Here is a 63,116-nt window from a genome sequence, read left to right on the forward strand (position 1 = left end):
CATCATTCTTAAAGTACATAGTTCAATCAATTATTTCGAACTAAGTTCAATAAAGGTGTTTTTTTCTTCTACCTATTATTTTTATTCTCCAAAATAACATTGTAATACAATATCTTCGACATTTTCCACTTGTTTATCCTTAACTCAATATTAATATACACAATATGTGTTATTATTTAGTCAGGTACTGGACTTCCAGTCGGTTCACCACTTTCTCGTTCATTTCAAAGTCATATTGCTTCTCATCGTTTACACAGTGCAGATTTTAATCCTAATGATACAATTTCAGCAAATACTGATACAATAAAATTAAAGCCAGTTATGGGGTTAGCTGATCGTTTACTTCATGATCGTGTTCATGCTACATTTTGGCAAAGTTATTCAAAACGTATTAAGTAATTTTATACTTAGTTTTTTAATTACAAACTTAATACTTTAAATGATATTAAAGTAAAATGCTAATCTGATTAGTAATTAATTTTGCACGATTTTAGACTAATCTACATTTTATTTCATTAGTTTTCATTGGGTTTTTTCCAGTAACATTTTGTACTTATTTATTGTTTTTCTGGCAAGTACATTTCCCAACATCATTAGTTTCATATTACTCCACTAATTAAATAAGGATTTTTAGTCAAATACACCTATTTGCATTCCACAGACGCAAGTGATGTTGCATTTTTTTTATTTTAACGAAACAAGAACAAAGACAATGTTTGCAGATTTTTGTCAGGATTTACCTCAAGTTATCTAGTTTTTGTTAGTAAATGCAATTTTATTTCTTACAACAATAATCACTTTTTTATCAGTTGGATTTGCGTGTCAATGCAAGCTAGACCACCATTGAAAACCTGGAAACATTGGACAGCCGTTTCGTCCTAGTATGGTACTCCTCAGCAACGTGCACCCACGACACTGCACGCGGTACTCGAATCTAGGACCTTCGGTCTCGCACACAAACACTAAACCTGTAGACCATTTAGCCGGCATCCAACGACGCTAATGTCTGACTTTAATATATTCATAACCACTTCAACAATTTTTGTTAATTCATACTTTCCTGCGATTTTTACTGTCTTCTAATTGGTTGTTATCATTTTTAGTCTGCTAATTTGCTTTATGCCCCAAGTTTATGTTCTCCTACTGCCGTTATATCATGTGTTTTTTGTTTGATTCAATCCACGGTAATTGTTAATTACAAACGATCCATATTATTTTAATATGAATGGAATCTGTTGCAAATCCGATAACATAGCGAAGAACTTCAACAATTATCTCTAATGATGGTATCCAGAAAGAAGGCATTAACGCAGAAGAAAACTTAGCATTAACGAAAATAAATTGAAATGAAACAGCCCTGTGTATGTGTGATGATAAAGACACGACCTCGGTACACGGAAATTAAGTAAACTAAGAGTGGTAAAAACTAATCACAAAAGAGCAAGACATGGGAAAATACAAATTAGAAATAGTGTACTCGGGGTTATGATTGCAAAAAATAACCTAACATTCATTCGGAAAAACTAGATAACCTATCATTTTCTGTAGGAGATAAATATATAGAGAATTATTCTACTTCAATTTTATCTTAGTGGAATTTTAAGCTTTTTCTACTCTCATATCTTCCCCCTAAATTCTCTCATATAGTGATAACTATTGAAGCGTTATGTCAGTGGCCGTGCTATTGAATTCGCATTAATATTCGTTCATATTAAAAGAATCTCAGTCGTTCTTAACTAGAGGACTACCTTAAACTAACTGAATTGTTTATCAAGTTTTAACAATTATACAGTGCATTCACTGTGTTATGTAGTCTTCTTCTAAACACAATCATAGGGAAATATGTTTGGTTGATTCAAAATCCTATCATAGTGATATACACTGGTAAGTAAATTACTCATGAGATGATATTGGACTCATAAAAAACCAACAACTTCATACATTTTACGTAACATAGTTACCGTTAAACACTTGCAATAGATATTGGATTCTTAATTTCATGTATTTTGGGATCATCAGTCTATGTCAGATTTGATCTGAAGCACTTAGATAGCTTCACGCTCTTTGTTTGGAATCCGCGCAATCATCGTAACCAGTAAGGGAAATGTCTCAGTTGGATACACCTTGTCATCTCTTGAATCTTGAGTCCCGAAATACTTTGCTTTTTTCCTCTTTATTTACTTAATTTTTTCTACTACTGGTTATATCTTGATAATGTTTTCTCGCTGTGCTAATGAAGTGTGGAAATTTAAGCGGTGGACATATGTGCCAGATTCTATGATTCATATAACCGACTGGCTGCGAACTGTTAACTATTAATCAGTATTATAAACATGAAGTTCAGCGAAGGAATTTCTTTTCAACGAATTTATCATCATACTGTACAATCATTTATTTATATGAAAATTTTTCAAAGTATTAGTTCCGTCAAGACATATGAACAAAGAGCGAACATGATGTAATAATAAAGTTATAATGCAAGACTACATAGTGTAAATAGTAACAAAAATACATTGTATGTACAAGTAAAATCCTTGTAAAATTAATAAGTTAGCAACAAATTATAATGTGAATGTAGGAAAACAATTAAAACAGTTTTGTTACCATAATTCAAGATAATAGAGGGGTTAAATTAAATGAAGGGATGTCAGAAACATTTACGAATAAAATCATGGGGATACGAAAAATAATTACGGAGAGAGGGGATATTTTCAAATATGAAATACAATAATCATAGTTTAAGACCTTGGTTAGGATAAGACATACTTTTTTTGTACGCATACTTCTGGCTTCGTCTCATGGAGAGCAAGAGCTTTTGCTATTGTGGTATGGGTTACTTATATCCACATAAATAGTATGTCACGATGGTCGGGCATTAAATGTACTTCAGTAGAAGTTCGATAACGGATGAACGGGAACAAAACACAATTGGTATGAAAATGCATGAACAATAATTATTGGAGACGATAGACTGATATTTGCAGAAGGAACGTTCAAGATTGAAACAATTGATTGATAGTTTGCAAATTAACTGTTTACTGTATGGTTGTCAGATTTTAGTGAGATAGTCTGTAGTTTTCGTGTCAAACACATTCGGTTGTCCCCACTCGCTTCTTGTTCACCACGCTATGTTAACGAGCTAGATACGAATAAATCTAGGTAGATTTAGCCGAATTGTATAAATAATCTCAAGATCAATCAGTGGAGTGGCTATAGTCAATTAGATGTTGAAGAATGGAACTTCTAACTGCTTCCATTTCAACCTTGTTGAATCACACTGGGTCAAGTTACCATATACAAGTTAGAAACAAGTACTGACGTATGTACCTTGCTCCACAAGAACTTGTGAATTAGTAGACACAAAGTCCTGTAAGATCGAAAGACTTAACAAAATAAAAACATTTATTAGTTAAGTACATGTTCAATACAACCAACATTGAGTCGTACAATTTTTTTGCGAATGTTTGTCCTAACCCAAAGTATGTGTTATAAGATTCTAACAGGTAGTCTATAAGTTGATAGGTGTATTTTCGAACCACTAAGTCACTGACTCGTCTTAATATTCTCGAACGTGAGCCAATAATAATTATGGATATTCTCACCCTTGAAATTATTCACATTTTATCGCCAAAGAAATTATGATTTTTCTACATTATTAACAATGATGTAACAAATCATTTTACAGATCTCAAATGGCTATTTGGTTACCACATGATCAACTACCAAAAAATGTTTTAAAGTAAGCGTTTTTACACTTAATATCTTTTTTATTTCTTTTGTTCTAACTTATTTGATTCGTGTATACTACTTATGTACGAATAGAATTGTCACTGTTGTCTCCAATCGGTTATTTCATTATATGAATGATTTATTATAATACATATACATTTATCCTGTATTGAGACAAAACAGTTGTCCAATGCTTGTTGATTTTCAATGGTCATCTATCTAAGATCATTTCATGATGTAAACTATGAAGATGTTTCGTTATGAAATATGTTTAAACTATCAATTGTTCTTTAATTCTCTTATGTATCTGTCTAATCATAGTGATCAATCGTATAATTGTAAAGCGAACTACGGAGCTATTCTACCTCAAGTTATAACTTGTGGTACAGTGTCTAGAAGAGCTGTTGAACCATTATGGTTAACTGCTAGTAATGCTGATGAAAATCGATTAGGAAGTGAAATCAAAGCTATGGTTCAATCACCTCCTGGTTATGTTTTTGTTGGGGCTGATGTTGATTCACAAGAAATGTGGATTGCTGCTTTAATTGGTGATGCAGGTGTTGGTTTTCAAGGTAATTATTATCCTTATTTATTCTGCTTTTATGCTTCATCAGTATGGCAATGCTTTTAAAATTATTTTTCTATTCAGTATAATAATTCTTTACTAATATAATAGTTATCGATGACAATGTACTATAAATAATCATTTGAACACTCGTTTACCGTTTACTTATATTGATAATGGCTTACTCTCTGTATTGGATTATTGATTCTGGATGATAGATTCCAGTGCAATGGTGGTGAATAAGGTCGTCTACAATGATAACTAATTCGGCTAATATTAGCTAGGATAACTGATTCTTATAGTTTCTTTGGTAGTAATACAGAAAAATTGATTGAAAATTATAAGAAAACAGCAATTAATGCTTCTATCACATTGTAACAATATTCTCTATCATTAGTTGAATGAATCGAACTAATGCGAGATATTTTCCTCAATGATTGTCATTTGTAACAAATAAATAATAAATTTTCTGAAAAAAATCTTATATTACTAGTGTTTTTCTGTATATATTAATCTATTGAATTTGAAGCACTTCAAAGCTAAATAATGATCATTGTTTTGATAAGTTGTGTTTTAATGGAAAAATATTGCAGATCAGCTAACTGTCTTTTGTTTAAGAGCATATTTTTGACGTGGTGAATATAATTGATTTATTATTATCTTGAAAGCGTTAGTCAATTGAAGGTAGACCACCAGGAAAAACCTGGAAGCACTGGACGGTCGTTTCGTCCTATTTTGGGACTCCTCAGCAGTGCGCATCCACGACCTCGCCTCGCGAGATTCGAACCCAGAACCTACCACTCTCGCGCCAGAACACGTAACCGATAGACCACTGAGTCGGCATCCGGAGGTGTTTATGTCTAACTCCAACCAATCCACGAATTTTGAGCAAGCGTTCACCAATTGTCTTCAGTGAGTTGTTATCTCACAACAGACGTGGTTTGAACTCCACTGGTCACTGAGGCGAGGTCGTGGATGCGCACTGCTGAGGAGTCCCACAATAGGACGAAACGGCCGTCCAGTGCTTCCAGGTTTTTCCTGGTAGTCTACCTTCAATTGACTAACGCTTTCAACTATGGAAATATTAAATCTCCACAAAACCCCTTCTGACTATTGTTATCTGTTTACTACTGGCCTTCATTTTCATACTTTTTTTTGTTTTGTATACTGTGATAAATGTTTTAATTATTGAATTACAGTCAAGCGATTGGCTAATGTTTCTGTTTTTTATTCAGTTGAGATTTTAAATCTGATTGTTGCTTGTTTAAACTGTTTGTGTTTAACCTCTTCTGTTATTCAAGTAATTATATCAAGTCAATGTTTACTGTCATAACAGTTTCTGTCAATAGTACAATACAGTATACAGCGTATTAATTTAGTGTTTATGGAATTTTTAATGAATGAAAAACCCCTACTTTATAAATTATCAGTGAAAGGATTTCTAGAAATTGTCTATTAGAAACCTGTAGTTAACGAGGTGAACGATTAGCGAAGCACGGCACTACAAACCAACCCAAGTTTTTTTTTTAAATCACTGAAAAGCAAGGAATATTGGGCAACGTTTTCATCCTATCGTGGGATTTCTCATCAGAACTCATTCGCAACCCTAAAACAGATCAAACCGGGGACCTTCAGATCTCGCAGCGAACGGTTAGTGTTTAGCCGCTGAGCCAGTATTCAGTTGGTTAGATTTCCAATTTCAACCAGTTGACGATAATACGTGATCATCTTCCATTACCTGCTGGGGATAACTTTTCTCATACTCGACGTTGTTGAATTCCACTAGCCTAGTGCTTCCTGGTTTTCAATGGTGGTCTAACTAAAATTCATCAGCGATGTGTTTGTTTGGAAATGTTTTGTGAAATAAAGCAATCAAGATTCACCGGTCAGGGGAATGTTTTAAATAATTTGAAGAATACATCTAAAGATCAATTGTTCAACTATTTTCTTTCGTATTATACTTACGTCAAGACAAATCAATGGATTTTTTTATATGAAAATAAAATAAGAAGCCATAGCCCCATGGAAAGTCAACCAAAACAGAAGCGATCCATTAATCTATCAATAACACTATGATTATTATTGGAGAATGTGGTATAATGGATACACCTGCCTTGCTAAACTCTGTTTCAGCTTGTATGTGTTGAGTTCATTTCATTCATGTTTAAGTTAATTGTGATGAACTCTTAGTAAATAATAATTTCAGGATATTATTCATGTACTGCTTATCTATTTTTTAGTCCTTATTATTTTTAACATGAATAAAATAGATCGTTGTTATAACGTATCAATTTGCCCTCTTAATATATATATATATATGTCCAATGATACAGGAAATACGTACGAGCAGTCTTGGGTGCTATTCGGTCCTTCCTATCTGCCTAGCCCAGCCGTTAAGTCCAGAACACAAATAACAGCCTCAGCAATATGAATCATTATTTACAAGCATACTGGGTTATATATATTAACCAAACAGACCACATATATCAAAAATAGAAAAATAACATTTGTACAGTAATTGGCCAATGTGGCTGTAGCTAGGGGGAAAGTAATCAATAATAATAGTTCCAAGGTCAAAATAAAGGTTATGATAAGAGGAACACGGAAACGACTAGGTCACTTATTTAACAACTATCCAATAGGAATAGGCGTATTACATTTGTCCATAAATAGACCTCAGATTTATGATTCATAATTCGCCAGGGGATATAACAATCGTGGAAACAATTTTATAACCAAACATTTTAATAAATATATCTTCTCTACATTCCAATTTTCGAAATATGATTCCGTCAAACTTTTTTTCACCTCATTGTTTATGATCTTGTATGTGTGTGTATATGTTTGTTAATGTTCTTATCAGGTTCAACCCCATATGGTTGGATGACACTACAAGGCAACAAACTTGATGGAACTGATTTACATACAAAAATAGCTAAAGAAATGGGTATTAAACGAAGTGAATCGAAGGTGTTGAATTATTCTAGACTATATGGTTCAGGCATTGAATTTGCATCGCATTTATTAGCAAAATTTTGTAATATTACTGTGAGTTGCTTTGATCCTTACCCTTTATACAGTGTTCTTTTCTTTGAACGATAGTTTACATTTGACGGTGATGTCTTGGAGATGTTTTATGGTTGCCATCCCAATAGCATCTTTGTGGTGGATTGTTTGCGGATTTTAGGAGTAAGTAAGAAAAACAAAGAGGTGGTCAACTTTCGAAATCGCGCCGTGATGTAGAGAATAGATGTATAGGGTTGTTATATGTTTATATGTCACAACTCTCTGCATAGTGTTTTGAAGATTTTGGAACTCAGTGTGACTCGATATGTTATTAGACATTGCTAAAAAAAGGCAAGTGACAGGGATATATTACATATTCCATAAAGCAAAGTGAACCGTCTTGACTAACACAAATTTATCCTGGTTGTATTTTTGATTAAAATGTGTCTTTTGTAAGACACTGATTTTGTCTATTTATTTATTGATCATATGGATGTTTCCTTTTGTTATTATTTCACAATATTATCGTTTCGTTTGTGTGAGGAATTCCTTTGGTGCTCAACTGCATAAGCACTTCAAATGTTATCCGTGAATAAATTGTATTTCAAGTTGACTAGAGCTGTTATATTACTCCTCTCTTTTTTTTTTAACTTTCCAACCATTTTAGCCAGAACAAGCTAGTTTAAAAGCAAAACAACTTTTTCAAATTACTAAAGGACGCCGAACTATTGTGGACTCTTTTCCTTCCGACGATGGTACTTCAATATCAACGTCTAAATGGCAGGGTGGAAGTGAGTCAGCTGTATTCAATCAGTTGGAATCAATTGCTCGTAGTCCAGAGCCTCGTACACCATTTTTAAATGCACAACTAACTCGTGCATTGAATCCGAAACTTGTTAAAGATGATGTAAGTATTCAGGAATTTTTTTTAGTTTTCTTTAAATATCTTGTTTATCATATATTTTATCATGAAATATTCTTATAATGATAATAATATAGAACTTTCTGTCTATTGTTGATGATGAACTTCTCTTCTCATACTTCAGTGTTCCATAAGCTACGTAATAATGACAAATTTGACTTTTAGAAACATGATCTTTATCCTTCTTGTTAAATCAATAAAAAGTTGTTGCCGCTCAGACTTAGCTAATATTTCGTTACAATAAGTAATGTATATGTGTGTATCATAATCTTACTGCACAGTAATAGTCTAATTTCAGTCAGGCAGTCAGTCGCAACGTAGAACTTCGTACGTACGTACATCGGACCAAGTTGCCATACCTCGTTAGCACAACAAAATGAACACCGAATTCTTAGAAGTAGTTAATTTAGTGATGGGAATATATAAAAGAAAGGTTGTATATAAGGATATAGTACAGGAAGGCAGATATGAATCAATTTTAATCTCACGGTTTAAGGGAAGATAAAGAGTATATACACCTACGCCATTGGGATCGATTCTGAGCAATGTCACACAGAGTCTCCAACCATTGGTTACGATAGTCACGTGGACCCCGACCAAGTAGTCTGCATCTACCAACATGACTCAGACTAGAAGTTATTGACCTCAAGAACTGATGCCACGTTTTGGTTTGGCCTCCCCTAACTCTCTTCCAACCATTGTCAATACTAGTCAGCATAGCGCGTGATAGAAGTAGTAAGAGTATAAACAGTAATCCGAAAGATTAGGGTTTGAAGATGTTATTGAAGGAGTATAATCCAGTGAAATAAATTTGGAAAGAGAAAAAGATAGAGACATGAAGAGTTCAGAAGATTAGAGTTTGAGAGAACACAAAGAGTGGATGCACCTCCAATTTAGTTAGAAAAAGACACAGTAAAAAAAAGGATTATGATTATTCTACTTGAGTTGTAAAGGTTAACTTGCATGATAAATAACATTAAACAATCAGCAGTTAAAATTAGCGCTGATTTAAATCAGTTACCAAGTTCAGGTTTATGTGAGTCGAACTTCTATATGGAAACCTTATCATACTATCTGACTACTCAATCTGAAATAGTAGACAGTAGATGTGTTGTTTGAATTTTCCATTTCTAAGTAGAAAACTGAATGATCTGATCACCATAAACCCTTTTTTCTCTTCAGAAATTACTACTTACCATATTCATATCATTGTTTAATACGAATTATCTTTTCGAATTTTAATTGTATACTTCTTTTTGTTCATGTTTTAGTTTTTACCAAGTCGTGTAAATTGGGTTGTACAAAGTTCCGCTGTTGATTATTTACATTGTATGCTTGTTTTAATGCGTTGGCTTATAAATAAATTTAAAATTCCTGCACGTTTATGTATTAGTATTCATGATGAATTGCGATATATTTGTCCGAAATCACATATGTATCAAGTTGCATTAGCTTTGCAAGTCAGTTTAGCTATTATTATTATTATTATTATTATTATTATTATTATGATTATTATCGTTGTTTAATTTATTTAATTCAATGAATTATATTATGTAAATAATCGCAAAACGCTTAGCAATTTTCAGGTATAATCAAATTGATATAGATAGCCATGTTATATGTATAAAACAGATGTATGATTCTAAATGTTTTTGAAGTGTGATATAGTTTTAAAATTATTTTTTGAGAGTACATTCGTCACATGGATTAGAGCAATGTAACGCATCAGTTGGAAACTATTGATTCTTTGTTGGTGGACTAGGACGTCCTGTCGATCTAGGAATAATGTATCCAAGGTCATTTTCAGTCACAATACAGATTAATAATAGGTTTTTCTTGGTTCTCATTTTTCTTTTGTCTTAATTATCTTTGGTGACTGGATTTCCATATATGTTGTTTCGAAGTGGCATACTTACTGTACCGGGACAAATGGTTGTCCTGTACCATAATAAACAATTAAAAGTCTGATATCAAGTAATTGTCATTGTCAACCAAATTATATTTTATTCCAGTAGTTAATGTACTATTGGTTAACAAAAATAACATGACTGAATTAGTTCACATCATGATAGGAACAGATTACTCTTGAAACATACAAATCAATAAAAATGTGGTATTGCTTGCAACCCCCGATCCTAGCACTTTATGGCTTATTGAGTCGTAAGTCTATCAGGGGACAATAATTGATTGTATGAACTCCAAGAATTACTAATTAGCTACAAATGTGCTACTCATTATGCCTATTTCTCAAATAACCTCGAAATTTTATTCGTACTACTGATAATATTAAAATAAATTTCTGGAAACGATGGAAATAACATGTTTAATTAGGTTTTGTTCGGAGAAGTTATGACGACGTTTGTTCGATGAATGTTCTTTAATTTCCACCTCTTCTTAATTTGTTTGCTCATGATACAAACTACTTTTTGTTCATAGCAATCTCACCATAAAATTGTGTAACACTCTTAGTTTCCAACACGTTCGTCATCTTTATTTATCTTTCTATTTTTTTACGGAAAACATAATTTCAACAGATTAGCAATCTACTGACAAGGACATTCTTCGTCTATCAATTAGGCATGCGCGATCTACCAGAAGTAAGTCTTTTTATTGATACTGGCTTTTTGTTGAAATATCTTCCTTTTCACTAATTGTTCAACCTTAAAATAATATTATGCTATTATTCAATAAATGATAATAGCTATGAGCACGAGCTTAATATGTATTTGTGCAAATCACAGATTTTTTGAATAAGTCGAAATAAAGCAAATAGATACGATAATCATTTGGTTGGTTCAGATTATTAGTTCATTATTGAATTATTATAAATGTATGCTCGATTGCTTGATAGTTTATGAAAACTGAACATTTTATACCATTTCTTGCTCAGGTAGATGATTTTTGTGGAGTTTCGCTTTCTGAGCTCAATGAGGAACGAGACTACACTAAAATTTAGACCATAAAAGGGTATGTGCGTTACTTTTAAGATTAGTGATTATGTGGTGAGAATATAGCATATGAATAAGACAATCAGAATCACAAGAGCTACTTTCGATTTTTTTTTTTTTTACCGAAATGAACCACCGTGATCTTTCATCATATAAACAGAACGATGAAAAATACCATCAATATTGTTCTTAGAACGTTTATAATATTATTCACGTATGTATATGACGTGCAGTTTTGTGAATGATGGTTATTTTAGTGTAACTGAAAACTACTTATTTATTAGATTGTTGGAAATTATTCAACTCCATAAAACTACTATTTGTTCGGTATGATTTTACGTTCTGTTCCGTTTTCCTTGATGCTATAATCGGTTTTTGCTGACTAAATGATATCATCGGCACATTCAAAGACTACTACTAAAAGATGATGAAAAAGGGGAACAAGATTAACGTATATATGCACATATATATTGACTGATGAAAGAAGCAGTTTATTTCCAGATTGATAAAGGTAGCCAAATGTTCACAATTAAAGAGATAAGAAAGAATAATGAATGCGTGCAATTGTAGCAAATTTTGAATTGTGTCACGTGAGTTGTTCAACCACGGATTTCTATATATTTGGTGTCTCCCTATACCAATATTTATGTGTTCAAATAGATAAATAAATAAATTATCCTAAACATCTTTACGGCAATCCCAGGACTTCAGTCAGTCATAGATAAAAGGATCTGGATCAAATATTGATTGGTTCAAGTTGTTACACCTCAGATTAGCGCAGTGAAAGAATGAATTATCACTAGAGGAAGCAAACAAAGTCGAAATAATGATAGATAGAATGTGTCGAACAGTGGAATCCAGGACACGTATTCTGTCCCATTTGGAACTCGTCAGCTTCATGTACCCGTACCAGGGAGTTGATGTTTAGTCTGGGTCTGGAACCGAGTGCCATTGGCCTCAAACATATACCAACGTGTTATCCGGGCAGTTCAACAACCATATATACAGATGTCCATGTTATTATATTACTTTCAGTTGAGATTGTAAAGATTCTTTTATAAAGCTGTTCTCGTTATCCTACAATTGAATTGAGGTGTTGTTGTAGTCGTATATTCGTCTTCATCAAGAGAGAGTAAGGATTGAGCGGCTTTTATCCGACTTGAAGGAGAGTGATTCTTAGCAGTCCACAACTTTGTATAACTTCCATCTGTGATTAGCCGTGTTGGAGTACCCAGTTTTTGAAATGTTGTAGTCATGTTCTTATTTCTGGATTGTTTGGTCTGCCAACGGGAATGGGATAGTACACGACTTTATTGTTGTTTGTTGGGTTGAGAGAGGCTTGTATGTTGTATGTATGCAGCCCACCCTGTTGTAGTTCCAATTGAGTTCCAGTCCTGCTCCACTTATTTTACTTCGTGCAGTTCGGTAGTATTACTGACTCTCTCATACACATATAAAGTGTCTCTGTAAGGCGAGTACAGGAATCTGTATTTGGTGAGTTGTATCAAATCAGTTGTGATTGATTTTAGTTGTGCGTGTATTTCTGTTTGTTTTAGCTTATGTACTCAACGGAAATGATAGATAGGTTGTTCATCCTTGTAGTTTTCACCATCATACTGGTCTTGGTGTAGTTAGTTTCATTTTTATTTCTTTTTCTCGTTATTATAACACTCTTGAGGGGAGGGGGAGGGAGGTGTCTGTAATATGGAGACAAGATAATGAGAATCGGCAAAATAGCTTTTGGTGTTTAACGCAGTGGTTTAGAATTCTTCGTAAAGATTCTTTGCTATGATATAGCGAGAATGACAGTGTTAAAGGTATGAAATGCTTAGTTTGTTCCATGCAGATTGTACGTGACACGTAAATGAATGAGTTGTTGTCTCAATCTCCCGTGTTCACAATAAACTCTGAATGAAATCAATCTATTAGTATTTCACTGCATAATGGGCTAGGTGGTGAAGTACGGATGCTGAGATAAATGATGATTTTCAGTGATGACTTGTTGATATTTTCGTGTTATAAGTCGGTTTGTTTGTTGCTCCGAGACATTTGTTAAGGATGATTTTGTGGGTGATAATGAATTTACTATGTAAGTATTTACTTATATTTGATAAGAACTGTGAAAGTAACTTGTTTCGTTAATATATATTGACGTTCAGTTTAATGAGATGATGTAGTGAATGTTTTCTAAAATTGGGATTTGAAAATGGATAATATGTTTTGGAAAATACATAAAGTTCTTGGAGAAAAGCAGAGTAATTTGTTTCATTACTTTTGTTGTGAGATACTTTTAGCTTGTAGAGATTCTGCTCACTGAATGATAGTGGCTTATATAAGCCACTATCTATCACACTGTCTCTCCCAGATATTATGTTAACTCTACTTTCACTGAATTCGTCTTGTCGAATGAGAAAGTGTTAATGATTTTTTAAATGTATTAATCATTTAATATACTAGCAGAAACTGAATATGTTATACCACTAATTATAATGATGCTGTCTTGCTTGCACATGAACAGATGATATTGTCGTCAAGGTAGGAAGACTGATTGAATGAGTCCATTTTCTTCATATTTGCTTAACTTATTTCTAGAGTTAAACTGCGTTATGTAACATAATATGCCTTTTTTCAATTTTTTTTTGAAGTTTCAAGACTTATATAATAAGAGTCTGAGAATAAAACTCAATTATTTTAGTGTTAACATTGAATATATTCACTGATATTATTATTTTACTATGTGGTGTATTTTGAGTATTGACTTATTTATTCCTCCCTTTTCCCACTGTTCTTCCCCTTATATCTGCTTGAAATCTTCAGTTGTTTAGTTAAGCTTATTTATGAAAACAATCTATATCACACCAAATACATAAAATTTTACTCTTGTTTCTTAAAATTGTCTATGTGTATTAAAATGTTTATTGTTATTATCATTAGATTTTAACTTAAGCAATAGACCTTACACACACACATACACACACCTTATTTTACAATGTGGATGAATAAATGTCAAAAATTAATTTTTGAAAGCCATTGGAATTGTGAGCCATTGTTTTAATCAACTTTTATATTTATGAAGATTTTAAGCTGTAAATTATGATTAAAATTTATCTGTACCTTTAAATTTCAATTATTTTCGAGTAACCCGTTGGTCACTTTAATGTAATCATCGTTGTTCTTTATGGATAGCTGTATTATCATAATCGTGCTATTATAAATGTGTAAAATATTCCCTACACACTTTTGATTTGTAGAAGTTTCTAATTTTTCAGAAATTTTAAGTGTTTGAGTTTTATCATAATTTAGCTTTTTCTTTTTTTCAGCGTTATTAATTATTTTTTACTAATACTATCTTTCACCTTTTTCTTATCAATTGTTTTCTGTCAGTCAGTAGCATTTTTCAGTTCAGTTGAGGTTGATACCTGCATTCGTAAAGAGGCCAAAGATGATTGTGTTACTCCATCAAATTCCAGTGGTTTACAGAACGGTTATGGAGTATCTCCGGGTCAATCCTTAACAATGCAAGATATTCTTGACAAAACTGGAGGATCTATGAAGTTGTGATATAGAACTATATTTTGAACTGTCAGATTACTTTTTATCCACTTTTGTATATTCTATAGAGACTGTTTGCAAATACTATTTTTGATTTAAAGGACTGAATGTTTTTTGTACATCCTATTTAGTCTTAGCGATAAGAGCTAATAATATGTTCAGTATTCGCACTTTTTGGAATGATTTGTTATAGTACGCACACATTTGTTTCAATAATCTATGCGAGTAAGTGTTGGAAAAATAGACCATATGTAAGCGAAATTTTCATAAGACAAATAATAAATTCAGGTGATAGTAAACGATAACCCTTAATATGTGAGGTGGATCCTCCTTAAAAAATAAGTTATGGTTACTGTTCTAACGTTCCTTCGGGTAATCAGTTTACTCTTGTTCTACTGCAGGCCCTATGTTGTAGTTAATTGCATGTTACTGTATTTCAACAGTACAATCTGTTGACATGTTCACGGATAAATTGCGTATCGCTCATATTTTATCATGTAGTTTGACTCCCTACGATGTCCTAAAAATTAGACAAATTGAACTTTGATTGTGACAACACATCTCGATTACTAGTTGTGAAACGCTCTTCTAATCCTTTCAACCGATGCTAGGCAGTCAGCGCAAGAGCACTTACCTCCTACTCCTTGTAACTCTAGTATGTTTTGCTTGAATATGGTCGTAGCTTAGTGTGAAGTAAAGTTCACGTGAAAGTTTTCTAATGTGGCATCAAACGGGTGAGCGGGTTCTTTGTATTTCCTTTTCTTTTCCCCTGAGTCATATTCTCACTATAAAAGCCTCAACTAATCTCTGTCATGACCAGAGACTCTTACTCAGAAGACATACCCTCTTTATCCTCTGCTGCCGCCACTGCGTAGTGCTGACACCTTAGCAGAGCGCCCAACAGTGAGGCTATAGTGTTTATTTTACTTAATGGCATAAGGCAGTAAAACGATTTGGAAATTTTCAAGTTGCTTGATATTTTAAATTAACCAGTGAGGTAATTACGACCTGGTTATTTCGTTAATGATCTCCATGTGCCCCTCTGTAAATTCTCTGTCTTTGTCTCACATCTTAAACAGCTGCTTTAATTTATTTAGTCCGTCAGGGCGCACAATCTCTATCGTATCGTAAATTTTTCTTCTCGATCTTAGAAAGGCTATTGGAAAAATGACCGTTGACAAAGTTGCATGACTGTACAACAGACCAGACTTCCTTAATATCTCAATTAATGTAATTGAATTCCTCGTCAATTATGTATCCTAGCATTCCTCCTAAATACTCTTTGGACCTTGTTTTAGTACAAGGAACTCTGTGTTGTGAACAGTATATCTCAATAACTAGTGATAGTGTTTTTGTTGCATATAAATCCGATATTTCAGCCACGTAAACGTGACGTTCTGTAATTAACTTGGTTCCCTCGTCATATATTCCAGGGGGGTGTAATTCCAACAGGTGGTGTGTTAACAAGTTCATTCCAATTCTGAATCAGAATCTCTGTCTCAACTAAAGGTTGGTTTGGTTGTTAGAACTTTTGAAAATGAATCATGTAACAGCGACTTCATGCTTTTAATTCTTGGCTGATCATAGTGTATTAAACAATAAGCTGCATCCTCTACCTTTAGCTTACAACTCGATTGACAAACTAATATTATTCTAAGCTACATCAGGTCAGTTGCTTAACGAAGCTTATATTATTTAAAATAAATATTCTCCGTGAACTGTAATTGGAATTACTGACAATTGAACCCTTTCCACAGCATACGTATATCAGCACGGTTTACTAAAGTTTAATGTGCATCGCATGATTTGCATAACAAAGGCTAGGCTAAGTCAGCAACAGTGTAGAACTTCGTACGTACGTACATCAGTTCGAGTTTCCTTACCACATTGGCACAGGGATGCACTTGTCGATTCCAATCCTATAGTAGTAGGGGTAGTAAGAGTATAAGCAGTAATCGAAAAGATTAGGGTTTGGAGACGTTATTCAAGGAGTATAATACGATGAAATAATTTTGGAAAGAGGAAAAAGAAGGGGACATGAAGAATTTAGGAGATTATAATTTGGGAGAACATGAAGAGTGGATGCACCTTCACCACTGCAAACGATTTTGAGCCATGTCATTCAGGGCCTCTGACCATCGGTTGTTGTCATCTCGCGAATCCCAACCAGGTAGTCTACACCTGCCAACATGACTCAGTCCACTTGTCAATGACTTCATGGATTAGTGCTACGTTTTGGTTTGGCCGCCCCTAGCTTTCTTCCAACCTACTCCTACACCATAAAACATTGCACGTCGGGGCAGTCAGTGGATGGGTATACGTAACACGTGTCCTAGCCATCTCAACTGATGAAGTTTCACTACTTCATCAATCGATTTGCCATTCTAACCTAGTACCCGTTTCCTAACATCTGCATTACTTACCCGGTAGTCCCAGGATATACGAGCAATGCTTCGAAGACACCTATGATCGAATACTAGTAGTCTACAAATATCCTCTACTCTTACCGGCCATGTTTCACTGCCATAAAGTAGGGCAGAACGAACTGTTGCGCAGTAAAGCCGTCCATTGGTTGATAGACGGATATCTCGCCTACGCCATAAATGACACAAGTTGGCGAAAGCTAGACGAGCCTTCTGCATCCGCGCTGAGATTTTGTCACACACCAGACCACAAGGGCCGATGAGACTCCCAAGATGAGTGAAGCAGTCGACACGCTCAATTACTTCACTCCCTATCATTAGTTCAGGTGCAGATGCAACTCACTCCTGAAGTAACATTTAGCGTTTCGAGGGAGAGAATCGCATCCCGAACATGTCTGCATTGTTGCTTATAGTGGTCAGCATCTTCACCAAATAGAACTATTTCGTCGGCATATTCCAAGTCAACAAGTGAGTCTCCTGGTAGAAGTTTAACTCCTCTAAATTTGGATGGGGAAAGTGTTATTTCTAAAAGCACGTCTACGATAAAGTTGAACAAGGATGGAGAGAGTGGACAGCCCTGACGAACACCACTTGAGGTAATCACTTCTGATAACAGTTCGCCATAAGCTCTAACTCGACCAGTTGTGTTCGAGTAGAGAGCCTATATAAGGTTAATGTACTTTGTTGGTACTCCTTTCAGTGACAAACACTGCCATAGAACCTCACGATCAACAAAGTCAAATGCCACCTTAAGGTCGAGAAATACTACTATTGTGGGACGTCTGAATGTGTGTCTATGTTCTAGGACCTGACGTAGAGTGAATATCTGGTCTATACAACCAGGTACAGGTCGAAAACCAGCCTGGTTTTCTCTAGTCTTCTCTTCATGAGCTTTGGTTAGGCATCGAAGTATTATTGAAGCTAATATTTTAGACATGATATTAGTCAAACTGATCCCTCTGTGATTGTCACAAGAGAACTTTTGTCCTTTCTTATAGACTGGCACAATCAGTGATTGGGACCAGTCAGATGGAATTACGTCCTGTTCCCAGATTCTACCTAAGACCTCAGTCAATATCGCTGCTATTACTGGACCACCATCCTCAAAAATCTCAGAGGAAAGCCTGTCAGGGCCTGCTGCTCTCCCTCGCTTCAGATTTCCTATAGCTTTTTCGATCTTGTGGAGAGTTGGTGGACTTACATTAACTTTCCATCAGGTCGACTGGGGATCGTGGGTAACTGAAGTGTAGCTGAAGGCCAGTTAAACTGATCCCTTGGCATTTCTGAATGTTCACAGTAATGCCGTGTTTTTGTAGTCGTTAGAAGGCAAGGTCCAGGTTCTGGAGATAAGATTCTCTGTCCTGACATGTAATTGAACGGTCATCAACATGCGCATGTACGATGTTGAAACCTCGGAAAACGTCATCGATGAAACTTTGGAAAGTCTGCGCAGCATTTCTTAAGCCGAAAGGCATTCGCGAAAATTCGTAGAGTCCGGAAGAAGTGATGATAGCGGTTTTTATTGAATATCGTCAGTAGCCATAGGGATTTGGTTATAGGCTTTAACCAGGTAAGTTTTCGAAAAGACAGTTGTACCTTTCAAGGTAGCTGTCAAATCGTGAATGTCAAGCAACAGGTAACTATCGGGAATGGTTTTCGGATTCAAACGTCTATAGTCACCTGCTGGACACCAACCGTTGCTGTCCGTTTTATGGACCATGTGCGAAGGAGATGCCGATGGGCTGTTTGACGGTCGAATGATTCCTAACTCAACCATGTGGTCGAACTCGTTTTTGGCCAATCTCAGCTTTTCGGGAGCCTGTCGGAGTGCTTTCGAGAATACAGGTGGTCCTGTAGTAGTGATGTGATGTGTAACATTGCTGGCTACACAAGGCAATTTTGGTTGCGGTTGGTATATCGTAGAGTACTCATCGAGCAATGGTTGATATAAGGGGTCTATAATGTGCTTAATTGTGACTGGAGATAATTTGCAACTATAAAGAGGAGTTACGCAAACAGATAACCTAGTGTTTCCGTCTACTAACCTTCGTTTGCGTGTGTCAATGAGTAGATTGTGGTGTTGTAGCAGATCTATACCAATGATTGGCACAGAAACATCTGCAACCACGAAAATCCAGTGGATGGGTTTGCGTAAACCCAGGTTAAGGTAAATGTATCTTCTACCATATGTGGCGGTTGGCTTTGCGTTTGCCGCCTCCAAGTTTAAGACAGATTTGTGAAGTTAACCCTCAGAATTTCCTGGAATTTGCCGCATTTATTCACCGCTACGCTATCTTAGCAACATGTCTTTCGCAGAACCATGTTGCAGTTGTATATTATTAAGGAGTTGATCTAACCTTTGTCGATCGGTCAGGTCTCTGCGTCTAAGAATAAATCGTTTGAATGTTTCGTAAGGTTCGGATTTTAGCAAAGCGTTTGATAAGGTTTCACACTTAGGTCTTATGCAAAAGCTCTCGAGCTTTGGTATAACAGGTGCTATACAGGAATGGATAGGAAGCTTCTTATGTGACCGCAGACAGAGAGTGAGAGTCAATGGAACTCTATCCGAATGGAAACCGGTCAAAAGTGGTGTACCCCAAGGCACCATCTTGGGCCCTTTACTTTTCCTTCTGTATATTAATGAACTACCTTTATTACTTAAGTCGTCGACGTTATTGTTTGCGGATGATGTTAAAATCTGGAGAACAATAAGAAATGAGACTGATCGTTGTTATCTACAAGCAGATTTAGACGAATTAGTTAGGTGGGCTCATGATTGGGGCCTGGAAGTTAATTCCAGGAAGAGCGTGTTCATGCACATCGGGCACGATATTAGTTACCACTATACCATTAATGGTACATCTCTGCCACGCGTTCATGCGCATAAAGACTTAGGAGTAATTATAAGTCACGACTTAAAAACTACAACGCACTGCAGTGCGGTTGCTTCCAAAGGCTATCGCGCGCTATGGTCGCTTCGCAGAGCATTTAAATGCTTTGACGAGGATATTTTTCGAATTTTATATCCCACCTATGTAAGGCCACACTTAGAATACTGTATCCAAGCAGCTAGCCCTTGTCTGATAAAGGATACTAAATCGCTTGAGCGTGTCCAGCGTGTAGGGACAAAATTAGTAAAGGGTCTTTCCAAACTCCCTTACGATGAGCGTTTAAAACGTCTAAATCTTTTCCCCTTATCTTATCGTAGGACGCGAGGTGACCTTATACTGGCATTTCGTATCTTTAATTATGATCTGGGTGTTAATATGTCTTACCTTTTTGCTCCCTCCAGCACTAATAATCTCCGGGGTCATAGCAAGAAGGTTCTGAAACCGCGATCTAATAAATTAAAGGTGGGGTCCCGTTTTTCTCATCGAGTGGTCAATGACTGGAACGCTTTACCAGAACAAGTGGTATCAGCACCATCAGTGAACATTTTCAAAAAGAAGCTGGACCTTCACTGGAAGGAAATCTGTCAGGATTAACACAGGTTCATCAACCTACTATCCTTATTACTGAAGACTGAAGACTTAAGAATATTGGTTATTGATTAGACAGCGCCAGTGACACTGGTACTTCTTGTGTAGGTCATATTGTTTATTGTCCGTGTTCCGAATAACTGTGTTTTCTTCTGTATTTTTCCCTCGCGCTTGTTCATAAATAAACAATATTTTAGTATTTACAAGAGATATGACAATTTTTCCGAAGGTATAGACTGGTTAGCAAACGTCTGTGGGTCAGTGAAACGCTAGTTAATTCAACCGACACGTGGTTTGTGAATAAGCAATTGAGAAATTCAACATGTAGATTAAAAATTAGATAGTTTGGCGTAAATTTGGGGGAATGTAGACAATTCGGTAAACATTTAGACGTAGTGTAAACATGTCGACAATTACTTTGTGTTGATGTGTGAATTAATAAATTTCTACCTCATGGGAGACATTTAGGCGAATTGCTTCAATATTTCCCCAGAGAAGCGAGAAAGATTACCTTTAGTCGCAATATCACCTGAATTAGCACCAAATTTCCTTAGCTGATGTTGCCCGTATTTCCCCAAAAGCCGTATTTATTTCCCTATTCTTGTGTGATTAGAAATTAGTTCTTACTGGTTTGTCCTATAAAAAAGCAATATGAATACTAAAAGCTTGCTCAAGACTTGTTGGAAAACATTGTTTGAGGAACTAGTAAAATCTTGAAGTATCGGTTAAGTGGTAAGTATTCAGTGCAGCAATATATTCCAAGTATTACGAAAATGTACATATGTACTCATCTCCAGATGGCTTCATAAATTATTTCCTCAGCTTAAAGATACAAGCCGACTGTCTTGAGTTCAGGATTGGGTGTTTGGAAATGTTAGTGCTGTGATGCTCATGGTTTAGATATGTCTGGTTAGAGAACCAGAATTACATATGACTTTTGTCCTGTTTTTCTCCTTTCCAATACTTGAGAACTTGATAGTTGTCATAACTCAAGATAAGTCGTAATGGTTCAGATGCGCTTTCTGTCTTTCTCTAGATTTTGAGTCCCAGTATGCGTTCGCACCTACTTTGTTATTCTTTTCAACGTTCAGTGCTACCACTAGTGTTCCGAGTTTTGGTATTCGTCTTTTGTGCTTTATCTGTGCTGGTCTGGTCCCACGACTTGGGCTACGTCTTATTTGGACCAGGATCTACATTAGTTATTACTAACGGGCTGCTACTCTGCATCTTTCTTTGCTAACTTGTTTAATTTCACTCGCTTTTTTCATTTTGTCGGTCTTCTCTCTGAGTCCCTCAGTTGCAGCGTCGAAGTTAAACTTGTTAAACTTTCACAGCAAATAGTGTAATCAATTCGGTCGTATAATACATTTCATCACATTACTCGCCTAATTTCCTTGTTGATTTATTTAGAACTACTACTAAAACCTATCAGTACGAAAAATCAAATAGCTCCTAACCAAAACAAATGAAAAATGCACATGTACAAGCCTTTGATGCATTCGATGCGCTGATGATTGAAATAATCAAATATTCGAATTCCGTTCCAAGTGATGTATTGTTTTTTTTCTGATAATTCCAATTCCTCTGATATTTGAAAACTCCAGGATTCGGATATTCGTTTTCTTGAATCCCTTGGTGTAAACGTAAGCGAAAAGTTAATCGAAAAGTTTGTGCATTTGTTTTTTTAATATTTTATATCAAGAGCTACAAAAGATCATGCCAGGTTTACTAACGAGTTAGATATTGTTAAATATGTATGCACAGAATTTTGGTCATCCGTATACCACAAACAAGTTGATACACTGAAAACCAATTACCAAGTATGGTGACGTTCCTACTTATAAATTAAATAGGACGTTTACGTTCTCACTGTTAATGATTTTCAGCCTTTATTGAAATTCGAAAGTATCCCAGAAAGTATATCAGAAATCCCAAAGGTAAACTTATGAATACTTTTAATTTGTTTTCAGCATCTGGCGTTCCCTTCAGGACTTTTAAAAGGAGCTTTATGTAGTCTAGGATTGAATTGTGTTGTAGCAGCAGATTGTGAACAACTCCCTACATGTAAGTATGGCTATAACGAAATCACTCTCAGTAACAGGTAAATTCACAGTTACAGTGCTTTCTTACAGAGGTATAAGCTGAAATTGTGAACATGTTTTGGCATTTGTGGATTAAACTGGCCTACTTATATCTGATTTTTTATTGTACTGAGTTTTCTAATGTAATTCGATTTCTGATTGAATTTTAGTCTTGCAGTAAACTTGGGTGGCATCACACAACTTTATCTTTTTGAGTAACATTCTGGAAGTACGAGAAGTAATGTAATTTCCTCATCATATCATAATACAATACAAAATGACTTATCAGTTACTATAAATTTGTCTTATGGTTGTATACTTGTTCGATTTTCCGTGGTATTATCAGATGAAAAGTCATTGTTATGGGAATCAGTACTGATGAACTCACTTATATAAATCATACAAATGGTCTTGTGTGTTCAAAGTTGAGCACTTGATCTTCCAGATTGTCGATGAGCTTCCGTTTTTAATTTTCACATTCATAACTAAGGTCTTCATATATCCCCAAGTCGAATATACACTGGGTTTTTTCCAAAGTTGGTTGCCATTGTTATTAGCATTAAGCAGATAATAAGAATATTTCCAGAGCTGGTAATATATGAAGAGCATTAATCGTTCATTATTTATCGGTGGGCTTTTCTAGGTAGTAGATTTAGCACCATTCTGTATTCTGAGATTCGAATTTACGGATTCAATGATAGCGTAATCTTATCTTCAGGTTTCATGAATTTGATATCCTTCCCATTGTTCTTAAATCAGAAGGCTTTTGATAATTAATGTTCACAAGTAGACAACTCCCATTTATGCTGTTATTTGTGTTCCATAACCAGGGCAACCAACAACATTTACTTAAACGATTATCACTTATGCTCAGTGTAACCTATCTTTGCCTAATTATCATTCATGAAATGGTATCCAGTTTGTAAGCATGACTTTCTTATTGATTGTATTTTATTGCATCCTTCATTATTGTTCGAGTTAAAGAAATAGAGTTTGAGTTTCTCCTATCTTTGACTATAGCTACGCCAGGACTGGTTTGACAGTCTTGTGGACTTGCTTGAAGATTATACCTATTGGGGAAATAGGATCTAAACCTACTGGTATCTTTTCCAACATTTTCTGTCTGCTAATTTCAGAGACGTATCACCAATCGTAACAATTTACCTAATCATAAAATATCTGAGCATATTGAATGATGACTGGCAAATCCAATAATCGATCGTGTGCATTATCGGATGCAGAAAAACCAACAGCCAATATTTAATAAGTAGGAATCCGTCGAGCTACTTTATTATAAAATGATTGAATGTATACCTTAGTCTCTAGGCGCTTAGTGGGTTGAATTTTTCTAAACTTTGCTTCTATCTAGATTTAATAAATAGTGGGTGACTCAAAGGTGTTCAAAATAACTGAAAAACAGCGAACACCAGTTTTACTTCTCTTTCAATATGTTACTGTCATCAGACGTTTCTAAATTGACTGTGTACAGAAAAGATACATGATCAACTCCTTTATATTGTAAGTATAATTGTAATCAGATGACTTTATCACTTAGTCTTATTTATAATTATTCACCAATGTTCATCTATCGAACTGACTTTGGTCCTAATTTTATCGATTAATATATGGTCATCCATTTTTATTATTATTGGTAATTATGACCGCTTTTTTGTATTACTGGTTTCTTAGCAATTTGTAATACAATGTTTATTATCGTATTGTATCTCTCACTATGTTTAGTTTTTATCTATTCTGAGCATCTCATTTTGATAAACTAAGAGTGTCAACTCTATGTTTTTGACCATATTGTTCTTCACAACTATACGCTGTAACTTACGAGAGCCCTTGAAATACAATGAATTAATTTTACTCTTCAAATCTTGTTTTTCTTGCTTTATTCTAATATATCAAAGGAGAAGAATGTACAAAATATCAACCAGTCGGTCATAATTTCATCGATGTAGTTGTGCCAGGGTATATGTTAACTAAGTTCAGAAAAATATTATAATCATTTGGTGGGACTAGTTAAAAAACAACTAGGCATTAGTCCTTGACGTCACTAATTTCTAGTCTGAGCCATGTTGGCAGATACAGACTACTTGGTTGGGTTCCGCGTAACTGTCGTAACCAATGGTTGAAGACTGTGTGACATGGCTCAGAATCGATCACGGTGGCGTAGGTTTATACACTTTTTGTCTTCTTTTAAACCGTGAGACTGGAATTACTTTATACCTTTCTTCCTACGAACTAATTCTTTCTCTATATGTCATATCCTTATATGCAATCTTTCTTTTATATATTACTACCACCGAAGTAACTACTATGATTTTGGTGTTCATCTTGTGCCAATGAGGTACTACAACTTGGACCGATGCATATATTTGCCTGGTCGTATGTTGTACTTGACTGGCTGCCTATTTAAGACCTTTTTCGGTGAAAATAAATGACAGTTGAATATCTTTATTCACAAGCTAAATAGGTGTAAGATATGAGTTTGTTATCATACTACAGTAAATAGATGTGTTGGACATAGATTTTAGTTTACAGGAGATTGTTATGTGTAGCACATAGAGATTCATCATACCTCTTAAACAAACTTTAATAACTTGGACAGCATGTGACTAGTAAGCCATTTTTACCTTTCTAATAACTCTCCGAAACACGCATACAGGATCCTAATGTGATCACTCACTTGACCTCACCTCTCCAAAACGGATAGCCAACGAGATACTCCCTCCGTCTATCTGGCGACCCGATGGCTAGTTCTCGTGGACTTGCAGGTGTAGGTATGGCGCTTAGTACGGGAGTAGAACAGGCACTATTAGATTGGATCTCCGTTAACAGTTGCCTATGTGCTGTTCAGCTAAATGGTTCCGTCGGAACTCGGAAGGATAGGGACAGAAGTTGTCTTTTCGTCGTTTCTACCTACACTCCCACTAATTGCAGCCCGGATGAACTGAAAGGTGACTATTACAGAAAGCTAAGCGCTCAGACATAGTAGTCGTAGCGGGTGACCTTAATGCCCAAGTAGGTAGCTTAAACCAAACAAAGACATTTAGGTGGGTATTTTAGTATTCCGGCTCAGTGAACAGATAATGGTGATCGTCTGTTGCAACTATGCTTAGACGGTCGTTTATTTTTAGCAAACACTGACTTTAAGCATAAGGAGAGACATCGTCTAACATGGCAACCCCCTGCACCAAACCAACGATGGACTCAAATAGACCATATTGTCACCAGTCATTGTTGGAGAGGCTCGGCAGAAAACTGTCGCCCATTCTAAGTCAACAAGTGAGTCTCCTGGTAGAAGTTCAACTCCAGCCTGGTTTTCTCTAGTCTTCTCTTCATGAGCTTTGGTTAGGCATCGAAGTATTATTGAAGCTAATATTTTAGACATGATATTAGTCAAACTGATCCCTCTGTGATTGTCACAAGAGAACTTTTGTCCTTTCTTATAGACTGGCACAATCAGTGATTGGGACCAGTCAGATGGAATTACGTCCTGTTCCCAGATTCTACCTAAGACCTCAGTCAATATCGCTGCTATTACTGGACCACCATCCTCAAAAATCTCAGAGGAAAGCCTGTCAGGGCCTGCTGCTCTCCCTCGCTTCAGATTTCCTATAGCTTTTTCGATCTTGTGGAGAGTTGGTGGACTTACATTAACTTTCCATCAGGTCGACTGGGGATCGTGGGTAAGTGAAGTATGACTGAAGGCTAGTTGAACGGATCCCTAAAGTGTTCTGCCCATCGATCCAATCTCCTGGATTGAGAATGAATGATATGTCCATCGTTTTCCGAGACAGTTTTGCTATCAGCTGGATTCCCAATGTCGGTTTCCTTAACAAGTCTGAACAGTTGTCTGCTGTTACCTATTGCCGCTGCCTTTTCCATCTCTCTTGCTTTCGCTACTGGTCACTGCGTAGGTTTCTTGTTAGTCTGCGATTAAACTGACTCCGCCCTTCGTTATGTTCAGCGCCAGGTGGGATGAGTTTTCGAGCATCTATCAGTGCGGTAGAAGCTGCCGAGATCCATTGTTTCTCTCTAACCTTATGCTTTACCTTACTAGCAGATATCACTGCTGCTTCCACAGCTTTACGGATGTCATTCCACCCTGCTTCGGGGTGGGTACAACTTACATGGCTGCCTAACTGTTTTTCTAGTTGTTCCTGGAATATATTCTTAGCTTGCTTATCATTAAGTAGAACTCTGAGAGGTTTCCTTGTTGCGTCTTTTCTGCGTCCAGTAAAATGCAGACAGATACGTGCTCGCACTAGAGCATGATCTAGATTTAAGCATATGCTCCAGAATGAACGACAGTCTTCTATCGAGCCCCTCCATCGATGGCTGATAGCGATGTGATCTAATTGGGTCCAACGTTGGGACGAATTCGGGGGTCGCCATGTCAAAAGATGTTTTCCTTGTGCTTAAAGTTATGGTTTGCAAGAAACAGGTGGTTATCTGAGCATAGCTGCAACAGATGGTCGCCATTATCTGTCCTTTGATCCACGACACCATAAGATCCACTCAGGTGTCTTTCGCCAGACACTATTACTACATCAAAGCGCCTAGCTTTTCAGAAAATGTCGGAAAGCTTTCTGTGAAACCTATCCTTTACATCATCTGAGCTGCAGTCAGTGGGAGAGTAGGCAGAGACGACGAAGAGGCAACGACGGTTGTCCCTATCTTTCCGAGTCCTTACTGTTCCGTCTATTCAGACAGTGCACAAACGACTGTCTACTGGGATCCAGTCTAAAAGAGCTAGTTCTGCCCTAGGACTCAATGCTATACCTACGCCAACGAGGCCACGGAGAGCAGCATCACGACTCCCAGATACATGAAGCGTTAGTCGAGTTGGTTCTTTATCTTGACATGGTGAGGTCAAATGAATGACGTTACTCGGATCCTGTATGTGCGTTTCAAAGACAGCACACATCGATGGTGCGAGATTCTAAAGTCCTATCTAGGGAAGCCTGTTATCCTATTTGGCACAGTGTTAGGACGTTAAAAGCTCCTACACATAGTTTAGAGCGTGGTTTCAGGAGACCAGGAATAACGTTCCGTGTACTCGAATCATTTGCCCTAGCGGTGTGAGGTGATAGAGGGACGTGAGAAGGGTTAGTCGTGGAAATAAGAGAGTTATTAGGAGATGTGGGAAGGATTTAAATGTGACCAACTTGTTCTCGTGTGTTGTTACGAGTACGAGGGCTGATATCATTTCCCGGCTGCCCATATCGTGGAAAGGTATTTCTTGAGGGACCTGAAAAGGAAGTTCCATTAATGTTGGTCTTACCGGCCTGGGAGCGTGACCGCAGATCCCAAGGGACAACTGTTTGAGGCCGGTCGCACAAGGCCTCTTTGTGGGAGTGTTTTGACGTGTTAGCTCCGTTCTTCAAGGGGCCTTACCGCCGGAGACGAAAATCCGTGAGGAAAGGTGAGGCGTGATATTTTTAGGGTCGACCTTTCCTAGTCCCTTTCTTCCTTGTGAGAAGGCAGCAGCGCTGCTGATGCAGGTTGTCCGATGGAAACAACTTATTGCTGTCACACCTCTCTACAGTCAGCAGTACGACTTCGCTCTTAGACCTTGTGTTGCTGCTTTTAGTCATACCGTTCTTCCATCAACCTGTCCGGCATGATAGAACCTACAGGAACATATGTTGAAGTCAATATAGCTCGGTTGGATCATAATGATAGACAAGGCCGACCACCACGTCAAGGTAGCAGTTGAGAATCGATCACGATGGTGTAGGTGTATACACTCTCTGTCTTCCCTTAAACTATGAGATTGAAATTTCTTCATATCTTTCTTGCTGTGCTATATCTTTATATGCAACCACCACTAAATTAACTACTATGAATCCGGTGTTCATCTTGTTGTGCTAACGAGTTATGGCAACTTGGACCAATGCATATATGTGCCTGGTTGTGCGTTGTAGCTGACTGACTTGAATGAAACATCGTTCGTCATTCATTATGGAGTCAAATGGTGGAGCACAAAATATGTACTAACAAAATTGAAGTGGGATTTTAATATCGACGTAAAGTCTGAAATCAGCTTATTGGCATCATAGGGTATTGAGGAGTGTTGAGTTTAAAATTTCGCATCAGGTAATAAATTTATTTAAAAAATACTGAGAACCGAGAACCACTGAACAGTTGTTTTGTTCTGGTATGAGACCTCAGTAGTCTACATCTATGGCCTCGTCAGGGGTCAGATATAAGACCTTCAGGGATGTAAGTGTACAGTTATTTCAGATCTAATATTCATGCCTTCCAGTTACATAGCACTAGCTGTTTTTGGCTAGGCTATATCTAATCCAATACAACTTGGACTTTCTCTAGATGATTACCCAATGCAATATGTCTTACAATTCATATAACTTAGCATGTAAGTACTGTTTTGTGTTGAAGCGTACGAAACCCTGTCTTGTGTTGTAGCAAACTTCAAATCCATATTTTGAAACTCTTGAGTTGTACTTTTGAAGGGAGATCTTTCAGTCACGATCCATATATGTCTCTATTTACGCCTTTCAAAATGAATCCTCACTCAATATTTTCTCGAAAAATGTTTATAGTATTTTCGTACCTAGTAGTTATTTGTGGTAAGTTTGGTCGCCTATTTTAATGAGTTCGAAAGATGAGGTAGTTTAGCAATAAATAGATGTAGTGAGTTAAAGTCGATGTACGAATATCAATCTATTGATTTTCGGTGGATTATTAGAATTACTGCTCTATCTAAACTCATCTGAAAATAATGAATATAACTTCTATGCTGTGATTTTCACTCGAAACCTGGCTATCATTAAGGTTAATGCAGACTTAATAACGTAAAAGATTTGAATGTAGAATATTACTAGTGAAACTGTGGTTCTCTCAGTAATTGTTAATAGGGTATGAAGAATTGGACCACAGTTTTTTTGTGGTCGGTTCTAAATGTAATTTATTAGGAAATATCCTTTTGTGGAAATGCCTTCAAGTCGTGGACATCTTGTTTGATTATTGTTTAAAATCCCACGATAGTCAGAAATCTTACATGGTTAGTGATGGTCGACCAGGTTTAGCGTTCTTGACAATTAAATCATTATTCCTAGAACCCTTAAAATATAGGATAATATTTGAAATTATTTCGGCTGATCATCTGGAATTACATAATTATTAATCAGTATTCTCTTATAAGGCTAATATTTTTCAGACGAAGTGAGGTTTAATACACTTAAGATTGTGCATCAACGCAGTCACAGATTTCACAAGACTTTTAGCAGTTGGTTTACTTAAAATTCGAAGTAGACTAATCTGGGTAAAGCAACAGTCTGACAGATACAATTTGTGCTTTCTGATCGGTTGCAGCATCACACCATTTTGCACTATGTCAGACATAACTATCACGTTAATTGACAAACTCAGTATCACTTCATATTGGCATATTCCAGGTAGCAACCTTTAATTCTTTGTGTGGGTTATCATCACAGCACCAGGTGATTTTCCACGTGAGCTCCTAATAATGATCTTTAGTCCTTATATAATAAAGTGTTGGGAGATCATATCACTCAAACTTCACCGAGTTTCCATTTTCACGACTTTCAACGGTGGGCTCTTAGCATTTGAAGTAGGTTGCTCGGTCTCTAGGTGCTCGTGTATTTATGTAGCCCGCTGAAGAATACCAAATTCTTTGCTAGCAAGAAACTGGCATTGTCTTATTCCTTAGTGCGAATCTTAGTTTTGTTGCTGTTGTGTAGCTTTTTCCCAAAACGTTTCGTCAAATCATATTGTTGGGAATATCTCGTTCTTAGAGCGCTATCTGATTATCATTATGTAAGGACTATGAGTGAGTCATGAACATCAATTCTCCTTTTAATTCCGTTGTTCATGTTAAGCTCATTCGGCAACGGTGGTAATAAAAGCCAAATACAAATTGTGTTGTAAAATGTTATTTCAGACATTCATTAACCCAGATAGACCAAGAAGTGCGATCGGGAGGGAGGCTACTCAGCCTAATCAATTTGATTAAAACGTGACTCAACATTTATAATTGTGAAGGATACAAACAAACAAGTCGTACTACTAAACACACATGTCCAGTGTCACCAATATGAATGTTAAAATAACTGGGAAGACTAGAATACTGAAGTGCTCAAAAATAGAGGTAGACCGTATAGGCTGTAGCTGTAAATAATTCATCAAAATCAATAGCTCTGTAAGTGTTCGACATTGGATGCTGACCACATTAGTTTCAGTCGACTCGTTTAGCTGAAGGCGCTCGGTCATGCGTCCGTACCAGATCACGGAGTCGGAAGCATCTCCCACGATCATTAGACAGATTAGATCAGTCACTTCTCGATATATTGATAACCCATCAAATATATCTTCCAACCTCTTCGCTTCTGATTTTACTGGGTTGTCGCGATTCGATTATAGAAGGTGTTACTGGTAAAGAGTTGTCAAACTGCAATACTGGTGGTATCTTCAAGGCGTGTAACAGTACTGACAAAATAAACAAATCCTCGAAGCCAGTAGCTTTGCGAGTCTTCAACGTTTGATGCTAATTTTATTAGTCTCACTGGGCTCACCTAGGTGAAGGTGCCTGGTCATGCACCTGCACCAGATCACGAGCAGGTGCGTCGCACTACGCACCCCTTCAAATGTAAGCCAGCTTATCGAAATATCGATAACTTTCCAAATATATCTTCGATTTCCTTTGTAGCGGTAAATGAATCCCCAAAACTAATAGCTCTGTAAGTCTTCGACATTGGATGCTGACCACATTAGTTTTGATGGACTACCTGGGCGAAGGCGCTCGGCAATGCATCTGCACCAGATCACGAGTGCGTACGCCATGCTCGACTTCTCCTGCGATCACTAGCCAATATAGATCAGTCACTTCTCGATATATGTGAAGAACACAAAACTTCTCACCTTGCCTTACTTGATACTTCTGATGTAGGAGAAAGGTTTCTAGTTTTTGCGACTGGGAGCCTTTATTTTTTCTTAGCACAAAGTAGCACGTCTAGATTGACGTTTTTAGCTCAGCAGCTGTGTGTTCACCCCAATATTGGATGGCAATTAGGTAACCTCCTGAATGGCGCAGAAGCCACACCTCGCATTTATTACCTAACCTGGGTTATGCTTCCGCGACAACCAGGTGACTGGTTAGAATAAGTACTCTCAATTGACAACAGAATATTATTAAGAGTTGATAGAAGTACGGGATGGAACCATCAACTCATGCACCTGTCCATGGTAAGCAAATGACCGGTGCGCTTTGTCCTCTTGGGATTCCAGAAAGGATCGGTAGACCGTTCGACATTTAGTAACCTGCCTTGAAGAGGATTTAACTAAGGCATACTGATATTTCACTGGGCTCACTATTAGGTAATTATGTGAGCGCTGGAGGAACCTACGATTTCTTTAGCTAAAAGCCACGGAAAAAGCCTTTTGGGTGGCGAGAAACACTCTTTGCACTCATATAAAGATACTTTGTAGGGTAAAAATTCAGGACTGCTAATTACTCGGGAGTAGAAAGGATGAAGTAAGGAACACAAACAATAATATATATCGTAATAACATGTATATTATCCTTCTGTACTGCGAAGTTTGACTAAATATCCTGTATTCCTGTTCTAACTACTTTCTTGATTGATATTACTGACGTTGAAAAGCTCAATGTTTCACGCAAAAGTCTGTCAAAGATTTCACTCAACTACCCTGATTTGACACAAACGTTCTGAAAGCGAGTCTGGAATTTATTTCAACTGACCGATTAGATCGGTGAAAATTTCTATTCATAAGTTGAAAGTTTTGTTTGTTGGGTGTTACCGAAACCGAAACCTGTCCGTAAGCGCTCGTTGGCGGCGACAGCGTAACACTAAGTTCGTTTGTACATCCAAATGAATCCCGACTAGTATGTTTACTTTACCTACAAGATTCGTTAAATTTTTTTTGGCGTATTTATTAAAATTTGTCCTATTTTTTAGTGATTATCTACTTAAGCTATTACTGATCGGTGATTCGGGAGTGGGGAAATCATGTTTGTTGCTAAGATTTGCTGTAAATTTTCTTTTGACCATTGATTGAAAAATTGATTTAGGATGAAACATTTAACGAAACATATATCAGTACTATCGGTGTTGACTTCGTAAGTACATATTAGCCTGACACTTTCCAGAAAATACGTACCATTGATTTAAATGGTAAGGTTGTGAAACTCCAAATTTGGGATACTGCTGGTCAAGAGCGTTTCCGAACAATTACCTCTTCATACTACCGTGGTGCCCAAGGAATTATAATTGTTTATGACATAACAGATCAGGTAAGCGTCCCACTATTTTAATTGTTTTACGCGTTGATCATTACGGCTGTTGGGTTGCTTGAGGCCTTTCGCCACCCAGCGTTTTATGTTACCAAATTTGCCCCAAGGTTTTGTGTAAATAATTCTGTTTGGTAACAATCTTGTTAAATTTTCATTTCGCCACTTACATATTCAGTAAAGTCAAACATGCAGGGTGGAACGTTCTGTTTGCATCACTTATTTTTCACCTTTTTTTATCAGTAATGTCACCAATATGAGTAACCTTCAATGTCTTCGTAACGACTACGTGTTTTTGGCACCCACTATCTACTAGATTTTTCAGGTGAAGTCACGGAAAATCCAAGCAGTCAGTCTTGGTGTATAGTCATACAAAGTCAGTGTTGGTTAACAGTACTGTAAGGCTTAATTCCAATTATTGGAATAATAAGATATCGGCTTGTCAGGGTTTTAGATGTATCACTGGTCTTCAGATTTAAAGTTTATTAGATTAGGCACTAATTTAAATCCCACTCTATGTGCCACTATCCAATTAAACAGGTAACACCATGCACCTCAGGTATACTCTATAGCTTCCCACAAATGTGTACGTGACAATCAAACCACATCCCTGTGTTTAGGTTTTGCCTCGTTTTCTAGTTTCCAAACATATTTGGACCTTTGCCAAGATATCTTATCTAGTGTCCAGATCAGATGACTATCAGACAACTTATCTTTCCAAACATATCTTCGACTTGCAACCCCACATTAATATGTTGCTAAGCCCTGTCATCTATACCTAACCGCAATAACATTACTGGGTTTTACTATTATCTTTAGTGAAATATCCAAATGCCTGGTTCGTCATATTACTGGCGATCCGCTATTCTGCAACACACTTAAAAACAACTACCACTAGCTTAGAATTATATCGGGAGACTAATAGTGATCAAGGCAATGTATGACACTAGTCCATGACGTTTTTGACCATTGGTCTAAGCTGTGCTAACGGGGTATGGCAACTTGAACCCGTGTAAACGTGCCAGGTTCTACGTTGCGTTTGACTGACTAAGCTATAAAAACTAACCAGTTTTCCTCTTAAGGTTTTCAGCAAAACTAATCAGTAACTGTGGGACTAAATTTAGATGGCTTGGATCCAGTCTTTAGAAGTTTAAACACCATTTCATCCCTTACCTTTCCATTAAAAGTAAAGGATGACATGATATTTGTTCTTCGTCCTTCCTACATTCCTCCCCCACCGTTGATATGGTTTTAATCCCTTTGTCTTTATATCTGTTAGTCTGTCTTCTGTATGTTGGTATGAATTGTGACTAACGCGACTGCCAATTTTTATCAAACTCAATGCCACTCCCCTGTTCGTTTTATTTTTAGAAATCTTAGTCCACACTTCGATAACCTCTTAAAAAAACAGTAAAACTTCGTTTAAAGATATTTCATGAAATGAATAAGGCTTTTTACAGTGAAACACAAAGTAATGGAATATGCTAACTATATTCTTTATGAACCGTTGTCCAATGTTTAAAAAAGTTCATCGTCATTGTAATTGTCATAAATTATATATAAGTCCGGACATCTGGTATGAGATTCCGATCATTATTTCCCAGTATAATAACGAAAAATACCCATACTATACCACTGAAAACCAACGTATAGGTCTGGTGTGTTTTACAACTAAGATAGTGGAGATTAAATCAGCTTGAATATCACTAATTAGCATTGCCATACATTAAAATAAAGTTAGGGGAAAGTAAATTTTATTCAGGTATGTTATTTATGGATGTAATATACTTTCATGTACTACCGTTTTTGATCCTTACTGATGCGTCAAGAATGGTCTTGTCACACATGCACCCTTATGAGCAAAAGATCCTCTCATTATTCATGCGTACCTAGACGATAATGTTGGTCCCGTTTTCTTTACGGTTTGTATCGTAATATCAGTCTGTTCAAGACATGTTTTCTAGCCGTGGGATATTACTTCAAAATCAGTTGTATAATGACGGGGTAAAAAGTAAGCCAGGGTTGGGTTTTGATTCACGAGTCAGTGGTCAATGTACAGAATGGACATTTTACTTGTTTACAAAATCGGTTTGTGTTTATTTTTGTGAAAACAATTTTATATATTAGATATTTTGTTAGTCAAAAAGCCTCAGTCAGTCAGTCAGTCAGCGACAACGTAGGACCAGGCACATATATGCATCGGTCCAAGTTGCCATACCTCGTTAGCACAACAAGATGAACACCGGATTCATAGAAGTAATTAATTTAGTGGTGGTAGTATATAAAGAAAGGTTGTATATAAGGATATAGTATAGGAAGGAAAAAAGTTATGAAGCAATTTTAATCTGAAGGTTTAAGGGAAGATAAAGAGTGTATACACCTACGCCATTGTGATCGATTCTGAGCCATGTCACCCAGAGTCTCCAACCATTTATTACGATCGTCACGCGGACCCCAACCAGGTAGTCTGCATCTGCCAACATGGCTCAGACTAGAAGTTAGTGACTTCAAGCACTGATGCCATGTTTTGGTTTGGCCGCCCCTAACTCTCTTCCAACCATCCCCTACACTGGTCAGCATTGCGCGTCGTGGTAATCGGTGTTCAGGCATACGTAACAAGTGGCCCAACCATCTCAGTCGATGAAGATTCATCACCTCATCAACTGATTTACCATCATTCCCTAATACCCTGCGTCTAACCTCACTATTACTTACCCGGTTATCCCACCAGATGCGAGCAATATTTCTAAGGCATCTGTGGTCAAATACTAGTAACCTACGAGTATCTTCTACTCTTAATGGCCATGTTTCGCAGCCGTAAAGTAGAACAGAGCGAACTGATGCGCAGTATACTCGTCCCTTAATTGATAGACGGATATCTCGTCTTCGCCATAGGTGGCGTAAGTTGGCAAAAGCCAAACGAGCTTTTTGAATCTGTGCTGAGATTTCGTCAGACACCAACCCATTAGGGCTGATCAGACTTCCAAGATAAGTGAAGTTGTCCACGCGTTCGACTACTTCACTCCCTATCCTTAGTTCAGGTGTTGACGCAGGCCAGTCCTGGAGTAACAATTTACATTTGGATGGGGAGAAACGCATCCCAAACATCCTGGCATTATTACTCAGTTCCAACAGAAGACTCTGCATTTTGTCAGCGTCTTCACCAAACAGGACTATGTCATCTGCGTATTCTAAGTCGCTTAGTGGTCCCCCTGGTAGAAGATCAATTCCTGAAAATTCAGTCGAAGAGAGTGTTATTTCCAGCAACAGGTCTATAATGAAGTTAAACAAAAATGGGGATAGTGGACAACCTTGTCGGACACCACTTGAGGTTGTAAAATCATATGACAGTTCGCCATAAGCTCTCACTCGACTGGTAGTGTTCGAGTAAAGAGCCTTCACAAGGTTTATGTACTTCTCAGGTACACCTTTCAATGACAGACACTGCCACAGAACCTCTCGGTCTACAGAGTCAAATTCTGCTTTTAAGTCAAGAAAAACTATCATTGTCGGATGCCGATAAGCATGTCTGTGCTCTAAAACTTGACGAATGGTGAATATGTGGTCGATACAGCCACGACCAGGTCTGAAGCCAGCCTGATTTTCTCGTGTTTGCAGTTCACGAATCTTAGTTAGGCGCCCGATAATTATTGAGGCTAGTATTTTAGATACTATGTTAGTCAGACTGATCCCTCTATGGTTATCACAGGATGATTTTGACCCCTTCTTATATATTGGGACAATCAGAGATTGTGACCAGTCAGATGGGATTACGTCCGTTTCCCAGATTTTAGCCAGAATATTAGTCAACCTAATCGCTAAAATTGGATCACCATATTTGAAGACCTCTGGAGCCAATCCATCTGGACCAGCTGCTCTTCCTCGTTTCAGATTACTTATAGCCTTTTGAACTTCAAGTAGGGTCGGGGGGCCTACCTCAATGCTCCATTCAGGTTTTCTGGGAATAGTGGGTAGTTGTGCAGTAGCTGAAGGCCAGCTAAACTGCTCCTTAAAGTGTTCCGCCCATCGTTCTAAACGTTTGGGTTGAGAGCAGATAAGGGTTCCGTCTTTTTCCGAGATTGTCTCACTTACACTTGACTTCTTAATTCCGGTTTCTTTTATTAGTCTGAATAGTTGCCTGGTGTTGCCTACAGCCGCTGCCTTTTCCATCTCTTTTGATTTCGTTGCCCACCACTGCTCACGATCGTTCCTTAGACTTTTAGTTAACCTAGATCTGATTTGTTTACGCTCTTCGTCGTGTTCAGAGCCTGATGGGATGAGTTTACGCGAATCCATCAGTGAAATAGACTCAGAAGAAATCCACTGGTTTTTTGGAGCCCTATGGTTTAAATGACTAATAGATGTTACTGCTGTTTCCACAGCTGTTCGTATGTCTTTCCAAGCAGCATCTGGGTCAGTCTCGTTTACAGAACTGCTTAGATGTGAACTCAGTTGTTTCTGGAATTCGCATTTGGCTTTCTCGTCCTCCAGTTCAATCCTAATGGGTCTTCTTAGTGTACTTTTCCTGCGTCCATTGAGGCGCAGACAAATGCGCGCTCGTATTAAAGCGTGATCAGAGTCTAAACAAGTATTCCAATACGAGCGACAATCTTCTATTGAGCCTCTCCAACGATGACTGATGACAATATGGTCTATTTGAGTCCATCGTTGGTTTGGTGCAGGTGGTCGCCATGTTAGACGATGTCTCTCCTTATGTTTAAAATTAGTGCTTGCCAAAAATAAACGATTGTCTGAGCATAGTTGCAACAGACGATCACCATTATCGGTTCGTTGAGCCGGAATACTAAAACACCCACCTAAATGTCTTTCTGTTTGATTTAAGTTGCCTACCTGGGCATTAAAGTCACCCGCTACGACTACTATGTCTGAGCGCTTAGCTTTCTGAAGAAGTTCAGAGAGTTTTCTGTAAAAGTCATCTTTCACTTCATCATGGCTGCAGTCAGTGGGAGCGTAGGCAGAAACGACGAAAAGGCAACGACGTGTGTCCCTATCCTTCCGAGTTCTTACGGAGCCATTTAGTCGGACAGCACACAGGCGACTATTAACGGGGATCCATTCTAGTAGTGCCTGTTCTGCCCTTGTACTTAGTGTTATGCCTACACCTGCAAGTCCACGAGAACTAGCCATCGGGTCGCCAGATACACGGAGGGTGTATTTCGTTGGCTGTCCATTTTGGCGAGGTGAGGTCAAGTGAATGACCACACTAGGATCCTGTATGCGTGTTTCGGAGACACAGCATACATCAATGGTACGAGATTCTAGGGTTTTAGCTAAGGAGGCCTGTTGACCGATTTGGCATAGGGTACGTACGTTGAAGGCTCCAATGTGTAGTTTGGAGCGAGGTTTTAGTAGACCTGGGACAGCGTTTCGCGCACTAGAATCGTTGGCCATGGTGACACTTGAGGAGGAAACCGAGAGAGGAAGTTAAGTGTTGAAAGTCAAGGTAGAAGGAATAGTAGGAATTGAAGAATGAGATTGATTATGAATACAGTGGTCTTGAGTGATGTTAGAGGTATGAGGGCAGTTATCACTTCCCGGTTGCCCACACCGTGGAGGAGTTCTTCTAGGGGTACCTGAAAAGGAAATTGGGTTAGAAGTGGTCTTAATGACCTGAGAGCGTGACCGCAGTGCCCAAGGGACAACTGCTTGAGGTCGGTCACACACGACCTTTTTGTGGGTAGTTTTTGTGTTAGCTCCGTTCTTCAAAGGACCTTACCGCCGGAGACGGATATCCGTGGGATAAGGCGAGGTGTGCATTTTTAGGGTCGACCTTTTCTAACCCCACCCATCCTTGTGGGAAGGCAGCATCGCTGTCATGCTGGTTGTCTGAAGGAAACACCTTACTGCCGTCACACCTCTGTACAGTCGGCAGTACGACTTCGCCTTCGGACCTTGGGTTTGCTGCTTTTAGTCTTACCGCTCTTCAACCGACCTGTCTGGCATGGTAGGACCTCGAGGAACGATTGTTCCAGCCAGCATAGCTCGATTGCTTCATCACGATAGGCAAGCCCGACCACCACATCAAGGTAGCAGCCTATTCATTCTCGCTTTCTAATATCTGTTTAATGGAGGGCTTACGTCGGTAACTCGGTTTTATAGGTAGATATTCCTCGAACACATCATTCTCTTTCATTTATTGATAGACATTAATTCATTTTGTTCCTGTCACAACTATCGGGGGATAAGTCTACTTCCGATTGCGTCCAAACTGTTGGCTTCTGTCATTCTTCGTAGGTTGTTTAAAACCCGAGAACGATTGACTCGCGAGGAGCAGGCTGGTTTTCGTTCTGGTCGAGGATGCATTGATCACCCTCCGCCAAATGTTAAAACACCGTCATACTTATCGCAGACCAACAATCGTAATGTTTCTTGATATCAGGGCTGCCTTCGATTTGTTGGACAGGACTGTTCTCTGGGATTGTCTATTGAAGAAGGGTGTGCCTGAGAAGTTCATTAACATCTTAAAGGCCCTGTATACAAACACCTCAGGCAGAGTGAGGGCATACAACCACCTTTCTCCCTTGTTTCATTCGAGCAGCGGGGTTAGGCAGGGTTGCCCAATCTCACCATTCCTCTTCAAGTTTGCTATCGACGACATTCTGGAAACAGCTCTGATGAATGTAAGTAATGGCGGTGTGGACCTGCTGCCTGGAGAACGACTTCTCGACCTTGAGTATGCGGATGATATTGTCTTACTGTGCGATAATGCCCAAGGCATGCAATCCACACTTAATCAATTGGCAATCAGTGTCCGCAGGTACGGCATGTGCTTTGCACCCTCCAAGTGCAAAGTACTCCTACAAGACTGGCAGGATTCTAATCCTGTACTCACCCTAGATGGTGAGCAAATTGAAGTAGTTGAGAAGTTCGTGTATCTAGGTAGCTACATAAGTGCTTGGCTTGCACATGTTCTACGAATGTCGTCCCAGAGAATTCCACGTCGTGCATTATTTGCCGACTCTGGGACTGGTTGGAAAAAGCGGAGAGGTGGTCAGTGTATAACATGGTGTCGTGGTATGAAAGAAAGCTGCAAAAGGCTAGCTTCTGTTGGTCCTTCAAGACTCCCTGGCTGGGGTCCGAGAGATGGTGCAACACAGTGGCTAGAGACGTTATCAGATATGGCTCAGAATAGAAGCCAGTGGCGAGCCTGCTGTAACCTTCTTTTACTTTCTTCATAAAGAGTGGTTCTAACTTACTTAACTGAAAGAGTCTTCTGGTTGTACATTTCAGTTTCCCCCATCATTACTCCTCTCTTTTTTTCATCCTTTTTTTCTTCCTTTATATATACGCATCTCCCCGCATTCTCATTATTTTGTGTGGCGCATATGTATCTGGTGCCCTTTTGTACCAATATGTATGTGTTTAAATAAAATAAATAAATATAGACATTAATTCGGTCAATCATAATCAACATAATCAACAGCCTGGAATGTTAACCTAAGTGTCATTACTTTTTGTTTACTCATTTTAACAATCTGAAACTTGTTTATCGGATTTTAATTCATAACTTTCGCGGTTGAGGAGAATAAGTATTCCATTTGTTCGTTGATTGATAAAATGCTGGCGAAGTTAAAACATACTTATTGACTTTGCTAATTTGTACTACCTGACCTAGGTAAAAAAAGTCCCATTAGATAATCAAGTAAGAAGCTATTTTTCTGAATGGAGCATACCAGTGAATTATTAATTCTCTGTCTATTAGTTTTGAGTAATATCGACCGAATCTTGTCTTATTAACAGAAAATGGGGATACACATATGTAATAGGTGGAGACGGAATTAACGGGTACGAAATTATACTTGGATCAACTATATTGTTACCATTGTGATTGAGATAAAATAATCTCTCCCTCTCCATATATATATATATATATATATATATATATATATATATATATATATAATTTACCTATCAGGTACATTAATTAGTCACTAGTTAAAAACTACGCCGGCTAGTTTGGTTTAAGTGATTAGGTAATTTTGTTTTAACTTTTTTATCCACCTTGCTTACTACACTCAATGCTTTCTATTTCTTTTGTAGTCAACATTTGCCAACGTCCAAAGTTGGCTCCACGAGATCAGTTGCTATGCTAACTCTACAGTTAGCCGTCTTTTAGTCGGTAACAAGTGTGATTTGGCGAATCGACGTGCTGTTGAGACGTCCGTTGCGAAGGTTTGTAAACCCACACATTTAGCCACGTTGATTAGATACGTTCACTACTGTCAGTATATTCTTAAACTGTAGCCAATTTTTTTCATTTGTTTGCGCTAACAGTAGTTGTTAAAATTGGCTTCTATGTTAATAGCCTATATGTACAAGTCTGTACGTGATATTAATTACAATGTTTTGTTGACTCGATGTTTTCACAATTTTTTTCGGCATCTGGATAAAGCTGTTACTCAAACATTAGACTTTCAACCAGGAAGCTGCAGCTTAAGTTCCCCTTCATATTATTCTGGATTAAACTGCTTCAGTGCAGCGCAAAGCTGGTTATACAATTATATTCATGATTACTGAGTTAAATCAATATCTTTGTTGACTGTAAAAATCTGTGCTGTCACTTTTTTAAAATTCAGTATATTGGTCTTAAATCTATTTAGTTACGATCTTTTTGTTTCTAATGGACTCGTATGTTTACTGATGATAACATTGTCTCTTATGTTCGGTTTTATCTTCCCCTGGATCCTAGGTTTCTTAATTATCTTATAAATTTTTATTTCGCGAATCCGTACTTTTAGGATCTCTAATCTTTTCTGCTACTACTTATGCTGTTATTATCTATACTACTTCAGAATCTTCCTGTGTTAGTGTGGTGTGGTAAATTAAATTGATGCACATATATGACAGTTTCTGTGTTTCTTATGATTGACTGAATGAAATTGACAGGTTATTAAAATCAATTTTTCTATGAGTGCCTTCATAAGCAACTGCCGATTCATTTTTCATCTCATTGGCAATCAATAATTTAGGTTAAGTATTCAGGTGAATAGCATATTTAGGACTCAGCTCAGATCGCCGGATCACAGGTTTATACTCCACCTAGTTCTTTCTAAATATCGAGGTAGCCTTCAATCAGAAAGTGTACTCTACAGCCGGGACAAAATCTCAGGATGTACTCGATTACGGGGTTGGTCGTAATTTTACTATTAACTTTCGTACATCAAGTCTTAATCAAGTTAATATGTGATTCAATTAGGACAGACTTCAGTTTGAACAATTTCCGTAAATCTCCATCTTAAAGATCGAATTCTATTTTTGTTGCTTATGTGTTTTGTCCTCAACTTTTTTCAACTAGTAGAAAGTGAGTATTATTTTAGTAATTTATATAGTCTTGACATTTTATTGCTAATATTTAGGGGTCTAGATCCACATCTTTTGTTCCTACTTTGAATTAAACAATCAGGTACGACAAATGAAATACACCTCAGCCCACCCAGTGTAGAGATTTTTACATGGTAGCTGAGTGATAATTGTTATAGCTTTCATTGTTAGCAACCATCTCGAAATTATTTAGTGACTGGATCACTGGTTTAGAGTTTATGTTCTTTAATGGAAATTGATAATGTAATTTACCTTCAGTTATTTTAATTCCGTTTTCGTACTATTGCTCAAAATATACTGTGGTTTTTAATTTCCCAGGAGTTTGCTGATAAAAATCAAATGTCTTTCATAGAAACCAGTGCCAAGGATGCTACTAATGTTGAAAACGCATTCTTAAAAATGGCTGAGAAGATTCAAGAAAATGCAACACCAGTTCAAAATATGTTGTCTTCTACTGTACCAGTTAATAGTACACAACCTGTCAAAAAAAGTGGGGGTTGCTGTTAAATATTTCTTGATAATCTTGAATCTATCCATCCTCAACTTTATTATGGTTTATTTCTATGTGATTGTGCGCTTATCAAAACAACTATTCATCTCTCATATTCTTCCTTCATTACTAAACTTGTGATATTATTTTGTGTCTGAAATTCTCGGAACAGGATATCACGGGACTGTATTTGTATTCAGGTGTTTTATTGTTCAGTACATTTACGATCCTGTTCCAGTCGAATTTTGTTGGTGTATTTTAGTTTCATTTTGGAAAGAAATTACCATCGTTTCCTTATCATCTGAGGTTCGATTTGTTACCACCAATACAAGACTGCACTAATGTTTTTTTTGAAAACTTATACATTCTAAAAGCTCTCGTTTTCGTTGAAAACAAAAAATGATCTATGTACCATATCTATTCGTCCGATTTTTCAGTGGCATTAATAAAATTAATCTTATTTATTTAAGGGATTTTACTAACTGTATGCGATAAATCTTTTCATTCCTTTTTTATGTGATGTTTTATCATGTCAAAGTGATTTTATTATTTAGATGTATGTATTTGGTCACCTGTTAAGGACTAAAAATAAAAGCTAGGTTGGTTGGTAATAAGTGTATCTCAACTCTGCTTCACTTTGGTGCACTAAATAAAAGGTATGGCTCTAAAATGCACCTCATTTATCTAAGAAATCGAGATTTAAGGTAAATAAATGTCCAACCTCTATTACTCTTCATGAGCGATGATCATTTAATTTTACTCTAATTCTTCAACAATATTTTCATGTAAATTGTAATGAAGATAAGAATCCAGTCACGAGGTTTGAAGTCAAAACCGTGGGAAACTGAGTGATGTATTGACAGCGAGTTCAGTAACGTAGAAGGATAATGGCATGATCTATTCTTGTTAAGATCCTGATTGTCTAACAATTTTACAATCTGCAACAATCAGTCATAGACAACTTAATACTCCTCACGAATGCTCATCTACCCAAGTTAACACAAGTTATGTCAACACAAACAAAATAACGTGGAAAGCGAAATTGTGGGGACGATAGTATCAGTGGTATTAAGAAACTCGACAGAGAATTGGCTTCAAATGGGACTAATAAGGTCAGTCGGTGAAACCATATTGAGACTCAAAAGGAAGATGAATCAATCGCCCGTTTTAACCCATACAATCTGTCCCCAACCGAAAATTGTCGTCATACAAACTCCATTAAAAAAAAACAATACAGCGTTGCAATGCTCAGTTCATCGGTTACTGGTTGTGGACTCATTACGCATCGGTCTGGTCGCCCCTAACCTTTCTACAGCTTGCTCGTATGTTAAATATTGCATGTTTGAGTTAAGAAGGGTTGGACGTTCGTGATATGTCCCAGTCGTCTCACTCAATGTTTAAAACGTTTAACTTCCAGCCTCTGAGTCCAAGGTCCGGACCCTACTCTACTTCGCCTTTGGGGAGTCGGGTAGTTAGCTCCCACACTTAGGGTGAGGCTCATATCTAAGTACCTAGTGAATGAGCTAGTTTGGTCCCTTAGTACATATGTTGTTCCAAACCTCAGCTTCGCCTACTTAATACTTTCACCAAGATATTTTTAGTTGATTATTAATAAGTAATGTGTGGTCGAGTATGATATTGTTTGGCTTTCTGCTTAGTCTGATAGGTTTCAGATGAGTGATCTATTCCCCTATCCTTATTAATTATTGTTGGATTGTGTCGGGTTTTGGTGTGGAAATATGTTTACATCCTAGTCAGGCTAATCACGTGTTCTTGATCTGAGTTTTGCTGAAGTCCTGTAGAATAGACACAGGAAGGGAATCTAGTGTAAATATTTGTCTAAGGTAAATTAACGTCCCGTTCGTATAAACAAAAAAAACCAAGCGTTATAACTAACCTAGCTAAGTTTCACATCCATAAATTAATACAGCTGAATGCTAATAAATATACTCACCCTTCGATAAACAGAAAGGCAACACGCGGTGCGAGATATCAATAACCGGATGAGCTCTTTGTATCTTTGCTGATTTCTCGTTAACCATCGGCCAACTGTCTATTGAGATTTGGAAGATGAGACGGGTGATTAGCATGCTTAACAACCTCACTTCTGTTAAACTGGGGATTTCCAAAGATCAATTCTAAAGCATTCGAGACATTATCGTGTGGTTGCTCCTGGAGTTATAGGGGTTTCCCACTTTGTCATAACCATTTTATTTACATAAGAGATCGGACACATTGGATTCTGGTTTCAATTGATTAATTATTTGATCATTTCCTGTGGATGCATTCCAGGTCACAACTTTAAATTCAGCAAATAAAATTGGAATGTTACTTTGGTAAAGGTGCTTGACACTGATTGATTTGCACCCTTCTCATGAGAGTCAAACATCTAAATGATACAGCTGGGTGAACATTGAGTTGTGGGATCACAAGGCATCTAAAGAAGAGAGTCCAGGAGATATTCTGTAATGTCATATTCGCAAGTAATGTATCGTTTGCGATTGTAGGTATTCGTCCGGATAGTCTTTGTTTTAAGTACCTCTAGATAACCCTTTGAAACAACTATTTTTGGCAAATACTTGCTAAGTTTCCTCTGGTTCGTCTAGGATTGTTTCATTAGGGTAAATTTATTTGGCTGTCGAAAAAATTGGGTATATTAAGCTCGTTCTTATACTCGTATGCTACTCACATCAAATTGGTTCCACATAGGTAACTTTCTACATAAAGTTATTTAGACAGGTTGTTTTCGACTAAAGTAGGATTGCGAGTTCGTTTCCGATCCTGGTTTGAATCACTACTTCACCCTTGTACAATGTCATCGAATTATTAATATTCGATTCACATAATATAACACGAGTCAAATGATTCTTTACGTTATTGACATGTCTTTGTTTCTGTCTAGACGGATGTTTAACTGATTGGTTCATGTTTTTCGTTATCTTCACTCTGAAAACGTGTGGGGAATTAATGTATATTTAGGTTACTGTATAGTGTTATGACGAAATATTCATTCTCAATTCATTTCTAAAAAGTATCTCATAACTAGATAATTCCAGTGATAAATTACAAACGAGACGTACGTTAATATGTGTTTATTAACTAAGGTGAATCATAAACCATTTCAGTAGTATGTTTCACATATATGAGAAAAACAACTGATCAATGTGTATTGATTAGTATCTTGATTTAGTTTTGGCAATAAGTAGTTTACAAAATAACTTAATGAAAAAACTCAGAAAAAACCAGATTATTTGTTCATGGCAATGGGAACTAGTTTCTGTGATGCTGCAAGCACACGCGGTTTGATATTATGAGCATACATTGAATTAATTAATCTGAAACTTGTAGGCATAAAAATATGAGAATATCAGATGTGAGAAGTAATTTGTTCATTGTTTCTTCTTGTTTCAGTCTCATAAATGTTATAAAGAGAAAATCAGTCCATGTTACAGTGATAATGCAAAGGATATGAAAATTGGCGATAATTTTATTTGAAAAAAGTTTATGTAGATAATTGTCCAATGGTAGATATTTCAAAAAAGCGAGGTTTATCGAGTGAAATAAATTAATTTCACACTGATTGGCTACTGAACAGTGACCAGTGATATTCTGTTCTCTAATACTAAGTGTCGATTGAATTCAAGTTGCAAAGTGGCCACTAGCCTTACTTACTTACGCCTGTTAACCTTCGTGGAGGAGCATAGGACGCACACCAGCACTCTCCATTCAACCCTGTCCTGAGCAATCCTTCCCAATTGCTATTCATCCTTTTCATATATGCTTCTATTTCTCAGCGTAATGCGTTCTTTGGCCTTCCTCTTTCCCGTTTCCCTTCACCATTCCAAGTTACGGCTTGCCTCGTGATGCAGTCTGGTGATTTCCACAATGTATGTCCGATCCACTTCCAACGTCTTTTCCCAATTTCCTCATCAGCTGAAAGCTGGTTTGTCCTCTCCCATAAAACGCTGTTGCTCATAGTATCTGACCAGTGAATGTTGAGTATTTGGCGTAAACAACTGTTTATAAATACTTGTACCTTCTTGATGATGGTTGTGGTAGTTCTCCACGTTTCTGCTCCACACAGTAGAACTGACTGTCTTAATGTTGGTATGGAATATTCTCATTTTCACATTGGTTGAGAGACAGTTGTTTTGAGTTCCATATGTTATTCAACTGTAGGAATGAGGCCGTTGCTATCCCAATCCTCGTCTTTATGTTTGCTTCGGATCCTCCTTGTTCATCAATGATGCTTCCCAGGCAGATACGTGAAAGTTTCCACATCTTCCAGGGTTTCTCCATGAAGTGTGATTGGGTTGGTATTTTCCATGTTGTATTTGAGAATTTCGCTTGGCCACTAGCCTAAGTGATACAATATGGCTGTACACTTTGCTTTTCTTGATTAATCTTAACCTGGCTTTTGTGTTGTATAAAAGTGTAAAAGGGCGTATACTAAGGTTTATTGAAGCCTTAGTCATACGAAAATTCAAATACCCTCTGTGTATTCCAAAGCATTTTGTTCTCGTCTTAAACCTACCCTGATAATATTAGCTTATTATTCAGAGTGATTAGGTTTCAAATTGTTTTCACATTTATTATTATTATCCTTGTCTACTCTCACTCCCCCCATTTCTAGTCTAGTTGACCTTTTATTTTTATATATAAATGTTCTAAACAAGTATCTGTGTGATCAGATTGTTCGAAATGTATTGCGCTAATATATCACATAGTTCTGATAATCTTCGTCTTCTTATTACACCATTCAAAAATTTTCTTTCAATGTTTTCTGAAAACTGTTTTGAATGAAGAGTCATTATATACTAACCAAAGTGGCTTGACTATTTAAAGAATAATGTTTTTTCTACAAAATTTGAAGCGTTAGTAACTGAAATCTTTGAGTAGTAGAACAGGAAAATATGGATTTTTTCTAATGTCTGTAACCAGTGTTAACAAGGCATATCATTGACATACATTCATACAGTTGTTATATTTCTGGATGTTGAAATACAAAAAAATCCATACGTTTAGATTCTTCTAATTCTTGTTAATCATCAATAAAATACGATTGTCATTTTTACGGAACTAATACTTTGTCTTACGTCGGAGTGGCCGAGCGGTCTAAGGCGCCAAACTCAAGATACTTTGTCTTGAAAAATTACTTCTTAAAAAGGAATAAGATAATAAAGAAAATATAGTGAACTGTTTAATTACAAAGAATAGGAGTTTCAAATTTTATTGAATAAATATGTTTATATAAGTAACTGTTGTGTTTTGTGATATAATTTAGTCCCAATCCATGATTCTATATACTTTCTGAACCATCAATGCAGACCAAGTAAACTAAGAGTGTATTGGAATATGAATGCATGCGTGTGCAAATTAATCATGTTTATGTATAATATTGTGCCGGTCCAGACAGCGATTGTTGGGTGAAGTAATCTTGGTATGATCAATAATTTAACTACTCACAATAAATTCTTTAATGCTAGCACTTTTTACTTATTATACGTCCTTGCTTTAGCAATCTATTCTATCGAAACTTATTAGGTACATGAAAGACATTCTAGATTCAGAATCTAATTAGACTATTCCTCTGTTCAGTTTTTAATAATAAAAAAATACTGAAATATATAGATCTTAGTGGGATTGGATTTCTGAATATTTTAAAATGATCTGTTCCTGAACTTTTCTCGGACTGAATCAAATCGTTTTACTTGATAATGGTAAATGTCACGTTTTTTAATTCCTAATGCTGATTAAATTCTGTTGATGAAGTTGTAATGTTTTTACCAGTCCGACTGACACATCATCATGATGCATTTTGTCTACAATGTAATTTTTTTCTATCACTATAGTTCAGTATAGATAAACACAAGCTATTTCAGTAGGGATATGTGACTGGTGTATGTACTATTTATTAAAATAGGAATAAGGAGGTTACAGTAAACTATGTCTAAGCTCATTTAGATGTTAGCTAATGAGCTTATCTATGTTGTTACTGTAAATGGTAGCTGTAGACCTTAAATATTCTAGGATCGATTCTGAAAATAAAGTACCGATAAGTTCCTAGCGAACTTCTGTTAACCTCATAGATAACTTTCAACGCTGAACATGATTTCATAAGATGATCCGTTTTCACAACGTATTTGATTATAGAGCATATTATCGATCCATTTTTGCATACCTTCAATCAAACTGAATAATGCTATTGAGTCCTATTGGAAAGAATGTCCATTGAAAGACCTATACACCTAACTTCAGAAGAGCAGGAGAACTGATAAATGAACATAGAAGTGGTCAGGTATGAAAACTTGCCTTTTAGGTTATTGGTAATTCAGCATTTAAATCCATCAACAAAATCAGCAAACATTTGTCAATGACAATAAGTCTCAATCTTCTGAGTATTGTCATAGCTTTTGACATAAAATTATTTTATATAGTTAATATCATGAGTCAATTGAAGCTAGACCTCCATGGAAAACCTGAAAGCATTGGACGGCCGTTTCGTCCTATTATGGAACTGGCTCCTCAGCAGTGCGCATCCACGATCCCGCCTCCTCAGATTCGAACCTAGGACCTATCAGTCTCGCACACGAGCGCCTAACCACTAGACCACTGAGCCAGCATCCAACGGTGTTAATGTCTAACTTCAACCAATCCACGAAATTGAGTAACCATTCACCAATATCTTCAGTGAGTTGATATCTCCCAACAGACCTGGTTGAACTCCACTGGTTACTATTTCTCACTAGAACTCCAGGAAATACCTCATGAGGCTAGTCACTAGTGAGAATATGATTATTATCAGAAGGGGGGTTTTGTGGATATTTTAGTAATTTTATATAGTTGAAATCATTAGTCAATTGAAGTGGATACGCACTGCTGAGAAGTCTCACAATAAGACGAAACGGCTGTCCAGTGCTTCCAGGTTTTCCATGGTGGTCTAGCTTCAATTGATTCATGAATTCAAGTATATAAAACTACTAAAATCTTCACAAAACCCCATTCTGATAATAAAATTATTTATTTAACTAATGAGAAAAGTGTATTAATGATTACTAATTTAAATTATTATTTTATATTGATATACATATTGACAGTTCAAACAAATGACATTTTTTATGCTCAATTCATTTGACTTTTAACACCCTTCAATTATGTTTACTTCCCTTCCTTATTGAAACCATTATTGTTACAACTTTTTTTTTTAAAAAAATGTTAGTTTTTCTTTTTAACACCAATATACACAAAATAATCAATATTTTATTATAAGAAATGTCGGTAATTTGACTTAACTATTCCTTTTTATTAAAGTATTCTAATTAATTATACTACTATCTAATATAGAATGTTTATTGATAAACATACTTTAGAATACATACATACCACTGGATATTGAGAGAGACTATGTAGGCATATTGTGGTATGACTAATTATTTCAATAAGACAATGTCGTGAACGTGAATACCAGTTGGGATGCAAAATTTGAGAACCATACAATAAATACTTCATTTGCAAAATGTCAATTAGTCGTCTCAGACTTGATTGTTTCTTCTTTTTTACACCAATCATTCACTGTTCTCGTTCTCTTTTCTTCAATCTTCTTGACCTTTTGCCGCCAGGCATTTCACTTTCATTTGATGATACGTACTAATTATATCTGTTGATATCAGTAGCATACACTACAATGGTAATGGTTTTTCATGAAATCAATAATATCATAATGTCTGCATCGTATGTTGAATGGAATGTTTAACGTTTTTTAATGCCAATGTTATTCAACAGGACACTAAGTCATGATAATCATCCACTTGTTTTGAAGCTGCATTAATGATTTTCTAGTGAAAAAGCTCATTATAAACGCGAGCGATTTTTTGATATAAACAATTCGAATATTGGAAATTGAACTGAACGACCTTTATCAAAATTTTGCAAAATAAATTATTTTTAGGTTACAAAGCTTTCCATTGAAATGTACGTAACTGATTTTTACCATATTGTAGGTACTTTATATACTTGAACTCAATGAAATCGCTGTGATTAGATGATTAAATGGAAATGGCAACTATTCTTTGATAGCAAAGATGGATAGTGGCTAGCAGTTGAATCCAGGACGCGTGTCTCGTCCCATTTGGGACTCGTCAGCTCGATGAGCCTGCATCTGAGTTGATGTTTACTCTGGGACTCGAACCCAGCACCTTTTGCTTCAAACGCCATCGCGTTATCCACTCGGCCATTGAGTCCTGATAGCCACTTGCTTGTGCGATGGGGTGAAGTTTAAATTCATTTAGTATTGTTTGTTTGAATCCTTTGTTTGAGTCCTTTAAATCCATCTTTGCTTACAATGCTTGTGAATTAAGGCTATATCGAGGCAATACGCACAGTACGTACATATGCCAATTAGAGACTGGCCAGTTGCAGTCCTAACACATCAATGGGAAGATTCAAACAAACAATACTAAATGAATTTATTCTTTGATGGATTAGCATATACATTGTTTATGGTTTTATCAAATGATTGATCTATCGTGTTCTGATATTGTTCTAACCGTAAGCTTCCGTTTGACACGTTATTTACTGCTAAATCTTTTTCCATTTACAAATCCTTTTCAACTAATTATAAGCTTATTACTCAGATTATATCATAAAGATCTTAATTATATATATGGTCTAGTTTACTACCTATGATGCATTATGTACTAATATTTGATGTAAATATTCATGCGAGTGTTAACTTCATCAATAAAGCATGGTACTCTTCTGACATTCTGGTGTTCTAAATTGTAGTTTGGGACAAAAGGAGTTTTCTTTTGATAAGTAAATTCGAGTCACCATATATCTCAGATGATTTATGGACATAGTGTTTATTAGCATAGGTGGAAAATATCAAAGAAATGAGCTGAATTCCATGGTTATTGACGAAAGGTAATATAATAAACTGTAATGTAATAAAACGCAGGTGAGATTTAAATAAAATTACACAATCATGCCCAATGTATTTAGTTAATTCAGTATTATCGTATTCCTCTCACTATGAAATATTAAACATGATCGGTTCGAGTTCGGAAATAGTCAAAGCTTTTGTGATAGTGGAGAAGATTAGTAGCTCACAAAGAATAACCGATCCTTATAAAAACTGGGATAAAAAAGGCATATGTATGGTAAGAAGTACTTTTTGAACGTCCGATTCATAACAAAATCTTACTTTCCTATGATTAATTACTTTAAATCTCTCGTTCAGTTGATCCTAACACTATTGCGTATTCCTGACTACTTTTGATCATAATATTTCAAGATTGTATATATGTATACTCTGTATCTGTCCTATAGACGATAATTCTTGGTTTATAAAAAATCGCTAGGAAGTTTCTCCAAGACAATTAAGCGAAGAAAATCTTCATTTAGATGATATCATTAACTCAAGCTGTACAGATAATTAAAGTAATCCATTGTGTCATTGAGTAAAAATAAAGATAATTCAGCGAAGAAACTTTTCTTCTCGACGAAATCATTTACTTAAGCTGTACATTCGTTTATAGAAGGATAGAAAAGATTGCAATAAAACCTAATTTGAGACTGATTATCAAAGGGTAAGAGAAGAATAATAAGGATGAAAATAATTTATGGGTCAAAATTATGAAAGATAATTGTCCTCAGAACAGATATGAATAAGGACTGAATAATAACCATGAACAATTTTTAAAGGATAATAATAATTGACTACGGTTTAAAATTTAAAAAAATACTATAGAAGGGAATTAGGGTCAAGAAAGAGTGAGAGGTTGGACGTATCAGTTTTGCACGCTGAGTTCGGGCTTGAGTTGGTAGATTGCCAATGCCTCAACAGTTCATAAGCTTTTCGTTTAGCCTCCTTTCGATCCAATTCCTTTGACTGTGTAGATTATTTTAGAAGAAGACTCCTTCGCAGTGATATGTCCAGAATTGATTAAATGCTCCTGAACTGAACCAGTAATTGTTTTGCACTCTCCTTATAAAAGCCATGTCGGGTAGTGTTCTGAGATGCGTTTAGAAAGTAATCGCTTTGTTAGAGCAATGTAATCTGTCACATATGAGCATGTAAATTCATAGATGCACATTGGTATGGCGCAAAGCGGAAGTTTATCCTTAACACATCCGTGAATGGTTGGCCAGCTCGAGAAAATGATACGTAGCTTAGCTGAATAGAACTCTTTATTCAGGGATTTTAAAATCCGTTTACTCAAGATTTTAGCAGCCACATTTCCTTTAAATTCGATATTCATAGAAAGAGCTTTCTTTTGGACTGTTTGTGCTTTTTCCCGATGTTGTCTAGGTGTTAATTTCCTATCGAAGAATCTAGGGGGATAACCATTTCTGATGAGTATATGTCGAAGTTGAAGTAGTTCATCATCTATTTTGTCATTAGAACATATTCGCCTGATCCTTGAGGATAGAGAGTGAATTAAGTTTCTTTTTCTACCCAATAGGAACCAGTTATGGAAATTCGTATACTGCTTATTCCAGGTCGGTTTTCTATCTATAGATCTCTGTAAAGAATCATCTGACCTTCTTTTCAACAGTATTCGAAATTTCATTGAGGTCCCTATTTTTTCCAAAAGTAATGAAAGTATCATCCCCATATCTCTTATATAAATGAAATACTTCAATTATTGGTCGAAGTACGGTATTTTCCAGACTGGCCGTGAAAAAATCAGCCAAGAGGAGACCCAATAGTAAACCTATTGGAACTCCACCTGTTCGTCTATAGAAATCATCAGTAATTCTGAATTGCACGCTGAGATTTCATCGAAGAAGTAGCTCCTCTAGATAATGCTTCGGGATACAAATATCAAGGTTATTATTTTCAATATAGTCACATAAAAAACATATAGTTTCTGTGAGTTGGACGTTTGTAAAGAGAGAAGTGATATCCAATGAGATCATTTTTCTACCATTTACATTGATATTTCTAATTGAGTCGATAAAGTCAAAGGAAACGAGAGAGTTTCATCTATTGATGTGATTTCTGACGGGTTGTAAAATATCAACTAACCATTTAGTAACCAGATGATACGGACAGTTATTCATATCAAGTATAGGAAGTAGAGGGACATTCTTCTTATGAACTTTTGAGAGTTCGTACAGTCTCTGTTTAACGGAACCCGATGGTCTAAGATGTCTATAAAGGTCACAATTGATAATAAACTTTTTCCTTAGGATTTTGATTAACATCGGTTCCTTTTTTTCGGTTGCATCTTTTTGAATGGTTTCTTTGGAAAATTTGACAGGACCAGATAATATTAAAGGTAGTTTGGTGACATAGTCCTGACGATCTATAAGGACAATTCCTGTACTCTTGTCTGGGCAATACAACACTAAATCCTGACTTCTCCGAAGATCAGATAGTTGAGATTTGCGTTTTTTGTGAGTAATCGACCAATCGACAAGTAATCAATGCAACTTCTTGTGTATGTGAAGCATTTTATTTTTCATGGCCGGAGTATATTGGTCAGCTCCCCTGAAGCTAGTCTTTGTCGTCCAACCTGCATCCAATGTGTTTCGCTGATTCCAAACACCACCAAGTTGTATCTTTTCATTTCTTCAGGTATTTGGATGGCTCTCTTGGTCTCTCACATTGTACGGACATTCCATTTACATAAATTAATGATCGCTCTGATTGTCAGAATGGGAATCGGCTTCGTGACTTCCAAAGGAACTCGGCTTTCACTATGAGGCGTCATAACTCTTCTTAATGAAGACCTTAAAACTTCCAAGACAGAGTATAAATGTTTTGAATCACTTTTTCTGATAAGCATTTTTGAGCGAGTTGGTTTTCTACGGGATGGGGTCGCTAACCTCATGCACAACCCTCCTCTTTTATCTGGGCTTGGGACCAGCAGTAACCCCCAGAGGGTCTTCAGGCGAAGTTACTAAAAGATGTATCAACAATGAAATTACCGTCCATGAAAATTAGGGCTTAGGGATATGCAAGGATGATGACTTGCACATGCTTATCTTTCACACAGACCTCAGGTTTGAAAAAGTGGATTGCTTACGGCCTTGTAATGTACTTCTCTCGCTAAACAAAATTTACAAAGGACTCCTTTCTTTAGTTTTCATTTTGAGGGCTAACGTTCACTAAAAGAAGCAATTTATTAGCTTAGAGGCTTTTTGTTTTCAGTACTTTACATAAATACGGTAACTTTTTAAAATATTGAAGATTCACAATGGGAAAATCACATGAGGATCCTATTGCATTTAAGGGACTCATTCAGTTCCTGAAGTTTAATCCACATCTTACTGAAGAGAAAAGTACTTCGGAATGCCTTTTAAGTTATATGCAACAGAATATTCACTATAAATGGATTTCTCAGTGATATTTAAAAAAGAATTGACATTGAATCCTGACATATTGTTCAATATTAGTTGATATGTCTATCAATAAAGATCACTGACTGATAGTGTAATTCTTGTGAATATACCAATATTTTATAGTCTGATTTTATGAGCAATCGAAACGTTTATTCTTACATTCTTTACATCTGTTATGTTTCTAAAAGATATTCAAATTGATTATCAAATAATAATTAGTTGAACTGTTTCAACATGACCATTCAAGATGGGAAAGATTTATATCCCAAGAAAAAAATTTCATCGAAACTGCTTTCTCAAAGTATGCAACTCTGACAAACACGTCAAAATGACTTTGTAGTGAAAAGTGAAAAATTAAATACTCTAGGGCGTTAACTCATGGAATAAGAGTTTACTCATATATATATATATATATATATATATATATATATATATATATATATATATATATATTAGTTCGTACGATTTATTGTAGACCAATTACTTCCAACTATTTACATATATAACTGATATAAATTCACTTAGTATTGTTTATTTGACTCTTCGCATGGATGTTCAGGACTGCAATTGATCAGTCTCTACTGGCATATGTGCATACTGTGCATATTGCCTCGATACAGCCTTAATTCACAAGCATTATAAGCAAAGATGAATAGTGGCTAGCAGTGGTATCCAGGAAGAGCGTTTCGTCCAGCCGACGAGTCCCAAATAGGATGAAACGCGCGTCCTGGATTCCATTGCTAGCCATTATCCATCTTTGTTTATATAAGTGATATAGTTTCCTAAAAAATGTATGTTGTAAATAATACTAATTAATAGATCCTATCAAAATCGCAAAGTAATTTTTTTATCCGATGTTACTTTAAGTTATCAAATAAATTTTTAAATCTAATTTATTCACTTAATCAATGTGTAATGTATTTTCATAATTGAAATCATGAGTCAATTGAAGCTAGAACACCATGGAAAACCTGGAAGCACTGGACGGCCGTTTAATCTTATTATGGGACTCCTCAGCAGTGCGCATCCACGATCCCGCCTCGCGAGGTTCCAACCCAGGACCTACCACTCTCGCGCCAGAGCACTTAACCGATAGGTTTTCCATGGTGGTCTAGCTTCAATTGACTCATGATTTTAACTATGAAAATACTGAAATCTCCACAAAAACCCCTTCTGAATGTGTAATGTGTTGTTCACTTGTTTCACAAACACTGGTTGAATTTCATTTTTAATAACATTTTTCATTATTATTAAAAGTTGTGCATAGAATGATTTGTGATTAAATATTGGTTGTAATAATCATAACACCGGATATTCATATGTTAGACTGTTTCACACCATAGGATGAATCAAAATCTTTCCTATCACAATGGACAATAGACTGAATAAACCATCTTCGTCCCATTTATAAAATTAGTATCTCTCAAGCATTAACAAATAACTCTGCATTAACCTTTACGGTTATGGTGATACATGGTGTAAGTTTTCGTCGTAAGAATCTATTTATATACTTCCGAATTATAAGTGAGTGGTCTGATCATTTCATGTCCAACTACCATTTATCTCCGTATTACTCCATAGTACTATCAATTTTCATATAATAAATTAAATTCACATATGATTTATTGATTTTTTTAAACACATAAATACGATTAGAAATACGAAAGTCTACTTTAATGATATGCAAATAATTAATGCACCTGAATACATATGTTAATAACCATTCTGAGAATAGTTTTCTACCTGAATTAAAACTACTTGGCAAACTATCAGTAATTGAAAAACATTGGTAAGCTAATACGTCCTAGTTCCGAATTGGTCATGAAAGGGACTGTCACGAATTCATACAGGATAGAACCTAATACTTTCAGGACTGACTAAGACAACCCAGTAACTTAAAATTTCACCTGTTACTTTTAAACAAAAATTATTTTTAAAACTACACCAATGTTTTCGTAAAAAATCTCAGTTCATATTTGAAGTACAAAATCTAACTGAGATATGATATAGTTGAATCTAGACAATATTCATTTGTTTACTTTCTGTTTAATGAAAGCACATAACTTTATAAATTGAGCTGCATGATAAACATTTCAAAAAATTTTATTCATCATCTCATCCGATAATTGACTTTAGTTTTACTGTAGTTTTATGGAGACGTTTTTTTAGCAGGTATTCACAATGGGATACTTGCAGTTGGGCTACTATTGTCTGAAATGAAATAGTCCCCTCCAACAGCATTAAATAATCATCTCAATATATCTTGAATTGATTGAGGTTTGAAATTTTTACCACTGGAAGACAACTCAGTAATTCTACTGGTCAAGATCTCATCCCGGATGTCTTGGGATCAACCCTAGATGAGGTCGTGGTAATGCATCAAAGAGAAGTTTCATAATGCGACAAGGAAGATGTTAGATGGTAACTTAGTTGAAATGAATCAATGATAAATACCCCAAACAGATTTAAGTCAATTCATTATTTGTTTCTTATGCAGGGTCAACTACATAATTCAAATGTTTTGTGAAAAAGAACTAACTGTATATTTTGAACTTGAAAATTTTCCTAAAATTGTAGTTTCATATCATATGCTGTTTTATGAGGACTTTTCTTTCAAAAATTTGGAATGCTTACTTGATATGCTGACGGTAAAAGAGCCTTTCAAAAATATTTACTTTTGTAATTTTTAAATATCTCGGCAATCGAAACTAAATACTTCTACGTTTCTTTTAACTTCGGAGTTGAACTTTGTCTAGGGACATAGTCACCCAAGGTTGTCAGAGTGGACAACACAGGATATGAAGATATCATGGGATGACATGGACTAGGAGAGAGAAATGAAAATGGGGAGAGATTTGCAAATATATATGCATTCAACAAATCGGTTACAGGCGGCACAGTATTTCCACACAAACGTATACAAAAAGCTACATAGGTCTCACCAGGCCATACCACAGAGAACCAGACAGATCATATTTGTATCAACTAAAAATTCCGAAGGACAATTGAAGATGTGAGATCCAGGTGAGAAGCTGACATAGCTTCAGATCACCACAAACTGGTTGTGGCTATGATGGGACTGAAGCTAAAGAAACACTGGACAACTGAAGAAACAGCATTACAAAGGTTCAATACAGTCCTCCTTTGAAATACTGACAAACTCAACGAGTTCAAGATAACTCTCAACAACAGCTTCGAAGCCTTACAGGATCTACTGAATGAAGAAACTGCGATAAAGGACAACTGGGAAGGGATCAAAGAAGCATTAATTTCAACGTGTCATGATGTTCTGAGTCGCAACAAGCATCATCCTTAGGAGTGGATCTCTATGGAAATCCTGGACAAGATTGGAGAAAGGAAGAACAAGAAGACAGCAATTAACAACAGTCGACCAAGAACATAGGAAGTCAAGGCACAAACTGAATACACAGAAGCAAACAAACGAGTGAAGAAGAGTATTTTAGTTGACAAACGGAAATATGTGGAAGAGCTAGCAACGACGGCGGAATGAGCTTCAAGAGAAGGAAATATGAGACAGCTATATGATACAACGAAGAAACTAGCAGAGAGATATGGTAAACCAGAGAGAATGGTGCAGGACAAACAAGGCAAGACAATCACCGAGATTCAAGAACAGAGGAACAGATGGGACAGCTAACACACACATTCCAAGTGAGGACCGGAGACAGACAAAGCTGTTTACTTTCCCCCTTCCTGTTTCTTCTGGTGGTCGACTGGTTTATGAAGACCTTGACATCTGAGGGGAAGCACGGAATACGATGAACAGCTTAGAATCAACAAGAGGGTTTGAACTTCACAGATGACCTAGCTCTTCTATTCCATACACATCAACAAATGCAGTGAAGACAAACAGTGCAGCAGCAGTCCTTATATTAGTAGACCTCAACATAAAAGAGGGAGAGGCAAGATCCTTAAATAAAACACGGAAAATACCGACCGAATAACACTTCATGGAGAAACCCTGGAAGATGTGGAAACTTTCACGTATCTGCCTGGGAAGCATCATTGATGAACAAGGAGGATCCGAAGCAAACATAAAGACGAGGATTGGGATAGCAACGGCCTCATTCCTACAGTTGAATAACATATGGAACTCAAAACAACTGTCTCTCAACCAATGTGAAAATGAGAATATTCCATACCAACATTAAGACAGTCAGTTCTACTGTGTGGAGCAGAAACGTGGAGAACTACCACAACCATCATCAAGAAGGTACAAGTATTTATAAACAGTTGTCTACGCCAAATACTCAACATTCACTGGTCAGATACTATGAGCAACAGCGTTTTATGGGAGAGGACAAACCAGCTTTCAGCTGATGAGGAAATTGGGAAAAGACGTTGGAAGTGGATCGGACATACATTGTGGAAATCACCAGACTGCATCACGAGGCAAGCCGTAACTTGGAATGGTGAAGGGAAACGGGAAAGAGGAAGGCCTAATGACACACTGCGCCGAGAACTGGAGGAAGATATGAAAAGGATGAATAGCAATTGGGAAGGATTGCTCAGGACAGGGTTGAATGGAGAGTGCTGGTGTGCGTCCTATGCTCCCCTACGAGGGTTAACAGGGGTAAGTAAGTAAGAAATCTATGTAAACCATAATGATAATTCCTGGCCAGTTCAGTCATGGAAATGGACAAACGTTGTTCTCTGGTTAACGTTTTCTCAAATCAATATAAAATTGTGAAAAATCACAATTATAATGGATGCGGAATCAAACAAACTCTCAAGGTCATTGAATGTAAACAATAACAATGTAAAAACATTCGAAATATCGATTATTTCTTATGTAAAAACTTAACTTATAACAAATTCATTATTATAAGAGATTTTTTATTTTCTAATTAATGATAAGACAAAACAAAATTGTTTTTACTGATGACATCTAACTATATTTCATGTAAATAGATTCATTAATGAAATGGTAGTAAACCAGAATGTTTACAAAAGTCTCGACTTAAATACGTAGTAATTTAATCAAAGTTCCTTCGTATGAAGTGATTTCCCATTGTCAAATGAATGAATTTATAAAAATATTATATATATATATATATATATTTACAACTGCAGAACAGTTGGGACTCAAAACAATTCTCAACGAACACAAAGATCAGAATTTTCAATACAAATGTCAAGACAGTTCTACTGTATGGGGCGGAGACGTGGAGAACTACGAAAGCCATCATCCAGAAGATACAAGTGTTTATTAACAGTTCTGTACGCAAAATACTTCGGATCCGTTGGCCAGACACTATCAGCAACATTCTACTGTGGGAGACCACAAACCAGATTCCAGTGGAGGAAGAAATTAGGGAGAAGCGCTGGAAGTGGGTAGGACACACATTGAGGAAGTCACCCAATTGCGTCACAAGGCAAGCCCTCACATGGAATCCTGAAGGCCGAAGGAGAAGAGGAAGACCAAAGAACACATTACGCCGCGAAATAGAGACAGACATGAGAAGAATGAACAAAAACTGGATAGAACTAGAAAAGAAGGCCCAGGACAGAGTGGGTTGGAGAATGCTGGTCGGCGGCCTATGCTCCATTAGGAGTAACAGGCGTAAGTATATATATATATATATATATATATATATATATCGTTAGATTCAGTAATTATATGAATTATAGAAAGCAGTACATGTATATGTGATGAGATGTTTTGTATCACATTTGTGTTGACGATGTTTATGAGATGATGGGGTTGAAGCCATGTCAAACTTCTTTTATCACTTCATTTCTATTCATACAATTCGGATCCCAATTTATGTGAAATGCTTTTCTATGAGAAGTTATTTATAATTTTTAAGATTCTTCTGAATGATTTCCGTATTGTACACTCATATATAAATGAAAAATATTCTTTTCAATAAATTCTCTTCAGTTTCTACAATTATATACCCAAATTATGAGTCCAAAAAGTGGTCAGGTTTAAGATAAATACATCTTTTAAAATTACAGCTTGTGAATTTAGGATTGTTTGCAAAAAAAGATAAAATTGTTGGTGTTGACCTGACTGGTATACAACGCTAACTTGAATAAGCTTATACATTAACTGAAACCGAGATTAATGATCAGAAGAAATATGGGTCAGACAAAGTGAGACAAATAATACTGTAATTAAAGGTGGCTAAATTCTACTCGATGGCTCCACCTGGCGCCTCTGACTAGTGAGGGCAACCTTGCTAGCTAATTCGCACGGCCGGCGCAGATCGGACTAATCTGTCACTCTGCTGTAAAACGGATTAGTTGGGTTCCGAATTCGCAGCTCACTAAAAATCTTGTGAGCTGACCGATGCGTATGCTTATGTATATGAGTTGCATGAGTATTGACTTGTATAGTTTATGTATGTAGGTATACGCAAAGGGTATGTTCGTGGGTTGGCACAATGAACGTAATCTGAAAAATGTCTGTCCTATGTCAAATAAAATCAGTGACCTGACCCTTCAGGTCGAAGACATAATACGAAGATATGGCAACAAATATTACGGGTCGATGACCATCAACCTCCACTGAGAGAAAGCTCACACTAATGTGTATGTTGTGAAATGGGTGTGTGTGGGTGGTGGTGGTGGGTGGAAGTCATTGTACTAGTGATATGTATGTAATGTGTAGGTGAAAGTCATTTGTAGCAAATACATTTTGAAGGGAGCGGTAAACATCTACATTCCAAGGTGGGTGAATATACCTATGTGTATGCCAAAGGATACATGTGTGAAAACGTGTTTGTTGTGTATATGCATGTATACCATACTTGCTCGTGATGCGACGCCTGATCTTCAAGATTTGGTGCAACGATTTCCTTGCATAATCAGTCAGTCAGTCAGCCACAACGTAGGACCAGGCCCATATATGCATCCGTCCAAGTTGCCGGAAATCCTTACATAATCACATCCACATGATGTGTTTGTGAGCCTCGAGAAAGAGAAACCATCTCTAGAAGAGCTATTCAGGTTCACTGGATAAGGTTTGACCAACATTAACACGGCTGGAACACCTTACTGCACTTGAATTACAAATGTTTATTGGGAGATCATAGTGTGTATAAAGTTATTCGAATTCAATAAAAAATAATAAAGTGGGAATAATAATAGTGATGTCGAATCAATAATAATGACATGAAGATATGTAATTAAAAATAAAGAAGACAAAATCGTTGGACTAAGAAAAGTTGTATGTACATTAGTCATTATGTGGTGTGGGCTACTTATATCAACATAAGTAGTATAAATCGTGAGCCAAAATAGAATATCTGCCAGAAGAAGATTGAGGAAGGAAGAACAGAAACAGATAGCAATTGGTGTGGAAATCCAGGAACATTGAAGCTTGAGACAATTATGGAACATTTTGCAAATGAAGTATCATATTATGGTTGTTCTATTTTATCAAGAAACTTTGTAATTTGTATGTAGTCAGTTGTCCTCACCTATGTTATTCTTCACTACATTATGAGGTTAGTCTTTTATTAAGATTACGACTGATTTATTGGCCCTGAGGCTGGAGAAGGTAAAGGGAGTTGGACATATTTGTTTTGCACAATTAGTTTCGGCTTTTTAGTCCGAAAGACTGTTGCTTCTGGGGTTTGAAGGACTTCGGCGGCAAATTAGTAACCCGATAAATTATTCATAATGATTAACTTATGCTGGCGGTATGACTAGTTTTCACTAAGTGGATTAGTATTGTGCTATTTACTATCTTAACTATAGCTTTGTTTGTTCACGCTGGAAGGTGATTACGGTTACGAAAATGTAAACTCTAAGAACTTCGATCAATATAACTTGTTCCACAAAAACAGTTGAATTCATATTCACAAAACAAGGTGCTCATTCTAGGTACTTCATCTTTGAGCTTCACTCTTATCTCTAGGAAAGAGAAAAATACTAATATTAGTTTTCTAGGATTTAAT

The 63,116-nt window shown here is 36.6% G+C and overlaps 3 protein-coding genes and 1 non-coding gene across 4 annotated transcripts in view; 3 read left to right on the forward strand and 1 right to left on the reverse strand.

Annotated features, from left to right (window-relative positions):
* Positions 1-14,731, forward strand: part of Smp_161380 (putative DNA polymerase gamma) — a gene marked incomplete at its 3' end in the record, with an annotated part of 49,382 nt that extends 34,651 nt beyond the window's left edge. The window contains exons 11-18 of the mRNA XM_018794772.1: positions 181-395; positions 3,686-3,739; positions 4,051-4,301; positions 7,158-7,346; positions 7,972-8,207; positions 9,494-9,682; positions 10,757-10,819; positions 14,555-14,731. Coding sequence (XP_018649151.1) covers positions 181-395; positions 3,686-3,739; positions 4,051-4,301; positions 7,158-7,346; positions 7,972-8,207; positions 9,494-9,682; positions 10,757-10,819; positions 14,555-14,731 — 1,374 coding nt within the window. The remainder of the gene's footprint in view (positions 1-180; positions 396-3,685; positions 3,740-4,050; positions 4,302-7,157; positions 7,347-7,971; positions 8,208-9,493; positions 9,683-10,756; positions 10,820-14,554) is intronic.
* A 7,358-nt stretch (positions 14,732-22,089) lies between these two features.
* Smp_210420 (putative rab15, 13, 10, 1, 35, 5, and) lies at positions 22,090-22,729 on the forward strand (the record flags this gene model as incomplete). Its single annotated transcript, XM_018794773.1, has 5 exons — positions 22,090-22,176; positions 22,229-22,290; positions 22,327-22,444; positions 22,478-22,561; positions 22,595-22,729. The coding sequence occupies 5 exons, from the start codon at positions 22,090-22,092 to the stop codon at positions 22,727-22,729; spliced, it is 486 nt and encodes a 161-aa protein (XP_018649152.1).
* Positions 22,730-32,605: 9,876 nt separating this feature from the next.
* Smp_210430 (putative rab15, 13, 10, 1, 35, 5, and) lies at positions 32,606-42,857 on the forward strand (the record flags this gene model as incomplete). The annotated part of the gene is made up of 5 exons (XM_018794774.1): positions 32,606-32,749; positions 32,790-32,837; positions 32,868-33,011; positions 41,070-41,201; positions 42,669-42,857. The coding sequence occupies 5 exons, from the start codon at positions 32,606-32,608 to the stop codon at positions 42,855-42,857; spliced, it is 657 nt and encodes a 218-aa protein (XP_018649153.1).
* An 8,150-nt stretch (positions 42,858-51,007) lies between these two features.
* On the reverse strand, positions 51,008-51,079 carry Smp_tRNA_00676_Pseudo_TTG.1.1. Its single transcript has one exon. It is a non-coding gene (tRNA).
* Positions 51,080-63,116: the final 12,037 nt, after the last annotated feature.

Source organism: Schistosoma mansoni, chromosome 1 (assembly GCF_000237925.1).
Source record: "Schistosoma mansoni strain Puerto Rico chromosome 1, complete genome".
Taxonomy (NCBI): domain Eukaryota; kingdom Metazoa; phylum Platyhelminthes; class Trematoda; order Strigeidida; family Schistosomatidae; genus Schistosoma; species Schistosoma mansoni.